Source organism: Protopterus annectens, chromosome 8.part0, assembly GCF_019279795.1.
Source record: "Protopterus annectens isolate FY-2018-M chromosome 8.part0, PAN1.0, whole genome shotgun sequence".
Classification (NCBI taxonomy): domain Eukaryota; kingdom Metazoa; phylum Chordata; order Ceratodontiformes; family Protopteridae; genus Protopterus; species Protopterus annectens.
In genome coordinates, this window is record NC_056741.1 from 793,003,089 (window position 1) to 793,075,177 (window position 72,089).

Genomic DNA, 72,089 nt, shown 5'->3' on the forward strand with positions numbered 1-72,089 from the left:
TAGGTTTTATGCATATTTACAGCCCTCAACTGTTGGTTCATGCCCAGCATGTACAGGTTAATCTGGCACATGAGTAGCTTGGTATTGTGTTCCTCAGAAATGTCAGTGTGCTGCCAGAAATGTAGGGAGCTGTTAACATATAACTGATACTTTCACCTGAACATATCTAGATAATTATATGAAAGTAGAGCTGTTAGTGTACCATCTTAGCAGTAGTGTGTGTGAGCAACTTTCAAAATATGTAGCAGTAACATCTGCATCTTGGACAGTTTGTATGTAAGATACAGTTCATGTATATAATGATCTAGCAAAATCCAATTGCACAATATAAGGACATTGGGTAGTGTAATAATACATGTAAGGGACATATCACTGCAGTTAATAGGAATTTAGTGAAAATTAGAAGGATATATAAGTTGTTAATTGAGCTATCTTTTTCCACCCTACTATATGTGCATAAAACATGCAATTCTACACCTCAATCGGTATGTCTAATCTCAAAACATTTGTTGGGACATATGTCCTATTGGTTTATAAATAGTTGCATTTATTTCTATGCATGTGCCCTGTTAAAATACCATAATATTGGTAGCCTGTTCCCATCAATTCAACCTGCATACTGTTGTAATGTCCACTATTGTTCTATATATGCATGTGTTATGCTTACTTTTCAACTGTTGAAAATCTGGTGTGTTGGGTTAATGGGAATACTTCTGCATGCTGTTATAACTAATTGGGAATGCTGTTAACTGTTACTAACCCATATCTTTATTAAACTCTCCAAAACATAGTTCGTATGGGAATGCAGGTCCCAGTGGACCCACCTGTCCCACCTCAGCTGGCCATGGCACCTGGCACCAGCAGGTCTGGTGCCCAGCCTGGGACCTCCTCCTCCATTGGCCCTGTGCCACCTTTGGGTGGAAGCACTGCAGGGGATGGGGCTTGGCCCCCCATGCAAGCGTGGGCAGAAGAGGGCCACCTATCACCCTTTGAATGGTCCGGGCTGTGGTGCGTAGAGAGATTGAATGTTCTGTTGCAGAACCTCTACGCCAGCTTGAGGCATGAGTGGCGCAACTCCCGGGTCAGCCTGCCCCTCCTACACAGCCCCCAGCACAGCCACCCTCTGGGCTGTGAAGGTGCAGTGGTGACTGCCCATGGGTGGGGACCTCAGTCCCACTGTTTCCATCTGTGGGCTCATGGACTTGCGATTTACAAACATCCCTCTCCGTCAAATGTGTTTACCCACCACGTGTCATATACAGCCCCTGTATGCGTCTTGTTTGTCTTGTCTGTTTACCTCCCCAACCTACCTCCCCAAATATACCTACTTCCCCTACCCCACATTCCACTCTCACCTGAAAAAAAAGGGCAATCTGCTCCCCCCCAAAAAATTACGCCCCATACATAGCTACCCATTTTGCACACATGTTCACTGGACACATAAAATGTAATTTAATTGGCATTACAACATATTTTGTTGTCCTCACCCCTCTCTCAGGGGTTGAAGGTTTCATATCTACCTCCAAATTTATTCCATATGCACAGCTGTTGCTTTTAAAGAAATGAGCAGCTATGGACCTTCCCTACATCCGTCCTGCACATCCCGAGCTATTTTTCATACTGTCTTTCTCTGTTTGTGCCCCTTTTTCACCACTTTCCTATCTCCCCATTTTTCTTTTCTTTCAAAGAAATGCGTGCGGGGATTAGTGGGAGTAAGCACTATTAAGCAGTTGTTAGCGGGTTTGCTTGACTGTGCGCTTGTTTGCACTTAGCTAAGCATTGTTAAGCATCGCGAAAACCCACTTACAACTGCTTAAAAGTGCTTTAGTCACTCTGTATGTGAGGGCCCTTGTTCTGCTCAGGAGCAAAATAAAACACCTCTGTCAGTCTCAAACTCCGGACCTTGTACACACTACACAACATGAAGTACCACTAAGCCACGGTAGATATATAAGAAGTTGGTGCTGAAATAAATATATCATGCATCAGAATGAGTGAATGTAAAGGAAAAATAGGAATGCCATACCATACAACTTGTTCTGTGGATCTTTACCAACAATTGTTGTGGGATTACATTACATGACTGTGATAAGAGAAGCAGCCATTCTAGTAGGAAATAATGTTACACCATCACTTTACAACCCCACACAGTATCACAGCAGGACAAACACTGGCATATCTGTTTAGGGCAGAGGCCATACCTCCCAACTGTCCCTAATTATCAGGGATGTCCCAGATTTTGACACAAATTTTAGCTCTGTCCCTCTGAATCCCTCCTAAAACTACTGACTTTGGGCAGAAAGGTGGTGAATTACACTTAATGAATAATGACAATAATTAAGAGTTAGACACTTCTTTTACTTCAGAAAAGGTGTATTAATTCATATGCTGTGATTCTCTCAATGTTTCAACTTAATGGCACTAATATTTTAAAGGTGTCCCTGACTTTTTCTTTACTTTTCCCTGAGTCTGTTCAAATATGTACCTGAGTGTTTGAGAGGTCTGGCAGAGGAAGAAACACAGAGGCATATCAGCCTTTCTGCTGTTACACACTGTGCAAATAGCTTTGGAAGGAGTTTTGGAAGCATACCCTTATGTAGGAATACAACACTGAAATACAAATGGATGTAGCCATGTACTGGTAGCAACCAACTGTAACAATACCATTGCTCTACTGCTGAAAAGACCTGTATGGTGCACAGACAAAAAATAACAGGCTAATCTCTGGCTACCATGTGGATAGGTCCACAGTTGGGAGTTACTCAGACAGACTACTTGCCTTGATAAACTAACATGTACACAGCAACCCTGTAAGTCCAGCAAGATAAAATCCACACAATAATACTTACGCTCTCTGTACTTCTGCACCCCTACCCAAATGTAGAATATACCTGTGTGTGCAGGGTCTACCAAGGATGTAGGTAAGCATACTCACAGTACTGACATGTGTCCAGTTTTTCTGAGCAGCTTGTGCTAATGTCAACACTAAAAAAGCACAAACTGTTTAGAACTGAGTAAACGAATATTCACAGTATAGCAGTTCACAAACAATTCTTGTGCCAAAGGAATCGATCTCAATAACTAGCTTTGTATGGCAGTTAATTGTAAAAGTTGAAAAGAAAGTACATATTTCCATGTATCGTGGGGTAGCATTTTGAGGGGTGAGTACATTTCTACACTGACAAGTGGGTATTGGAAGCAGCAACATTAAATCTGAGTACAAAATGTAAATCTCTGGCTACACCCCTGGCTTCTGATATAAGAACTATACCAACCAAGGATGCTCTCCATCTTGGAAAGCTGAAAGGGCCACGCCTACCTGAGTTAGCAATTTATAATACTGGGTTGCTATGACAGTGATTACTGCAATTACTACACAGCAGGCTGCATGCAATTAGCAAATGGTGACCACTAATTGGTGCAGAGGCCATCACATGATCATGTGCAAATACCTACAAAAGCAGGCTGCAATCTCTGCCAACAAACTCAATCACTCTATTGCAGAGACTGACAGAGAGAGAGAGAGAGACAGAGACAGAAAAAAGGAAAAAGAAAAACATATATTATCAAATCATACAAAGGAAAGGTATGTGACACATATGTATTTACTGGCATGTAGCAGATGTTATTGAAGAATAGTCTACATAATGTGAACCATTCATATGTGGCAGCAGTACTTATTGATGCATAGATGTTCTGCTTAACTACTGCTATGGACAATACAGTGTGTACCTGTGGGCAGTGGGACATACCTGTGAAATGTGTAGCTCAGCATTAAATGTCAAAGATCTGATCCGTGTTATCTGTGTTCTGTACAGTAGTGTGGCCAATAGCTGTTGGGGGGCTTAGCGCTGACATTATATAAACATGGATGTCACAGAACAATGCATGCATGATAGTCATATTAAAGTGTAGCCTAGCACTGGCAACTGCTTTAGCAGTCTAGTATGCTTATCTAGCATTTGTAGCCATATATACCCCCCCTAATGTTAGTGTGTGTTCATATGTGGCACCTGTTTGTGTTGCAGCAAGGCCCAACAGTTCAGCTGTGAGGTCCAGGGACTTACAACAGTGTTGACCTTGTGTGTGCATGCCACACACATATGGAGAAATATATATGTGTCATATATATTCACATCTGTATATGTGCATAGAGCAGGGGACATATTGCAACTGTTTCTGAAGGGTGGAGATATATATGTTGGTGAAGGTTAGTATGCGCATATTTGTATGTAGGTTTTAGTGTGTGATAAACAAGACAGCATACAGTGCTGGTATATGACATGTGGTGGTTAAACACTATGGGTGGTTTGTTCAGTTTGCAATGTTGAAGCCAGTGAGGCCTACTAAAGCTACCTGGGATGTGAACAACTTCAATGCATTTATCCCAAGACTGTGCAATTTTATTACATTACTGTACACCTCACATCCTTTGTATAATTGATATTCTCACTATGAAAGTTGAAATGTATATGTGCCTACATATATATGTATATGTACACCAATGGATGTGTATATGTGTATATATATATATATATATATATATATATATATATATATATATATAGTTATATATACTCATACACACCTACATCTACTTGTTGCAATAGATTCTCTGTACTTTTGACTGACTGTGATGGTCAATGTGTTTGTGAATACTTCAAACTTTTAAAGACCAAAAAACAAAACACAATCCAAAAAAACGGCCTCAGCTGCAACGAGATGAAGAAAGATAAAAAAATCAAAAAAAAAGAAAAAACAACTAAGAAGTACTTAAAAAAGAGAACTTTAACTTAACAAATAAAAATAAATCAGATACATCCAATAAATCAAGCGCTTTCGTCTCCAACCATTTGGTTTGATAAACTCTCCAACATGTGATCTCTGCATGCTCCATGAACTCTTGTGTGATTAAGTCCCTTGGTTTTAACTAGGGTGTGTCATTGGAGGCTAAAGCACTACATCTATGATTATTGATTGGTACTGATGTTGAATCCAAATCCTGTGTGTACTGTAGTACTACTTGAAGCTCTGAGCCTGTATAGCAAAGTATGGTGTATGTCCACATTGCTTGCATCCACTGTTTTGTATGGTCCCTGTATTCATCACAGATTACATTTCTCAAGATTAAGGTTGTGTAAATACTGACACACAGTACTGTATACTACACACTGAAAGCTTATCTGATTTGTCATACCTTTGTGTCCTGTAATTATGTCTGATGTGTGTGTGGGTATGTCTGTAACATGTCCTTTGACATATGTGTGGTAAAACATATAACTGCGTATCTAGCAACATTCATAGTGTACTACAGCAGTATGCGACCTATATTCCCAATTGTGCATATATTTTGGCCATGGGTTTGCCATTAAAAAATTGTGTGGTATAATAGTAATACATTTACTGGACCTTACACTCATTGTCATGGATGATATATGTATTTACACATCAGCTTGATGTATATCTGCTGTGGCTAGGTGGTGCATCGTGTTGCATACAGTGTGCCAGGTACTCTTGTATAGTCTTACATAGTGATTTTATTTTGTTGCTGTGCAGAACATGGTTCATTAGATAGAGAGTGAGCCAGGCACTTTCAAGCAGTTGTGGGGTGAGCAGTGATAAGTGGCAGTTAAAGTATTTCATTCTCGGTTAGCTAATAGGTTGCTATATATGGCAGTTCAGTGATATCTGTACTGTATAATGTTAAATGTGCCATATGACTTGCTCAGACATATTTTCATATTTATGTCTTCCAGGGATCATAGCGCATCGCAGGAATCCCAGTTACAGTAGTGCTGAAGATGATATAATTACTAGCAGTATGATTCAGCACTTCAGTCTCATGTTCTCACGAACCAGCCAGGATCAGCAGGAGCATACTGCAATGTGGCAAGATGTTGTCCGCAGGGTAAATGAGGTAGGCCTGCATAACTGGACATAGCAGGTATGTCACCACTGCAGTGATCTTCTCAGACATGTCTGTCAACATGCTGCTGATGTGCAGAGACAACAGCTTGCAACAGGAGGTGGTGTTAATATCCATCCCCCCCTCACCAGAGTGGAGGAGTTGCTCCTGAGCCTGGTGGCACCTGCCCAACAACAGCAGCAGACATACACCATGATGGAGGTTGGAGCCACCCAGCAAGCACACATGGAGCATGCAGGTAACATGGCATATCTGTAGACTATTGATATCTGTATGGATAGATCATGCATATGTGAGATGTGGAGTGTGTCGTTAAAAGATGTGGGGCCTGTTCTTGTGCAATACTGATCATTTGGAACATAATCTGTAGCCCTGTGAATGTAAACTGTTGTACTGTAAGATTGCAAACACACAGTAGCAATGCCACAGTTTTGGCCACTGACAAACTGTCTCATCTCTATATAGGTCCCTCTGGGGTGACAGCAAGGCAGTAGACAGATGCTGGTGAGTGTGTTCTACATTTATTATTGTAAATAAAAAGTGCATGTCATAGTTAAGGTGTAGGCCATGTACACATGTAACACACCTACCCATAATGCATGCTGTGCATGTTTGGTGTAAGACCACGTACATCTCACTAATGTGATTAGCTGCCTCAAACACATGCAATACCAGACCATCTCAAACAAATGTGGCTAGACTGTAGTGACGATTGGATAGGCACAGTTGATACTCAACATGCACATAACATATGCATCTATGTCATACACAGACCATTTTAACATGCTACACATAAAGGATTCCCAAACCCTTTGTAAAGACACACTCCAGTATTCAAAATCTCATCCACACATTACACATAATATACCTGATGGGGTAGAGGCCTATCATGGGACATTTAAACACTCTGCAACACACTACACATTCATGACAGGGAATGCTCCTTATTGGCCTCCTTATAAACTCATGTAACAACTGGTTGTGAAATGGTGAATGTAGCCAAGGTAGTACAGTTCCGGTACAGCATGATTAGTGCTGGTTTGGGAAACATTTGTAGCCTTGAGTGACCACATGATGGTTCATGATGATGACCTATGGTATTATACCAACAAAAGGACAAAACGGAGCCAGCAAACAGTGATCAATTAAACTGTATTAAATTTATAACATCACAGCAGAAAAAATACTCATACCGGTTTCGGCTGGTAAATTACACAGCCTTTCATCAGTGTATCCAAAATTACAGTATTTCCTGCCTCTTAAATCTATAAGCATACATTCCCATTGGTGGAAACTTTATAAATATTCATTAAGTCCTGGAGGGAAAAGCCCACCCAGCTTAATGATCCACTTTTTTTCTTTTCTATTTAAAATCTCATGCCAACCAATTTTATTTCTGCGGTCACCCTGAATCACATCAATAATTGTAAATGAAAATAATGCTGATGGGTGTGACAACTGGTGCTTATACAATGCATTTGTAAGCTTTTTCTGTTTAATATTACTATAGTGTTCAGAGATGCGTAACCTTACACATCTGGAAGTCTGACCAATGTAAAATGCACCACATTTGCATGTGGCCATATAAATGGCCCAATCGCTACTACAGTTACAAAAGATATTAATATCAAAGACCTTTGAACAGTTGCGACTTGAAAATTCCTTGGTGGTACATATATATTTACAGTTTACACAATGTCCACAGGGAAAACAACCATACAGACTATGTCCAGAAATAGTAGTTTGTATTTTATTCCTGCCTCTCATATCACTGGTTTTGTAATGGTTGAAATACGATTTCAGGTTTTTACCATTTCTGTATGAATACATACATTTCTCAGGGATAATCCTGGCAACATCTGGATCACTCTGCAAAATATTCCAATGACGCTGTACAATATTAACAAAACCAATGGTGTTTCTCCCATAAGTTGTTGTAAGTCTGAGTGGTTTGGGTGATGTATTAACCTTGTCCTTATCCTTATATTGGAGTAACTGACTACGCTCCATGCCTTGTACCTGCCTCATAGCATTTGTTACAACCCCTGCCTTGTAGCCTCTTTGCTTAAACCTATGTCTAAGGTCCTCCGAATTTTTATGATATGTTGAATGTTGCGAACATATCCGTTTGGTCCTGATGAATTGGGATTTCGGGATGTTATTGGCTATGTGTGGAGCATGAAAACTTGTAGCATGCAACAATGAATTGTACTGAGGGAATTTCCTATGAGTCTCACTCTCAAGTGTACCATCAGAGAGTTTCCGTATAACCACATCCAAAAAAATCATCTTATGGGTATCATGCTGTTCCGTAAACCCTAGACCCCATTCATTGTTGTTCAAATATTCTACAAAAGCCAACAAACTAGACTCAGTACCTCTCCACACTAGCCAGATATCATCAAGATATCGTCTCCAAATATCCATTTCTTGAAGAAAAATATTTCTGGTGGAATCATAAATTAACTTTGTTTCGACATAGGCCATGAAAAGATCAGCATATATGGGGCAAAAGCCCCCCCATAGCCATTCTTATGATTTGCCAATAGCAATCGTTTTTATAATAAAAAACATTGCAAGTCAGGACATATCTAGCCATGTCTACTAGGAATTCATTGAATGTTGGGTCATACAGACCTGAGTATTCCAACCAATAAGCCAAGGCCAAGGCCCCAGCTTGTGGGATATTGGTATATAAAGCGCATACGTCAAGCGTACATAAATACCAATCTTCTTCCAACTGGGCATCAGATATGATTTGTAGAAAACTTGTAGTATCGTTCAATCTTGACCGGAGAAAATCTAACAAAGGTTTGAGATGTCTAGTCAAAAACAAAGACAGGGGTTCAGTTAGATATTTTCTTCCAGACACTATGGGTCTCCCCGGTGGATGTGTAAGATTTTTGTGCACCTTCGGAAGGAAGTAGATGTATTGAGAGCTACAATCCTTGATTGTAAGTTGAAATAAAGTATCTTTGGAAATTACACCCCTGTCCAAGGCATTTTTAAGGAAAAGTTCAATACACTTACCAAACCTATGTACAGGGTCATTGGGCATATGGTTATAATATCTAGTGTCTGATAATTGTCTGAGGGCCTCACTATTATAATCATCCCAATTCTGTACTACAACTGCCCCACCTTTGTCTGCTGTTGAAATCACAATTTGTTTGTTTCTCTGAAGTTTCAGCATGGCTTCCTTCTCCCTAAAAGTCATATTGTTATGTTTCCAGGCCAAACTGGAACCATGAAAATGGACATCCCTAAGAACACTCTTTTGAAATTGATGCACCACAGCATTCATAGGTGGGGAGAAATTAGATGCATGATATGTAAATTTCCCTTTTTCAAACTCCAGACCAGAATCTCCAAAAAACATTTTCAAATTAATCAGTCTACAAAAACTAGACAAATCTTGTGCAAATGTATCTTCAGAAATGATGGTACCAGGAATAAAATTAAGGCCTTTATTCAAGATTTTCACATGTAGATCAGATAAAACATAATCAGACAGATTTAGAATATTATTAACAGTGTTTGGATTCAAGTCCCCAATGCCAACTCCAAAAGTCCCTGTACATTGTGTATTCTTTTGGTGTTTGTTTGCCCCCCCCCGCATGTGCTCTAAAAAGGGCTACCGAGACTTCTTTTGGGCAATGGTGATCCTGTTGCTGTCAGGGATTCATTGTCAGTGCCTGATGATGTATCATCCCATGATGAAGTAACATTTGGATTACTCTTCCTCAAAATGGATCTGGGTCTTTTCCTTTTTTTGTCTGATATTGGGAGATTATTAAATCTCACATGCTTAGATTGATAAGAGAATGGATTGCCCCGAGAATAATCCTCTTGGTCTCTATTAAATTTTTTCATCTTACGTGACCGTAATTCAGCATCAAATTTTTATTCAATTTACCTTCAAAGAAGGCTCCTGTTCAAATTTTTTAACTTATCTGCCAAAATCATGATTTCAGACAGCCCCTTATCTATATTTATATGGTTCAACCACAAATCATTTGCAAAATTCATGTTGTATCATTGTATATTTTATTTATGGTGTGTTTATCATCTGATAACGTCAATTCTTGAGATAATCCTTATTCTTAATCCCTAGGGGTGCAATATTGCTTGCCCATTTAAGAAAGTTAAGATGCCATCATACATTGGCTTCATAGTGGCCCTTAGTGATATTCAGGTCATATCATAGGCTTGATTGAGGCAGGGTTAGGTTAGTGTTCCCCACCACCACTCACATCACATCATTATTTGGATTGGGCCAAAAACCATAAAATCCTCTCGATCAGTAACTAAACCAGAAATAGAAGACTAGATAAATCCATAATGGAATATTAATTAAAAACAAAACTATGTAGCTAATAATAATGGTCAAAAAAGATACCGCGACATAAGAAGATAAGTAATAAAAAGGTATATAGCAAGCACCAGCTGTCCTCCAAAGCTTACTACTAATAAGTAAGTATGTGTTGATGCAAAAAAGGAGAAAATACACTTATAGCGACAAAAGCCAAAAATAAAAAGCCAAAATAAAAAAGAGAAAATAAAAAATGCAGCAAAAAGCAAAAGGTAAAGAGTGGATCAGGTTTAAATAACCAAAGCTCAAATGAAAATCAAACTGGTTAAGGCTAATCAATCTAAATGAGGACTCATATCTTATGGTAAAGCCCATATAGGATCATATATAAATATTAATATATTAATATTCACATATAGATGTATCAATAATATTAATATATTCTAAACAAAATAATTATAAACCTATACATGTACCTCAGATAAAGGCGCTTTATAATAAAAGCAACAGAAATACAATATCTAATTATGGACAAAAATGACCGCCAAGGAAGGTACTTAAATACTTCCTATATTACACATTATATAAATATAAGCAAAAATATAAATAATGTCTAATCCATCCTGTAAGACAACCACTTGACTGTTACATTAATGTGGACTGTAGTGGGCTTGTGTGGTGAATATACCCGGTCTACTACATGTCTATAATGGTGATTATGATGCATGCTATATATATACATGACTGAAAATCGGGGTGGGATTGGTCCCACATGTGTCTGTAACCCAAAACACAAATAAACATAATAAACACAATTAACAGGATATATCAGTATGTAACCCTTAAAGAAGTATTAGATTAGACCCCATACCTTATTACAGGTAAAAATATTAAACAAAAAAATATAGTAAATAGGCAAATCTACTATCAAATCAAAAATTTGTAGATGAGTCTTGTCTTGTTAAACCACCACCAAATAATAATGTTGACCAAAATAAAAATACAATGATAAAGGGATCATTAAATCAATATTACCAATATTTATGCAAAACAAAACAATGGACCCTATGTTCCAAAAATGTCCTGATATGATGGAATGTAATTAATGTAATATAGTTGTTTAGGCTATAACTAGAACAAGTTTGTTACATCCCCAATCCTGTTAATATTTAAATGATGGGTATGCCAAATATGTAGTCAATATGCATGGAGTGAAAATAGTTTGTTAGTACATACAGAAAGAAAAAAGAAAACACCAAAATATGGACAACAAATATGGACAAATGCTTGTATAACCAAACAAATAAATCACATATATTTTGTAAATCACATAGTTGTGCCTTTTATGTTGTTTCTAGACACCTAGAAAACCTAACTTTACTACAATATCCTAAACTAATATTGAAGTAATGACATTATCCTGCCAAAGCATTAATATGATAACCAAATACTCAAAAACAATAAATCATAGATCTTCCAGTTCCACAAGGTATTGGTTCCACACATTATTGAGTCAAACTATTAGGTTATATATATATGGTATTATGTATTGTGTCGAGTGGCAAATATAATGGACTTAAATGTGAAAAATTATAGGAATTATAATTATTATTATCCATCAATCCATGAATATATAATGCATACTTGTACTATACTGGTAAAAACACAAAAAAACCTCACTATATCACTATTTATACCTATAAATGCGTGGATACCTAGTTATATCATTACCTAATCTTGCCCATACAAAAAAATAAACACCAAAATGGCTAAATTAAATGGTTGAATAAGTATATCCCACTAATCATTTATATATATACATACAGAACACTACCCTAATAGGCATATATATTCACATAGTTATACAAAGGGTTAGAAACCATGAAACCATGAGTCTTTGGCCAAAAAGATCCCTAAAGTAATTTAAGTCAATTGGAAGATGAATTATAATGTCGTCCCTTCTTAAAGATACCTTGAAGAATCCGATAGTCACCTTGTGTTGTTGAATCAGAGACGCGAACAACAAGTAACACGAGCACATAAGTCCCAGTAATACACAATGACGTGGTTGGCCGTCCCCAAAAAAAACCAAAATTAGTCAATATAAATCCCACGAACCAGACGATGTTCAACTGCAAAAGTATGTTCCACACAAATGCGGTAAAAGGTAATGGTCGCAAATGGTAAAAAAACCTCAACATACGAACCCCAGTCAGTCAAACAAAACAAAATGGCGACGTAAAAAGTGCGCTTAAATGGTAAAAAAAAAACCTCAACATACGAACCCTGCCAGTCAGCTACCAAACAAAATGGCGTATCCACTATAAGGTATAAAGTCACGCTCCCTTGACAAAAAAGAGAATCCACCAGTTGTCATTAAAAAAAGGTTGAAGAGTGTTCCAACACCCAAAGGGCCAGTTCCTATGGAGAATATATCCACCACAATCCGACAATGATGCTAATCGGTTAAGGCATTAAAGCATTGACTGCTGCAATGAAACCATGCTGCAGCAACAGGATCACCGACCCCAGCAGGAAGTAAAAACGTCAAAACTTCACCACCAACCTCTTCCTGGGTGGGTCTGCCCCCCCCAATAATACCATACCAACAAAAGGACAAAACGGAGCCAGCAAACAGTGATCAATTAAACTGTATTAAATTTATAACATCACAGCAGAAAAAATACTCATACCGGGAAAAGCCCACCCAGCTTAATGATCCACATTGTGTAAACTGTAAATATATATGTACCACCAAGGAATTTTCAAGTCGCAACTGTTCAAAGGTCTTTGATATTAATATCTTTTGTAACTGTAGTAGCGACAAGCCATTTATATGGCCACATGCAAATGTGGTGCATTTTACATTGGTCAGACTTCCAGATGTGTAAGGTTACGCATCTCTGAACACTATAGTAATATTAAACAGAAAAAGCTTACAAATGCATTGTATAAGCACCAGTTGTCACACCCATCAGCATTATTTTCATTTACAATTATTGATGTGATTCAGGGTGACCGCAGAAATAAAATTGGTTGGCATGAGATTTTAAATAGAAAAGAAAAAAAGTGGATCATTAAGCTGGGTGGGCTTTTCCCTCCAGGACTTAATGAATATTTATAAAGTTTCCACCAATGGGAATGTATGCTTATAGATTTAAGAGGCAGGAAATACTGTGATTTTTGATACACTGATGAAGGCTGTGTAATTTACCAGCCGAAACCGGTATGAGTATTTTTTCTGCTGTGATGTTATAAATTTAATACAGTTTAATTGATCACTGTTTGCTGGCTCCGTTTTGTCCTTTTGTTGGTATGGTATTATTTGGGGCCGTGCAGTACCCACGCGCAGGAAGAGGTTGGTGGTGAAGCTATGGTATTATACCCCATTCAGTTATTGTAACCACAGTACTACACATAGCTTTCATTGCTATACACCTTAAGGCTGCGTGTGTGCACACATATGCACCTCTAAACAATATGCATACCAATCACCATTTGCACAACTGACACATATATGTCTTGTGATGCTATTGATTGGCTAGGTCATATGACACACACTGGGTATGTGAAGTGTTTAAATATGCAGTTGTGTTTTAGCATGCCATGTCATGGATGACACTGGCATGTAACAATATGATCTACACTCACTATAAGTACTGTACATTGGGTATGTGGCCGAAGGGTATTCCATCAATTATCCATGCACCACTGATGATGTTGTGTGAATACTCATCATGCATGTGCTAAAAATGTGTCTACAATTATTTGCTAAAGACACAGAGGCTATAATCAGCATTGGATACCTATCTGACACGGATGCACATCCAGCCATAGTATGTACACCTTGTAAAATCACGACCAGAAACTATGAAAGCCAGCAAAAATCCAGTAACTCCAATAAGTAAAATCCAATAAGATCGAAAATGAAAATGTAGTCATATGAAACTGTTTATTGTAAGCGCTTTCGGCAAGGACGTTGCCTTGCCTTCATCAGACAAACAGTCCTAGCAAAACAACAGGTTCTTTTTATACTCTATTAGGCTAATTAAATCAGCCTAATTAAAGAACAGCATGTTTAAAGTGAAATCAAAAACATATAAAATATAAAATATCAAATATAAGTCTCAGTACAAACACATTTGTTCCAAAATAAAATAAGAAAAATGCACAATATCTTAAAAATTAATAATAACCATATACTATAGTATCTGTGCAAATTTGAACACTGATAAATATAAATCCAATGCTTATGCTCATGCTAAATTCATACTGCTATTAAAATATGTATATGTGTGTTTTAAAAAATCTAGATCCCTCAGAACTACACAGGGGGGCGGAGAAACTTTGACATGGTTATTAATTAATAGTGGAGGGGGGGATTCACATCACCCAGAGACTCCTATGCTGTGGAACAAAATCCGGTACATGTGAGGCAGAGCACGCTGGCTTTGTTCAAGAGTGGTGGGTATACCCAGATATACCCATCTCATCAGTGTCACTGCTTGACAGAGGCACAGCAGCAAGATAATGATAGTATCCTCCAAACTAAAGGGGTGGCAAAGCCACAAAAAAACCTGCTGGGCAGGCTAAATGCCCTTGGGCAGATAGCCTAGTATGAACCTATAAACCTATGAACCTATAAATATTTAATTTTTAAGATATTGTGCATTTTTCTTTTTTGGACAGATGCTTACGCTCATTTGGAACTAACTAACTTTAACTAACAGTATATTTACACATTACGGAATTTTAATAAGTGCTCCATTTTAATATTTATACACATACATATACACACATTTTTATATTTATATATGGTTAATTTGAAATGTATATTTTGGAACAAATGTGTTTGTACTGAGACTTATATTTGATATTTTATATTTTATATATTTTTGATTTCACTTTAAACATGCTGTTCTTTAATTAGGCTGATTGATTTAATTAGCCTAATAGAGTATAAAAAGAACCTGTTGTTTTGCTAGGACTGTTTGTCTGATGAAGGCAAGGCAATGTCCTTGCCGAAAGCGCTTACAATAAACAGTTTCATATGACTACATTTTCATTTTCGATCTTATTGGATTTTACTTATTGGAGTTACTGGATTTTTTGCTGGCTTTCATAGTTTCTGGTCATGATTTTACAGGGTTTCGTTGGCGTTTTTTAGTTTTGTTTTATGGTATGTACACCTGTGAGTTATGGTGCACAGTCCATTACAGAGTTTTGAATACCTGCACAGCAATGTTGTGTCCATGTATGCATTGTATTCCAGGGGGAGGCCCATGACCTAATAACAAAACACATGCATCAAAGCCATGTATACTGTTAGTAACAAGGACTGTCTACACTTGCACTGCATACTGTTGAGCAACACATGTCCTGCATGCTAACATGTGTGATATGACTGTTTTGCTTGTGATACTGTACCCCACCATCACCTGCTATTGTGTATGTTTTGAGATTGCTGGTGTTGTGTGTGTCTGCTTTAGGGAGGAGTGTATTTTTGTGTGTGTGCAGGTGTGCATGTGTGCATGTGCACATGTGTGCATGTGCGCATGTGGTCTGACATCATCATGTTCAGGTCTTAAAGTGTGTTTCCTGTTTTCCTCTCACAGGTGCCGAGGTGGGGCTGGTTCAGTACAGCAGGGAACCTGATGTCACTGAGACAGACAGTGATCATGAGGATAGGTGTGTTGAGGCACAGGCAGGTTTGTCAGGGTCTGTTGTTGGGCCACCAATTGACAGTACACAAGTCTCCACCCCATCCATGCACACAGTCATACTGCCTGTACATCCATCGTCACCATTGCCCTTAGCTGAGGGACAGTGTACAGTTGGCACTGGCCAGGACAGTGTGGTATCTATGGCACATGTATCAGGACACAGCAGCCATAGCCAGATGTCTGGAACGGTACCACATAGGCAGATGCCCAGGGGTTCTCGTCAGAGCACTGCTGGTCATCATGCCCCTGGCAGACGTGCCACACCTCTTTCTACCACATGCATGTTCCAGGCTGTTATGGAGGCACAGACAAGAATGGAGCGGTACACCAGACAGGGACTAAAGGCACAGAGGGCTCATAACACCTCTATAAATGATAGTATCCATGACCTAGCAGGTGCCATATGTAATTAGACTGAGGTCATTGATAGACTTGGGGTGAGACATTGGATGTCCTCCACAATCTCATGTCCATGTGTCAGGACAGTGCAGGACGGTTGAGACGTTGACATGGATGTATGCCAGAAAAATCAGCAGCTGGAGGTCACCATGGATGTCCAGCAAGTCACAGCCACTCCCGTAGTGCCAGTACCAGCCCCAGCAATGTTGGGGGGGCTTTCCATAAGCCGTCCTAGAAGACCACGTGCACATGGCTCTGGCCAGTCCCTGAAGGGACCTGGATCCAGTGGACATATGTCAACCTCTTTGGATAGTACCCAGTCTGGATTATTACTTGATATTGTCTGTAGCACCCCTGCCAGGCACAGGTTCTGTATCCGTTGCCAGAGATGGTGATCTGTAAAGCCTGCCAGGTAGAGTCTGTAGCTGTCTCACAAATCCCCGTATATGGCAGCCACATGGTGGAACTCTGTGTATGCAGACACACACACATAAACCAGAAACCTAGGGAAAACACATACCCGCACACATTACATCAACATTGGCCCATAACAGTACTCATGGCCCTCACACACACACTCACACACATGTCGATTGTATGGCTCAGTGTAGGCCTCTGGCAAACCAACAACACACCCTGTGCATATGATGAAACCTGTGCCACCTCATGTCATCTGTAGCATTGTTGCAGGAACAGGCTAACATGGTGCTGATGCACAGGGTGACTTTAATAAAGTATAGCAATGGTTGAATGTGCAGCATGTTGTCAGCAGTAAAGTGTAATGATATCCTTGAAGGTGTAGCTGAGCAGGCATGATGCATTAAAGCTGTAATTAGCAATGTTGTATTGTTTTCACCAGTGTTTATTCCAACTGTGTTTTGTTTGCCCATGTGCCACTTGCCTGATGTGTGTAGTTGTGTCAGCATGTGTTATACAGTGGACAGTAAGTGTGGGGTGTGTGCAGCACAGGTTTGCAGGTGTACATTTGTATACATGGTGGAGGTGCACTGTCTGCATGTACGTGCATATTGGACACATGGGCAGGGTGATATGCCCTGTATTGGCCAGTGTTAACACTCCATAGTTTCTATTGGTGGCCAGTATGCATTGTACTACACACATTTTGGAACTTGAGTACGCATGTGTGTATGACACGGGTTGACACTGTGCTGTGGGTGATGCTGTTGTTGCTATCTGTCATTGGTTTGCATTACTAAGGTTAGCACTGTCCCAGCTGCATAATCCTTTATTAATGCACACTGTTCACCTACAGGGTTGCATGGACCGGGCTATCACAAACACAAGAAATTCTCACTTATACAGTAAAAGTGCATTAGTCTTATGGACCCCTGCCATAAACTAAATATATAATAGAAGGTGTGAAGTTGTACCAAAAAAGAGTTACATACCAAGAAGGGATAACCTCTCTGGTCAGTATCATTGGGAAAATACAATCCCTCAATAAACATACAAGGCAAGCTTCAAAATACAAAATGGCAAGGATTCCAAAGACAACACTAAAGCTTTCTTTAGTGTTGTTCATAATCTACAGGGGAAATCTCAGATCGGGTCACAGTTAATGTAAATGGTCACAAAGTACACTTATCTGACTGACATTACCAATTCCTTGTCAGACAGTTTGAATGCGGATTTCACCACCCTGTCATTACACAAGGGCCACATTTCCAGACCTGAAGAATGTAAATCCTTATGATTCCCAGACACTCTAGTTAAAACATCTCTTTAACAAGGCACACACCACAGTGGCAATGGTACTGGAGAGTGTCCCTGGCTGTGTCATACACAAGCTGACATATGAAGTCACCACTCACCTAAACACTCTGTCCAGATGCAGCCTCTATACAGGTTACATACTTGTGGAATGACACACGGTAATGGTGTTCACAGTCCACAAGGGTTGAGCTACAATGTCTTCTTCTTCTTCTCCTTTCGGATGCTCCCATTAGGGGTTGCCACAGTACATAATCTGTTTCCATTTCTTTCTGCCCTCTGCATCTTGCACTGTCACACCATCCACCTGCATGTCCTCTCTCACCACAGCCATAAACCTCATCTTAGGCATTCCTCTTTTCCTGTTACCTGGTGGCTTCATCCTTAGCATCTGTTTCACAATATACTCTGCATCCCTCCTCAGCACATGTACAAACCAACTTAATCCTGCCTATCTGGCTTGGTCTACTAACCTTCAAACCTGGCCTGACCCTCTAATATACTTATTCTTAAACCTGTCCACCCTCGTCACACCCAGTGCAAATGTTAACATAAATTGATTAAGGGTAGAACTACAACAGGTCCTGGAAACTCTCACCCTATAAGCCAGACAAATGTTATCTGGAAGGCTATGGAGCACAGCATTATGGAACTCATTAACAGAGACATTATGAACCTGCAAACACTGCACCATACCCACTTAGGTTCTCTAAAGGCCAGATCATGGCTCCTACACCTAGTAGACTTCAAGCCAGTCAACAAGGCTATAGGTGAGGGAGGGGAGGTCAACACAGCTAAGCTATAGCATCCCACATACTGGTATTATACATAACCTCAACAGACTGACCATAAACGATTGTTAGATGATGGCTTGACAACTGACACACAGATGTAGGACACACAGTAACATTTGCAGCCTCCATGTACTATTCTATGCCAGTAACAAGTGGTATTCACCTGCACTCAGTCCTGGGACCACTCCTGTTTGGCATATAGCTTTCTTAGGTACAAGCAAACACAGTAGGGATATGTCTGCCCAAGTTGGATGACAATGCATACTGTGGGCTATACTTTATTCTCCAGATGACACACACATCCTCCAAAAGGGTATCATACAGACAGATACCTGGTGTCAAACTCATGCTGTAAAGCTATAAGCCAAAGAAAGCATAGTTATCCACTTTTAGAAAACAAAGTATCCCCAGAGTACCACATAGGTAGTAGCCCCCAAAATGTGGAACAGGTACTAATGTATACATAGAGCCATGTGTTAAGTCATCTCTCCTTTGATAATCACATTACCAAAGGGTTTTGGAAATCCCTCTGTGGAGCACATAAGCAATAAAGGGTTTGCATGCAGATCCACAGAGGTTGTTGCACACCTATAATGATTAGTCATCTTTGCCAGACTTTGCTTGCTTTGGAACAGGTTTCAAATATACCTCAAGCATAAACCCTCACTCACACTCTTCAATAGAAACCGTGATGAGTGGATGTGAAATGGAAGATGTAGCCCAGGGATCACTGCAGTGGCTAAGCTTGTCACAAGCATACAGAAGTGACCTAAGGTCTGGAAAGTGCCAGCATGCTCTGGCAAAGATAACAGATGTGTTCATGGAGAAAGCAGAGTACCCACCTATGAAATACTTGAGGTCACATGTATGTATATGGATTTGCCCCACAGCTACCTTACATGTGTAATGCACATACAGTTGTCATTGTGATATGTCATACACTAGAAAAATCAAAACCCACTCCACATTGGCCAATGGTGTCACACACCTGGAGCACACACAGTCAGCAAGTACGAGATTCAGACTATTTCCTAACTACATTATGATACTACAGCAGTATGCATTTACATGACACACTATACACATTACTGGGATTTCATCTTTCCACAGGTATATTTGTAGGATGGTGACATCATCAGATTTGTCAAAGATGAGTATACCACTTTTAAGGTGTGTGAGTAGTCTCCAAAAAGGTTGCTCCTCCCCAGGGAGACACACACACAGTTGGCAAATGCAGGATTCAAACCCCTACCTAACTATATTATGATATTACAGCAGTATGCATTTACACAACACACTATACACATTACTGGGATTTCTTCTTTCCACAGGTATATTTGTAGGATGGTGACATCATGAGACTTGACAAAGATGAGTATACCACTTTTAAGGGGTGTGAGTAGTCTCCAAAAAGGTTGCACCTCCCAAGAGGGGCACACACACAGTTGGCAAGTGCAGGATTCAAACCCCTACCTAACTACATTATGACCTTACAGCAGTACACATTTGCACGATGCGCTATACACATTACTGGGATTTCTCCTTTCCACAGGTATATTTGTAGGATGGTGACATCATGAGACTTGACAAAGATGAGTATACCACTTTTAAGGGGTGTGAGTAGTCTCCAAAAAGGTTGCTCCTATCCAGGGAGACACACACACACACTTAGCAAGTGCAGGATTCAAACCCCTACCTAACTACATTATGATACTACAGCAGTACGCATTTACATGACACACTATACACATTACTAGGATTGCTCTTTTCCACAGGTATATTTGTTGGATGGTGACATTATGAGACTTGACAAAGATGAGTATACCACTTTTAAGGGGTGTGAGTAGTCTCCAAAAAGGTTGCTCCTCCCCAGGGAGACACACACAGTTGGCAAATGCAGGATTCAAACCCCTAACTAACTACATTATGATACTACAGCATTACACATTTACACAACACACTATACACATTATTGGGATTTCTCCTTTCCACAGGTATATTTGTAGGATGGTGACATCATGAGACTTGACAAAGATGAGTATACCACTTTTAAGGGGTGTGAGTAGTCTCCAAAAAGGTTGCTCTCTCCCCAGGGAGACACACACACACACACACACACACACACAGTTGGCAAGTGCAGTGTTCTTAATCCAAACTAAGTACGTCTTTACACTTCAGCAAGCAATATGGAGTTACAGGGTGCAATACAGACATTACTTGCTGACAGTTTGCCCAAAGGTTTTTTCACATTTGCTAACCTCAGCAGGCTTATCATACTAGGTGTATTGTGAGTGTATTGTATGCATAGGCCATGACCATATCATATATGGGTTGATGCACCACATGCTGGCACACACAGGGTCAAACCGGTGGCTAAGCTCTGTCAACCCAATACTGGACAATACAGTCAGGAGGAGTAGGGTCATACAACCACAACACCAACTGTCTCACATAGACCTACAATATAAGCACCAGCAAAACACACACATAAATACACATTACCATACTCGGAGAATACAAATATTAATCTGAAAAAGAGAGAGTGTCCTCCTAAGCAGACAAGCAAGCAACATGCACCTCCAAGCACATGCCAGAAAACACATAATACACCAAAGCAGTGTGCCTCACAACAGGCCCTAAGGCAAAACAACATACCCAACACACTAGTAATAGGTGACTTCATAGTCAGGCACACAGATGTTCCACTCACTCGGCTGGACAAGGGAAAGGTTACTGTCAGTTGTCTGTCAGGTGCTATGATCCACCACATAACACAAGCACTTACATCACTCCAGAACAGGTACATATATGGCGTGTTCTTTGTACATGTCAGTGTGAATGATCTGAGACATACCTCCCAGGACAACATGACAAGAGATATATATTAGCTCTATGATCATGTAGCCCAGGCTGGTATGACCCTGACCTTGAGTAGCATCTTACCTTCACCTACATGATACTGCAATATAACAGAAAGATGATAAACTTCAACAATTGGCTGAGCTTCTGGTGTCATTCAAAGGGGATCCAGTCTCTGTCTGCCTGTGATGACATGATAGACAAGCCTTGTTGCTTCGCTACAGATGGTTTGCACCTGTCGCCCCTATGCTTCTGAATACTGGCCAAGGCTCTTGCTGTCCCCATATTACCTTTTTTAGGCAAGGCTCAAAGGTTCATAGGTTCATAGGTAGGTACTAGGCTATCTGCCCAAGGGCATTTATAAGCCTAGCCATAATGTGTTGGCTTTTGCCTCCCTTTTAAATTAGTTTCCTGGGCCTCTGTCTAGCAGGGCCACTGAAGTGATCCCAGGGGTAAATTTACAATTTCCCATCCACTCGTCAAGATTCCTCTTGAAGAGAGTCAGCAAGGGGCTCTGCCTAACATCAACTGGGATTCTATTCCAGAGCAAGGGAAGTCTCTGGGACAGGAATCTATCCCTCCAGTATGTCCTGTTTATTGCTGTGCTGAGGTTTAATTCACTGGAGCATGTGGCTCTAAGAGATTTGGTTTTCTTGAGGTGGAGCATGTCCATTAATTCCAGGTTGGACATGGCCTTATACGTCAGGCATAGATCACCTCTGAGCAGGCAGTAAGCAACCGAGTAGAGCTGGAGTTTCTTTAGTCGAGCTGCATAGGGCATCTCTTTGAGGCCCATGATCCTCTTGGTGAGGTACTTCTGTGGTCTTACCAGCTGTTGCATGTGCCGATTAAGGTACATACCAAATGGGGCATTGTACTCTATTATGGGCCTAATGAGTAGAGGAGCACAATGACCTCTCTTGATCTAGAGGTGAACCCTTTCATGATTAGGTGGGCTACATAGAAGGAATTTCTAAACACTTTGGCAATGTGATTATCAAAGGAGAGTCTACTGTCCACCTGTGTCCCAAGGTCTCTTATCACACTTTCAGTGTTAAGTATACTACCACCTATGTTGTAGTTCATGGGTACAGAGTTTTTACCAAAGGGATGACAATGCACTTTTTGGCATTGAGCTTGAGGCCATGGCTTTGACACCAGGCATCTGTCTCAGTGAGGCCCTTTTGTAGGATGTCCACATCGTTAGTAGTTTCGATTATGGCTCCTAGTTTGCAGTCATCTGGGAACTTCATTAGCCAAAGACCTTCTGTGTTAGCCTGTACTTCAGGGAAGTAGATACCAAACAGGACAGGACACAGGACTGAACCCTGTGGTACTCCACTTGTCACTGGTCTGAAGTCGGACTTGGAGTCTGCTACTTTCACAGTGTGGGTTCTGTCAGTGAGCCAGTTGGCAACCCATCTTGTGACATAGGGATTTATACCTAGTTTAGTGAGTTTATCTATAATTCCAGAGTGGGGGATGGTGTTGAAAGCCTTGGCAAGATCTAGATAGGCTGTGTGAACCACCTTACCCTTGTCTATGGCTTTGGTGACTGCTTCAAAGAAGTCTATCAGGTTTAGGAGACATGATCTGCCTTTTACAAACCCAAAATGGTTGTGGTCCAGAGTTTGGAGATTACCAATGTCTTTTTGTTTATAAGTTCCATGATGATACATTCCATGGCCTTGCAGACCAGGCTCATCAGGCTAATGGGGCGCTAGTTCCTGGGGTCCATGGTGGCTCCCCCCTTGTGTAGTGGGATAACCGTCGCTGTGTGCCATTCAGCAGGCACAAAGCCTGAGGTGAGGCTATGATTGAACATGGTACATAGGTGTGGTGCCAGTTCATTCTGTAGTTCATGTAGAACGCAGCCTGGGATGTTATCTGGTCCCATGGATGCTGTGTTCCTGGCTTTGGAGAGTGTTTTTTACCTGTGCAGCCGTGATGACAGCAACTTTGCATTCTTCCGGTATAGAGATGGGCTCTTTCATGGGTGAGAGGGGGGTAAAGTTAGCACTGATCCTATCTGCCAGGATGTTGGCAATATCAGTTGGGTCTGTATATTTAGTGCCATTGTGCTGTAACTCAGAGCAGATCTGAGTGTTGCTATTGAGATTCTTGACATAGCTATAGAATGCTTTGTGGTTGTCTTTAGAATCAGTGGTGATTTTGTTTTCGTAACTAGCTTTGGAGGATTTTATCAGGGATCACAGCTTCTTACTGAGGCTGACCAGGGAGCTCCTCCACTCATGGGATTTTACCCTCTTTTGCAACAGTTTCTTCCTTCTGTTGTGCAGTTTGTTTATGGCAGGGGACCACCAGATTGGCTTCCTTTTCTTGGAGGATAGCATCTTGGTTCTGTTTGCGATAGCACAATGCATGCACTCACGTAAGTGCTTATAAAGTGCAATTGTGAAGGATTCAGTAGTCGTAACTGTATTGTCCATCTGCATGGGTGTCCTGAAGTTCACCACTTCTGTCTTAAGAAGCATGAAGTTGGCTTTGGAGAAATATTTTAACATGGTTTCCTTAATGGGGGGTGGGGCCAGAATGTGGATATGTAGGGTAATTAGCTTATGGTCAGATGGGACCAATGAGGCGTTGACTTCAGGTGTGGAACACCAGTCACTCAGGACAAACCAAACCCCATAACCAACACAAATAACCACAAAGTGAGCTAAATGCTACTCATTGCCAGAAGTCTCAGCCTCCAGATGCACACACTCGAGGCACTTCTCAGTATGGAGAATGTTGATATCTGTGCAGTAACAGAAACCTAGTTCAAGGCTCCAGAGAGCACACCAGCACTACCAGGATACTACTCATTCCATACCTTCCAGCATCAGAACCTGGATCATAGCACATAGGGTGGGGATGTATCCATATTCATCAAGGATACCTACACCTCTCTACATCCTCTCTACAGAATATGTACCCATAGAATGTTGCACAGCAACGTTCTTCCCACTCCACAGGGGTGGGGCCACAAAAGACCCTTGGCATTCATGCTCTATGAGCCTGATGAGTCTGATCTGCAAGGCAATGGAGCCAATCATAATGGAAGTCAACAATAAAGACATTGGGAACCTTCACACAGTTGAGCACACCCAGTTTGGCTTTGTCAAATGCAGATCACGCCTCCTGAACTGGGTGGATTTCTTTGAGACAGTTACCCAGGCTACAGATGATTGAAATGAGCTCCACACAGCCTACCTATACCTCGCTAAGGCCTTTGACACCATTCCCCAGTCAGGTATCATAGATGAACTCACCAACCTGGGCATGAATCCATACATCACAAGATGGATTGCAAACTGGCTCACAGATAGATCCCACAAATTAAGAGTTGCTGGCTACATGTCAGACTCTACACCGGTAACAACTGGTGTCCCACAGGGTTCAGTCCTGGGGTCCCTCCTGTTTGGTATAGACTTCTCAAAAGTACATGCCAACACAGGAGGGTTGTGGTTGACTAAGTTTGCTGGGAACTGTAAAGTGTTTGCCATAATAGATTCCCTGGATGACACAAATATTCTCCAGAAGGGACTCTATGAGACAGATGTGTGGTGTCAGAATCATGGCCTCAAGCTCAATGTGAAAGAATGCATAGTAATCTCCTTTGGTGAAAACAAAGTACCCACAAACTACCACATAGGTGTTACCCCCAAAAAACTGACAAGGTAATAAGGGATCTGGGGACACAAGTAGATAGTCATCTTTCCTTTGACAACCATGTTGCCAAAGTGATTAGGAAATCCTATGTGGCCCACCTACTCAACAAAGGGTTTGCATCAGGATCAAAAGAGGTAGTGGTGGCCCTCTACTCTTAAGTCATCAGACCCATCATTGAGTACAATGCACCATTTTGGATGTACTCGACTAAGCATATCCAGCAGCTGTAGAGACCACAGAGGTACCTCACCAAGAGGATTACTGGCCTCAAACAGTTGTGTTATGCAACACAACTGGTAAAACTAAATCTGTTCTCCGTTGTGCACTGCCTACTCAGAGGCACACTCTGCCTAACATACAGAGCCATGTCCAACACATAACTGTTGAACATGCTCCATCTACGGATAACAAAATTGAGTCACACTACACACTCCAGGGATATGAACCTCATCACAACAATGAATACAACATGCTGGTGGGATAGAGTACCATCCCAGACACTTGCCTTACTGTGGAACAGAGTCCCAATGTACATCAGACAGAGCCCCTCGCTGACACTCTTCAATAGGAACCTTGATGAGTGGATGGGAAACAGACAATTCACGCCAGGCATCACATCAGCAGCCCCACTAGAAAGGGGCTTAGGGTACTAACTATTAGAACTAGGGCTTAGGAGACTACCCAATGGGGTGGTGAAAGCTGCACAACTTGCCTAGGCTAATATATGCCTTTGTGAAGATAGTCTACTACATACCTATGAACCTATGTGACAGGTACATGTCTACAGATAGTAGATGTGTACTTCATTGTACAGTCATGTTGTACAGTAGGCACATGGACCACATACACTGTAATGCTTACAGATACTGGTGGCTGTTATGTACAGTGGGTGAGATGTGCACCTCATGTCTTTTGTGCCATTGGGATGTGTGCTGGGTGGGACAGTCCTGGATGGCTCCCTGTCATGGTCACCCTCTTACACACATCTCTGCCCATCCATCTTTGGCTTATTATACTGTGTTCCCCTACATATATATAGGTACATAGGTGGGTAATAGGCTATCTGCCTGAAGGCATCTATTAGTATGGCCAGAGTGTGCAGCTATCACCACACATGGGGTTAGTTCCCTAGGCCTCTGTGTAGTAGAGCTGATGAAGTGATCCATGGTGTGACAGTTCAGTTTCACATACACTCATCAAGGCTCCTCTGGAAGAGTGTCAGTGAGGGACTCAGCTTAATGTAGGTTGGGAGCCTGTTCCAAAGCAAGGGAAGTCTGTGAGTTAGTAATGTATCCCTCAAACATGTTCTATTTATTGTTGTGATGATGATATCCCTAGAGCATGTGGCACAGTGAGCTTGGGTTTACTTCAGATAGAGCATGTACATCAGTTCTGCATTGGACATGGACCTGTCTGTTGGGCAGAGATCGCCTGAGTAGACAGTATGCAACAGAGTACAGATTGAGTTAACTTCAGTCTTGTTGCATGGGGCAACTGTTTGAGGCCAGTAATCCTCTTGTTGAGGTACTTCAGTGGTCTTTCCAGCTGCTGAAGGTGCCTAGTCAGATTCATCGCAAGTGTGCTGTGATACTCTCTGATGGGTCTGATGACTGATGAGTAGAGGGAACCTCCTTTGACCTACATGCAAAGACCTTGGCAATTTGTGGGAACACATAGCATGATTTTCTAACCACTTTGTGAATGTGTTTCTGGAAGTAGAGATGACTATCCACATGTGTCCATAGATCCCTTATTATTACCTCCATATTTAGGGTGTTGGCACCTATGTGGTATTTGTATGACTGTAGCTCGAGGCCATAATTTTGACACCACATCTGTCTGACTGAGACCCTTTTTAAGGATGTCTCTGTTGTCCCAAACATCGATTATGACAACCTTTTTGCAGTCATCCACAAACTTTGCTAACCATAGCCCTCGTGTGTTTGACTGTATTTCTGAAAAGTATACACCAGACAGGAGGGGTCCCAGGACTGAGCCATGGGGACAGCAGTTGTTACCAGCTTACAGTCCAACAGGGAGACCACAATTCTTACCTTGTGGGATCTATCTGTGCCCCAGTTGGCAATCCATCAGATGACATACGTGTTTATGCACAGGTTGTTGATTTTGTGGATACAACATGTGTGTGGATGTTGGAAAAGGGCTTTTCAAGGTCTATGTAGGCCATGTGTAGCTCATTTCATTGATGTATGTCCTGGGTAACTGCCTTGAAAACTGTCTAGCAGGTTTAGGAACCATGATCTGCCCCTGACCAAACCAAAATGGGTAGGGTTGGGTGTTTGTAGGCTCCCAATAGCTCTGTTTATGAGTTCCATAATGATGGACTCCATGGCCTTGCAGATCAGGCTTATTAGGCTTATAAGACAATAGTTCCCATGGTCTGTTGTGCACCAACACTTGTGGAGTGTGCCAAAAGTTGCTGTAACCCATTCAACAGTTTCATATCCTGTACAGAGGGTGAGTCTCAACAGACTGTTCAGGTGCAGGGTCTGTTTGTTTTGGAGTTCACATATGACACAGCCAGGGAAACCATGTCATCCCATAGACGCCGTGTTTTAAGGTTTGGATAGAGCTGTTTAACCATTGTATATGTGATTTCTGGGTTTTCACAATCTCCAGGTATGGTAATGGGCCCTTTTGTCAGTGAGAGGGGTAAATATGTATGAACCTGTCTGACAAGATGTTGGCAATGTCAGTCATGTACATGTATTCATTTACACTTTGCACTGACTCAGAACATATATGAGTTTACATTGATATTTATGACATAGCGAAGAAAGCTTCATGGTTCTCTATGGACTCTTTGGCAATATTTTGCCAGAACATGGCTTGGATAATGTTAGGAGTGCTCATTGTTTCTTGATGATACTGATCGGAGATTTATTGATCTTCTTTGGATTTTCACTTTCTTTGAACAACTTAAGTACTTGTAGTACATAGTTTGATTATGACAGGGGTCCAATATATTATATGGGTCTGTTTTCATATCACTGTGTGTGCAAGGCAGGATTGGTGAATAGTGACAAGTGTCTGGAGTAAGAACTGCAACTGCCAGATATGTGTGGCCCACTGCTGTACTCAGACATGGCCTAAGTGTGTGAGCATGCCCAGTATGACCTTTCAGTATGTTGCTGACTGAAATTTGCTAAATTTGTTTAAGTGTGTGAGCATGCCCACTATGGGCATATATACTATATGTGTGTGAAAAATCAAGTTGGTTTTTACTTCAGGGCTCACCTTTGTGTTGTACATCGACAGGAAGCACGCTGTGCCTGCAGGGCTTCCATGAGTCAATTTGCATAGACTTATCAACATTTCTACATACAGGGGGAACAGCTATTATTTGTACATTTCTACCTGGGGGGGCACACCTGATTGTTACTGTGGGTGTACATAGGATGAGGGTACACCTGACACTTATACACATTTGCTAGGCCTGCACTGCTATGTCAGGTACTCCATTTCAGTCTGTACTGTTGCCTATCGTACTGGCTTGAGGCATACCACTGTACTACAGACCTTAGCTTCCAATTACATGCATATTAGTTTGTGACTTCATAGCCTACCCAACCCACATCACACTGCCTGGCCTGCTGTTATCTGTCTGCATAGGCCTGGGGGGAGGTTACTCATATGCCTCTTCAGAGGGCATGATACAGCATTTGTTTGTGTTTGCGTTTGTCTACAATTGTCCTGCTGGCTGTGACTGTTAGGTATGTGACCCCCCAACTGGTATGTGTGAGTGACTTAAGTTGTGTCTGTGCCAGTGAAATGCTGTCATGGCTTAGTGGTTCAGTACTGTGACTATAGTGCACAGTATCCTGAGTTTGAGCCCTGTCACTGCTTTTTATTTTCCTGCTGGGCAGACCTGACTGGTTAAGGAACAGTAAAGCAGGTGTGAGCGTGTTTACCCGACTTTGCTCGACTTTGCCCAACATTGCCCAACTTTGCCCGACGTTGTGCTGGTTAGCGCGGTGCGCAGCTACGCGCAATTGTATTTAAATATGCTCAATACTGGTAAAATTTGCTTAGCAGTGCTTTATATTGCTTAAAATAGGGACTCATGCCTCAGGTGGTGCTGCAGGGCTGCCTATGTTGGATGCACATATTACACTCCCTATACATGTTTGAAAACAGGTAGTGTCAAGTTAGGCATCCCTTTTACTGTATGTGTGAGTCAGAGAGAGGTGTCATTTCCAGGGTTCCTACTGAGTCAGTGTATGTGCTATGCGTTGCCTCTTTGCCAAGGCCAGGGCATACTGGGCACGCCTCCTTCTGCCTACTGGGGCAGGCTCAGGTTGTTCCTCCTCTGAGTCATGCTGTGCCTGTGCAGGCCTTGGCAATGGTGGGGGGCTGTTTGGCCCTGCCCCATGTTGTTCCTGCTGCAGCTGTTTCCGCAGGATCATATTGTGTAGCATGGCACATACCATGACAATTTGGGTACATGTAGTTGGTGAGTACTGCAAGGCTCCACCAGATGTGTCCAGGCACCGGAACCGTGACTTGAGCATCCCAAACACATGCTCAATTATGTTTCTTGTTTGTGCATGTGCCTCATTATGGAGTTCTTGTTTGGGTGTGTGTGCATTTCTGATGGGTGTCATCAGCCACGGCTCCAGTGCATATCCAGCATCCCCCACTAGGTGACCATCAGGGATGTCCCCATTGGCAAATCTCTGGTACAGCTGCATCAGATGCCAGATGTGGGAATCGTGATAGCTTCCAGGGCAGCCAGCACACACATTCATTATTATGCCCTGGGCATTGCACATGACCTGGCAGTTGATGGAGGGGAAGCCCTTGCGGTTGATGTAGACCCTACCCCGCTCACAGGGTGGTGCTTTGATGTGTATGGGCGTGCAGTCTATTGCACGCACTACCTCAGGGTATTCTGCTATTTGGTGGAAAAGACGTATATTGCTGGCCAATGCCTCACTGGAATTGGGGAAATATACGTGCGCACCGACATGTGCTGACATGGCATCCAGGAACTGGTGCAGTACCCTGGATGCTGATGCCTGTGAAATCCCCATCATATCACCAGTTGGTCTCTGAAAGGCACCTGTAGCTAGTATTCTTAGGCCAACACATACCTTGGTATCCACTGGGATGGGTTCCCTCTGTTGGTTCTGTGTGAGAGGCGTGGCCGGCACAGCTTAACAATTTGCTGTAGGAGATCTCTGTCCACCCTATAGTGCTCCACTATCTCCAGCTCATGTATTCCCTGGTAGGTTACCCTGGGTCTGTACACTCTTCTCCATCTCCTCACTGTGGGTTGCTCAGCAGCATTCACAACATCACCACCCTCAGCACCTTGCACATGTTGGTTTATGATAGCAAGAGCAGCCCCTAACATTTTGTCTGACTTTAAAGTTTTTAAGCTTTCCCTCTTTGTATACTGCAGTGTTGCAGAGTTCTTGGGAAAAACAGGGAAGAATGCTGTTTGCAGAGTTTAAAGTGCTGGGCTGGGCTGGGCTAGTCTGCTGCCTGTGTAATTGGCTGATTCTGATATATTTCACCTGGCAGCTCTGCTAGTTCTCCTTGGTTAACTTCCTACTACTTCTTTTCCTTCCTTTTCCCTTTCTGTTTCTGCCCGGGGCAGCTCTGCGCAAACACGCACACATGCACGTACATGCTGTGTGCATGTTTGCAAGAAATTTCAGATATTTTCACAGTGTGCACCTTTGGTTTCTGGTTTTCAAAAAGGACAACTGTAGACATGCCTCTTGCAATCCTGAGCAACTCAGGGCAAACACAAGACACTGTGCTCCAATTAGCTTACAGCCTTTCTGACACACCCCTCATGATGTTACCTATATTCTACTCTACTACTCACCTACTCCTACACTTACACTCTTGGGACATGGCTCACATGCTGGGAAAAATTGGGATTCACTATCCTTATCCTCATTTGCATAGGATTGCCTACTAATGCATGGTTACATCTCTCACACTGAGCTTCCCCCCCTTAGCAACCAGTACTCAGTGGCCATGTTGTCTTCAGCCTGCCATTCACCTGCATGGCAGGATAAGCTTTTTAGTGAAAATGGCTATTTTTGGCTATTTTAAAATTATTTTCTTGTTTTTAAAGCGTCGCACGTTTGCGCGGTGCTGCGCTATGCTTAAACATCGGAGATCGGGGGGAAAAAGTTAGATTTTAATAATTTTAAACATTTATAAATGCCAATGGCCTTATATTTGGCCATTGGCATGCTTCCTCAACTGTATGCATCCTTTATTTGGAGCTGTCATACCTCCGTTTAGCTATTTGCAGAACGGTACTCCGTTACCAACAGAGTACATTTTTGCAGATAACACTAATCTTCCATGGACAGGTTAGTGTTTTCTGGATTGTAAATTTACCTCATTTGCATAGCTTTCAGCAGCAAATGAGGTAATTTGCATACCATGATGCTGTCCATGCAAGAGTAGCTTTAGCAGCTCTCGTGCATGCCCCTGCCGGCTGTTCCTGGATCGCACGCCAGACATATTGCCTGTTTGACGTCTTACTCTACTGTACAACTCTGTGCAAGCCTTTGTAAATCCGGCCCATAGTTTCACTCCCCCCAAAAAAAAATGTATTCACAATAATATAAAGATGAAAAATGTAGCAAAAACACCCCATGATTTAGTTATTTCCTGCAGATTTATTATTCAGGACAGCAGTGTTAATAACAACTATCAGCATCCATTCAGTCTTGCTTTTACTACTCTGTTTTATTGCTGTGAGGACTGTTACTTTAAGTGACTAAACCACCTCGGCATATCTGTCTGTCTGTCTATCTATGTCTTTGCATGTGTGTTTGTGTGTGTGTGTGTATATATATATATATATATATATATATATATATATATATATATATATATATATATATACACACACACACACACACACACACACACACACACACACACACACACACACACACACACACACACACACATATACATATTAAAACAGCAGGATACGATGCAGTGTCATGAATTTTTTAATGTTGCAGAAGGTAGTTTTGCAAAACAAATTTTGAAAATATAATTCGGAAAGTATGGGTTAAGTTCAAATAACTATTTTGCTGTAAATCTCAAGTCAATGCATTGAAATTTTACCAAGCTTACAAATATCCCTCATATATAACACAGGCTCATAAGTTTGGTGGTTTATCAATATGTACTCTTAGATTTTGAAAGCATACATTGTGAGACTGGTTCTGAACTAATGACACAGAAAAGTAAACCTTCTTCCAGAATGGTACTTTTGCAGGATGACTGACTGCAGACCTACCTTTTGGAGTAGATTGTTAAAAATCATATGACTGACAATTATTATTTTTTTTCACTTCTATTTACTCACCATCCCTCATCTTTCATGCCCTTGTGTCCCTTCTCAGTTCACAGCGAAGCATAAAGAAGATGAGAGTGTCCCGGTGTAATGTCGCTCTGATAATGAGAGTGTCCCAGCATAATGTTATTCTGGTAGAAGTGGGAACTTTCCTCCTTTGGCTTACCATTAGCCCTACGCCATGGTTATGGCTTGCAGTGACATCAGTGCAGTTCATGTGCATGTGCTATGATATGCAAGCCCTGTATTGCAGACTATCTCTCTAAGCTTCACACAAAGCTTTAATGGCATGAGCTGGAAGCCCCAGTCTCCCGAAGGGACCATAGCTATTTAGAATTCTTATAGGTATGCTTCGTATCATGAATTATGGCACTGTGGTTGTGTAGTTCCATCTTAAGTGTAAATCCAACCAGAAACATCTGAAACAATGACAAACAAATAAAACAAAACAAGAAGTAAAGATGTGGCTAAAACTTAAATTGTTAAAACATCAGAATAAGAAGGACACAGTGTTTCAGAATCACTACTTCAGGTAAACATCCATTAAAAACACATGCATTTATATACAAACTTAATTAGTAAATGGATCAGTTAAATATAACAATTACTAATTCAAATAGATTTACAGCTTCTGGGGCCTCCTTAGCTTCAAAGCACACTGGTATTAGCATTTTCATTCAGAACAAAACGTCTCATCCATTCACAATGAAATTACCATTACGTTCATTTAGTAATAATACTTTTATGATACTCAATTCCACTCACATTTAGAACCTGCAATACCTGAATCATAGGTTCATATGTGTGTACTAGGCTAATGGCCCTGGAGCCTTTACAAGCCTAGCCCATAGGATTACCCTGGCATCATGCCACCCAACCTTAGTTCTCAGTACCTCTGTCGAGTAGAGCCATTGGAGTGATCCCCGGGGTGAATTTTCTATTTCCCATCCACTCATCAAGATTTCTCTTGAAGAAGGCCAGTGAGGTGCTCTGGTTGACATGTATGGGAAGTCTATTCCATAGCATGGGCAGTCTCTGGATTATGAACCTGTCCCTCCAGCTTGTTCTGTTGATTGTGGTAATGAGGTTGAGGTCTCTGGAGCATGTGGTGCGGAGGGATTGGGATTTCTTTAGATGTAACATTTCTAACAGAGCTGGGTCAGACATGGCTTTATAAGTCAAACAGAGATCGCCTCTAAATAGGTGATATGAGACAGAGAATAGTTGGAGTTTTTTGAGTCTGTCCATATAGGACAAGTGTTTAAGGCCTAGGATCCTCTTTGTGAGGTACTTTTGCAGGCTCTCCAGTTGTTGCAGGTGTCTAGTGAGGTACATGCCAAATAGGGCATTATACTTGATAATTGGCCTAATGAGGGAAGAGTAGAAGGAGACAATGACCTCTTTCTTCCTGGATGCAAAACCCTTAGTAATGAGATGTGCCACATAGAAGGACTTTCTGACCACAGTGGCAATGTGGTGGTCAAAAGAGAGGTTGCTGTCAACCTGTGTTCTTAGATCTCTTAGAATGTCTTCTGTGTTCAGTGGACTATCACTGATGTGGTAATTCATGGGAACTGGATTTTTCCCAAAGGGGATGATGACACATTTTTTGGCACTGAGCTTAAGGCCATGCTTCTGATACCAGTCATTGGTCTCAGTGAGGCCTTTCTGTAGGATGTCAACATCACTTGGGGAATTAATAATAGCTCCCAACTTGCAATCATCTGAAAACTTTGTCAGCCGGAGTCCTTTGTGTTGGACTTCAGAGAAGTAGATACCAAACAGGTGAGGACCCAGAACCAAACCCTGTGAGACTCCACTTGTGACTGGTCGGCCGTCTGACTTGGAGTCAGCTACTTTCATACTGTAGGTTCTATCTGTGAGCCAGTTTGCAACCTACCTAATGATATAGGGGTTGATGCCTAGCTTAGTGAGTTTTTCTATGATTCCTGAGTGGTGAATAGTATCAAAGGCCTTGGCCAGATCAAGGTAGGCTGTATGAATCACCTTGCCTTCATCCACAGCTCTGGTGTCTGACTCAAAGAAGTTGACCAGGTTGAGCAGGCATGATCTACCCTTCACAAAACCAAACTGTGTGGCATTTAGAGTTTAAAGATTCCCTATATCCTTGTTTATTAGGCCCATGATGAAGCTTTCCATAGCTTTGCATATCAGACGCATCAGGCTAATGGGGCGATAGTTCCCAGGGTCTGTAGTCGCTTCTCCTTTGTGGAGAGGGATGACTGTAGCACTGCGCCATTTGGTAGGGACAAAGCCTGAGGTGAGGCTGTGACTGAACATGGCACACAGGTGAGGTGCCAGTTCACTGTACTTCATGTAGGACACAGCCAGGGATATTGTCAGGTCCCATGGAAGCTGTATTTTTGGGCTTGGACAATGCTGTTTTAACCTGTGCAGCAGTAATACTGGGTGCCTGGCAATCTACTGGTATTGTGATTGAAATGATTAAAACTAGCACATTCCATATAATGTTTAGCTAAAGCATTACTATCTTCTCAGTAGTAATAGCCAACAAATGTCCATTTATTCAGACAGGCAATGTTCTTTCAGTCTTCCAAATACAATAAACATTATAATAACAAACAGCCACATACACTAATACAGTGCAGTAAACATTACAATAACAAACAGCCACATGCACTAATACAGTACAGTAAACATTACAATAACAAACAGCCACATACATGTCCTGTTTTACAGTTGGCATATTGCCTACAGAAATACCATATTCTCACCTTTGAATGAATGAACATTGAAGTTTCCATGTTATAACTGTAAGTAGTACAATCCTCACATTTAAAAGAATCAGCATTATGATTAACATTGTAAAGTTTGATTTTTATAAAATAGTGTTTTAAACATCATGCTTTTTTATTTTGAAATGTAAGTTCTGGTCTTAAAATTCTCGTCATGAAGCTGTTGTTACACTCAGTCTTTCAATTATTTCTAACTGCTTTATTTATAGAAACCATATGAACATTATTCATATCTTTACTCTTTAAATTCCTTACTGAATTTCTTGTTGCGCTACATTCCCTATGGTCTTTTCATCTTTTTTTCCTGTGTGTTGGATTTTTATTATTTGCTACTACCTTACTTAATTTCTAATCCAGTATAGATTTTTTGGATAAGAGTGTTTCAGTTTTGGCAGTCTGTCTTGTTTATCATATAATGCCACATTTAATTTCCCCATATCCAATGTATTTCAAATAAGTTGACTAAATTGTATATAGGGAATATTATTCACTAGATGTTTTGGATGGCAGCTGTTACAAAATAAATGTTTATTTACAACTACTGAGTGTCTATATAAACTACTTAATACATTCTAATTTTCTTTATATATATATATATATATATATATATATATATATGATGCCCATGCCCTGGCTTAGCAATCAAGGAGCCTCAATCCTCACCACTAACACCAGAGAGGGCGCCTCATGTAAGAGGAAAGGATAAATACACGCAGTAAAGTACAATTTCCCTTAAGTGCACACAGAGATCACAGTCAGTCTGAGGTGGCTGCTCCCTTGCTCCCCATGTCCCCAATAAGACTCCCCACTGACACAGCTATAGGGTCCAGATCTTAGCCTAGCTGGCAAGCTAACCTTCAGTACCCTCTCTGTCCAACCAGTGCTTTGTGTCCCTGCCCAAGTAGCTCACACGCACACACACACTTTAAGATAAGTATTTATACAAATTCACAGACACTCCTGGGAAAAGCTGGCACAGATTCTCCAGCTGTGCCCCTTTACCCAGACTATACAGTAGTAATTACTGCCACCACCAGCAAATAATTATCAGCTACCCAAAGGCCCTTAAAAGGTTGTCCAATTATTACTGTGCAATATTATTATCCAATTGGTAAGTGTGACTAATCAGTCAAGGCTTGTTTGGAGTGACTTAGTAAACTCTATAAATATGCAATGTACTCTAGAGCTTAAATTATCTCTACATAAACCAGCCACAGTTGAAAAGGGTTTAAAAATATTTAATAATAAATACTAAAAACACAAGACAATACTACTACATCACAGTGCTATTCAAGAGTTTAGAGATCACACAGAAGCTTAAAATAATTCAGTAGTACAGTTCTGACATAACAGAAAAACACTTAGTCTAATCTTTATAGTCCTAACTATTTCTACAAGAAAACACACTTCTAAGATAACTTACTTAAGAGAGCATAGGGCAGTGCTGAGTTAGATGTCCAAGATCAAAATGCTTTATAATCTCTGGTTCTCACTGTTTAAATTGCTATTGCAGTTCTGCTAAACATTACATCATCTTTTACACCTTCCTGGTTCCCAGGCCACACAGAAACTGCATTATATTCTTTTGCACTTAGAGCTATAAAGGACATTCCATATGTAAATTCTGGTAATTAACTTTAACCTTAGAACAATAGGCAGGAAGCCTTTTTTTAGCCGGACCAGAGCCGAATTGTAAAACATCAAAGCAGTGATGAAATAATTTTAACTTCAAAAGAAAGATTTAAAATGCTTGACTTAGTTTTCCTTACAGCAGATGGCAATCTTGCTACAATATTGGAATTAAACATTTTACAGTGTTTTCTTTCATTTAAGAAACAAGCCTGTATTTTACATTCATATAAACAATTGACAGAATTATGTATCAAATTCTATTTGGCTAGGCTGGCAGCCTTCACCCATCTCTACCCAATCTTCACTATATATATATATATATATATATATATATATATATATATATATATATATATATATATATATATATTACTAAATCTAAAAAAAACTTAGATGAAAAAGAACAATTCATTTTTAATGGTAACATTTCTGCAATAACTCTGTTGTATTCCTGACATCTGTTATGCCACATTTTACCAATAAAAAGGCATTACCTATATTTTCCTTAATTGCCGAGTACATAGAGGTATAAAATTGTACCATGGGCATACCTGTGGCTATACCATGCTACTGTAGGAAAAATCTGTAATTAAAAATAAATATATTATTTCTGCCTGGAATATTTGGAAATAATGCAGTAAGAGCCACTCTATGCCTTTCAGACCTTTTATATCTGATAATTCTAGAAAAGGCCATCTCAGTGTTGCAGAACATTTTGATAGTTTCATGTCTTTTTGGGATACAAAATTAATAAATATAAAACAAAGGCTAAAGCCATAAATTACGTACCCAAAACATGAATTGATTCAGGAAATACCCACATTTATAGGTACACATTAATTTGAAGTATTTAGGAATATGGATAAATTATGGCAGCTAAGGATATGTGGGAATAGACCATACCTCTCAACCTGGAAACATCAAAAATCTGGACAAGGCCCATGAAAAATAGGTACAAATCTGTACGCTGATTAACATCTAATTTGCGTACATAATTATGTAACCCCACCCACTCCAATGGAATTGTGGGATACCAACTAAACTAAAGAACAGACAACAAAACATGGCACCAGAGTCCCCCTGCAGCCATTCCAATGTCCCATTACCTGGCTATTTCACCCCATTTACCATAAATACTAATGTATGCATTCGGCTTTACTTCTACAATGATTTGGATTTTATTTTTACATTTTACTGCACAACAATGCAGAAACACTAAAAGACATCATCTGGTAAACAAAGCAATATTGTTACTGTCTCACAATGAAAATAGGCTTGACATTAAAACTTCTTTGCCCTTGAAACTCACATTCATTGAAACAGCACTGAAACCCACACCACATCCAAAGAAAAAGCATCTGGCCAGTGGTGGATAAAGATTATGACATGATTTGTGTTGGGGGGGGTGCATTTTCTGAAGGATATGAAGTCTGAAACTCAGCGGTTTATCATTATTTAGTGATTTCAAACCTCAGAGATATGCTAGAGATCCACAAATTCTATGAGGAACATAACCAAAACTGAAGCAAAAATCTGGACTGCGAAATCTGACCAGTTGAGAGGTATAAACATTACAATCACAAATCTGCACACTTACTTTAACGGACGTTGAGCAGAAAAATATATTGCATTATGCATTTACTGTATTAAATAAATCGGCATTACACTTCTAAAGTGAAGTCTCATTTCCTTGTTTAGTGAAACAACTTCTTCACCTCTGAAATCCATAATGTAATAATCAGGTTCAGCAACTGCTTTGAAGGGCCAGACAATGCAAAGGGATTTATTTGGAAAGCTGTTCATTTAAGGATATAGTGAGACAGAGTGAAAAACAATCTGCAAAATTTTAAATATCTAAATCTGTAGAAGGAGTAGTGTACTGCATTAAAGTAGCCCTTCACATGTCAGCTTATATTTTAATAAATGACTAAATGGAGACTTTCAAAGAAAACTGAATGAATGAATGCCTGAGCTAAGTCTCATAACCTGAAAGCCTACAGATACTCACATTGTAGCATCCTGAGTGGGTACAGGACGTTTTGACCAGGGATGATTTGACCCTAACATTAACGGACTGCAAAATGATATCTTTAAAAAATATAATATACAGATCTATAATCACTAAATTATAGGAAATGAAACAAAACCAAAACAACTTCTACAAAAAAAAAAAAAAAAATCCACAACATTCACTACCCAACTACCAAAACTGAATTAACATAGTACATTGCCATTGTATTGAATATTCTGCGTGATAAATATCTCTTAAAAAAACAACAAGGTTATCATCATTCAAAGCAGGCTGCAGGCATGACTAAAATACAACAACCACAACCATTAAAAGTTGATCCAGGCACCACAGAACAGATCTAAGTAAAAAATCATTGTCAACTTAAGCTTTCATCAGAACAAGATTAAAACAATGAACATGAGTCAAACGTTCCCTAGATTTTCAGAAGAGATTACTGGAAGGAAACGCTGTCCACAGTAAAACGCACAGACATCCACTTCACACACGGTTACAAATCACAACCCACCTTACCTTGGCTTGAAGTTGAACCTAAAGTGTACACTGACTCACGGAGTAGTTCCCGTTGCTCCAGTCCAGTCCTCCATCGTTGCTGCCATTAATAACATTGCCCGAGTACTGGTCCGGCTTAATCCCTGCTCACAAACTCTGCCCGCGCTTAACTGCTGTTATAAATATCCCCATTCCGCCAGCTTCAAATCAGCCAGCCGGAATGATGATGTGAGCTTGAGCTCAATTCCGACTGGCTGGTAGCCTGGCGAGCTGCGTGCGCCATTGCGCACGTGATGAGCCCCGGCAGCTGCGAAAATTGAAAAAAAAAAAAAATGGAAATGAAGTTGGGAAATCTGGAATAGACTAAACAAAAGATGATACAAAAACTGAGAAACTGGAAGCGTTTGTTTATGGATATGGATAGTAAGATACAAGCAGTGAAATATTTTCAGTCCCTTTCATTTTATATATAGGTCAGGCATATTTTTATCAATCAGAGGAGAAGTTGTGGACAATAATTATAAGAGTTGAGGGAATTAATCTGGGAGGAGAAGAGTGCAACAAAGGTAATTGGATAAGCTGATACTTCCAATAAAACAAGATGGTTTAGGATTACCTGATTTGAAGGGATATTTTACAGCTACACAATTAATGCTCATATATATAACACAAGCAGAAGATTATATTTCAAAGTGAAAGTGGAAAGGGGTGATGATGATAATGAAGCAGGGGGAAGTTCAAGAAATAAGGAACGCGAGAGATGGATTTTGGATGCAGATCCTTAAGGAGAATAATAACAGCTATATACTATATTCATAAAGGAGCAGAAAGTATTCTAAGAACTGAGGCAATACAGGAATGGAGGAAGGAGATTTTGCCAATAGGGATGACTGCAAGTAAGGGTAAAGAAAAAAGGGAAGTAAGGGCTCGAATGTACTGGAGAAAACTGGCAAAGGAACCAAGATACTGTGGTAAAGGTAATACAGAGGGATGAGGCCAGGATATTTAGACTGCAGGCTAATTATTATATTCCCTACAAGGGATATCAGAATATAGGCCAAGAAAATGGGAATCCTAAGTGAAAGACCTGCTCTGGTAGAGTTATTATTTGAAGCTAGACCAGAAGCTGCTGTTAAAAAATGGATAATTAGTAGGGCATATAAAATATTGCACAATAACTATAAGAATCAAATTAGAGGAGGTTAGAAAAAAATTGGGAAGAGAGACTGAAAAAGCAATTTATTAGGGAACGATGGGAGAGCATATGTATGGCTCTTGAGTATGCAACAAAGCCCAGAAGGTTTAGGAATTTTGCTTGGAAGTATTTGCAGAGTTATTTTTATACCTCAAGCAAACTTCAAAGAATTCTAACTTGGGTAGATGGCAAATGTTGGAGTTGTGATAGGGAAGAAACAGATAACTGGAAGCATATGTTTTGGGAGTGTAATGAGTAGGCAGATTTTAAAAGTTAAGTGCAGAGTACTTTGTTAGAAATACTGTGCAAGCAAATGGCTGTAAGTAAGGAAATTACCATTTTGATCTGGGACACAAGATCTGAATTGCCTAGACATAGTACGGCCTTGTTAAGTTTAATTCTGTTGACTGTTAAAAAGGCAATTACTAGAAAATGGAAATCGAAGTCTAAGCCAACTAAATTTGAGATACTGAATATTTTAAAAGAGATAAAAGAACTGGAAGAGGGATCTTTAGAAAAAGGAAGGAGCAAATTACGTATGAAAAATGGAAATTGTGGGAAGAATACCTGCAGATTAATGTTCTGGAGGAGATGTGAAGTTTAAGAGAAGGCAGAAATTGAGCAATATGTGTGTGCGTGTGCGAGTGCGCATGTGTGTATTTGTGTAATGTTGGACTGAATGGCAGTTGTTATAAAGAAAGACAACATATGTAACATATAATGTATATAAATGGAAAACATGTTAATACAATTTGTTTTCTTTTCTGTTAGTGTTTGTTTGCCTATGTCTTGAGTGATGATTTAATAAAGGTGTTTTAAAAAATTAAAAGCAGCACAAACTTCTCTCAAGGTGCTCCTAAGACAGACAAGGTTTTATGAAGGGTAACACAGAAGTGCACTCCTCATGTTGGCTTTGGGGTCTGGAGTTATCCTCTTCCTGCCCACAAGATGACTGACACTGAACCCAAGGTGTGCCATTCATGAGGTACAGTCAGAATATGGACTGGTAAACAGTATCTCTTATCCATTATTGCAAGATTCTGGAGTTTGTTAAGTGTCCCATTCAGGGTCATAATGCCTATATTAGTAATTGCTGGATATAAAATAATATTTACAATGGCAATCCATTACTAAGACATTCATTTCACTGATAGAGTGGATCAGTTTTTTCTGTTAAAAAATGGTTAAATTGTACAGAGTGATGCAATTTTTCATGGTAATTGTGTGAATGGAACAGATTCTGGAAAACTTTACTATATTTAAGACTTAGAACCAATCATAGCCAGGAAACTCTTGAACTGATATCCTATGCTGCACTCAAACCACTACTGCATTACTGAAGTATACTATAGCTACTCTGTACTGTCCTTCCATCAGGATCCCTGCTTGCCAGTAAACACACTCATGTATTTGGTTACTTGTTAATTTCTTATATACACTGCTCTGTATACCTTTTCTTATGCACACTTACATGTACTTTACTGATACTCTTCCTATGGCGTAGGCATTTTAGATGAGTCTTCATACTTGGTTAAGTAACTTCAGTAAATAAATAAATATATGCAACATAAAACTAAGGCAAAATGAAATGCAATTCTTTGACTAACATATCATGCCATGCGGATTTTATTAGATCAGACTGCACTCCAAAATGATAAATAAAAATCAATGGCCAGTATAAAGCAAATTATTATTACAGGGTGCATAACTAGGGGAAAATCTTCTCTGTGAAATAAATCAATATCAGTGAAAGACTAATATGAAAGTGGTGATATATTTTGGAATCTGGTATATATGTTTTGCAAAGGAGATTGATTTGCCAGGTGCAAACAGGCTGCTAGATGTAAAGAAAGATTAGACAACACTGAATAGTTGTAGTTTCATCCTTTATTTTGTTGACTGAGTGAACGCATCCTGACTGATTATTTCAGACACAGAATGAGCCAAAAAGCAACAGGAAGAGTTCAGTGGACATAACTATAATATTACAGATGCAAGTGAAATAATGAGGCATCCTAGAGAGTTACATAAATAATGGAGGTTTGGAATTGTGCTTTTATTGATGGAAAGAGTGCAGAACTTATACCAAGTGTAGCTCTTTCAGCCAAATCTTTCTTCTGAGGCTCTCATCTTAAGAAGGAAATTTCTGATGGCACAACTAGACTTTGAACACACAAGAAATTCTCTAAATGCAACACCAAAGAATGCCCAGCAAAGCACACAAAACAACACTCGTTTTGGCGGTTGGCCAAAGTGCCCTTATCCATTTGATCCTGCCCTCTTTTACTCCCAGTCAGGCTTTTCTCCCTACCCATTTAAGAACTATGACCCCATATGAACCCTACCTTTTCTATCTGGACTAGGTTCCTTATCACGTGGGACAACATACAAGGTAGTCAACTCCTGTATGACTAACTATAAGGGGCTGATGATTCCTTTCATTAGCAGTATCATTATGTTACATTAACTTTTAAGAGATCCATTCCGGTTCACAATTCCATGGATGGTATTGGTAACTGAATAATTTATTTTGAATTAGCACATATCTGGTTTCATTTATTAGAGCTCATCTGGTAGATAGGCAGAGAGGTGAACATAGGAGTCAGTCGGTTGTTGGTACTACATTTTCTAAAATTCAGGATTGTGTTGCCTGAGTAGTAGTAAGGAGAGCCTTTGCAACTACAAGAAAAATATTCATGGGTTAGGTGATGTTAGTATAATCTTTATTCATATTAAATTCAGGGGTATAAAAAGCCGCATCATTTGAAGGAGTACTGAACTTAATATTGTGGCATTTACTTCATTGATTGTTCCTATTGTGTTACTCCATTCATGCTTTCTTATTGCTGTTGCATCTGTGTTACAAACCCTTTAATTCTTGCTATCTGCAGTTTGTATGTGCTGACCTGCTATGTCTTACAAAGCACACCGTAATCCATGACCCTTATGTTTTTTCATGTTCTGATGAGCACCCTTATTATATTTTATTTCTTAGACCTTATTAAGCGCCACTGGAAAATATTGTCTTTTGTAATACAGTGAATGCCACACCTCTCAGGAATGTAAGTGAGCTTTCAAAGCAAATAAGCATTTATCTACATAGCTCTCCTACGTGGTTCTTCATTACAGTTTCTGACGTTCCCCTGGTCCATAAGAAGGAAAAGACACCGACTTGTATTTGTTGACAGCTTTAGAATCATCACTACCAACATTACATAGCTTTTCAGGTCATGTTTCAATAAGTCAGCTGCTCTGCCAGCTCTGTTTGTTTTGTGTTTGCATTTTAGCACATTTGCGTCAAACATGCATAAAAGATCTAGGTATCATATGACCGGGTCAGCTCTTTAATGAACAAAACACAGACATTCTGGAGGTAATATTTTCTAAAGCAGGAGATTCACAATAAAATAAAGATGAAAAATGTAGCAAAAACACCCCATGATTTAGTTATTTCCTGCAGATTTATTATTCAGGACAGCAGTATTAATAACAACTATCAGCATCCATTCAGTCTTGCTTTTACTACTCTGTTTTATTGCTGTGAGGACTGTTACTTTAAGTGGCTAAACCACCTCGGCATATCTGTCTGTCTGTCTATCTATGTCTTTGCATGTGTGTGTGTGCATGTGTGTGTGTGTGTGTGTGTGTGTGTGTATATATATATATATATATATATATATATATAGGGACCACCCCATTTTAGTAAATGCCAGAGTAACAGGGGTATTTCTGTGGACTGTCACATTCAGTGAGCTTAACAGATTATAAGAGTTTTATATGAAACCATTATTTGTTTTAGAGGCCAGGTTAATTGAGGTTATACTTTTCTTTTATTTGGACTGCTGTAAATGTAGCAGGACATGATATTTCTTTAAATAGTGTTTGCTCCTATAGGTTCATAGGTAGGTACTAGGCTATTGGCTCTAGGGCCTATATAAGCCTAGCCAAATGGTACCCTATCTTTTGCCACCCAGGAAAATTATTTTCCTGCACCCCTGTCAAGCAGAGCCACAGAAGTGATCCCCAGGGTGAATTTCCTATCTCCCATCCAACCATCAAGATTTTTCTTGAAGAGTGCTAATGAGGAGCTTTGTTTGATATAGATAGGTAGTTTGCTCCAGAGTATGGGAAGTCTCTGGGACAGGAATCTATCCCTCCAGCGTATTCTGTTTATTGTGGTGACAAGGTTTAGGTCCCTAGAGCATGTAGCTCAAAGGGATTTGGATTTCTTTAAGTGGAGCATGTCCAACAGCTCTGGGTTTGACATAGCTTTGTATGTTAGGCAGAGATCGCCTCTGAGTAGGCGAAATGTGACAGAGTAAAGCTGTAGTTTTTTGAGATGGTCTGCGTAGGGCATCTGTTTGAGGCTGGTAATCCTCTTTGTGAGGTATTTCTGCAGCCTTTCCAGTTGTTGTAGATGTCTTGTGAGGTACATACCAAAAGGAGCGTTGTACTCTATAATGGGTCTAATGAGTGATGAGTAGATGGGACCAATGACCTCTTTTTTCATGGATGAGAAACCTTTTGTGATGAGGTGTGCTATGTAGAAGGATTTCCTGACTACTGTGGCGATGTGATTATCAAAGGAGAGACTACTGTCCACCTGTGTCCCAAGGTCTCTTATCACACTTTCAGTGTTAAGTAGACTACTGCCTATGTGGTAGTTCATGGGTAGAAAGTTTTTACCAATGCACTTTTTGGCATTGAGCTTGAGGCCATGGCTTTGACACCAGGCATCTGTCTCAGTGAGGCCCTTTTGTAGGATGTCCACATCTTTAGGAGTTTTGATTATGGCTCCTAGTTTGCAGTAATCTCCAGACTTTGTTAGCCAAATACCTTCTGTGTTAGCATGTACTTCAGAGAAGTAAATACCAAACAGGAGAGGACCTAGGACTGAACCTTGTGGTACTCCACTTGTCACTGGTCTGAAGTTGGATTTAGAGTCTGCTACTTTCACAGTGTGGGTTCTGTCAGTGAGCCAGTTGGCAACCCATCTTGTGACATAGGGATTTATACCTAGTTTAGTGAGTTTATCTATAATTCCAGAGTGGGGGAAACCTTGGCAAGATCTAGATAGGCTGTGTGGACCACCTTACCCTCATCTACGGCTTTGGTGACTGCTTCAAAGAAGTTTGTCAGGTTTAGGAGACATGATTTGCCTTTTACAAACCCAAACTGGGTAGGGTTCAGAGTTTGGAGATTGCCAATGTCATTGTTTATAAGTTCCATGATGATACGTTCCATAGCCTTGCAGACCAGGCTCGTTAGGCTAATGGGGTGGTAGTTCCCAGGGTCCATGGGGGCTCCCCCTTTGTGGAGTGGGATAACCGTTGCTGTGCTCCATTCAGTGGGCACAAAGCCTGAGTTGAGGCTATGATTGAACATGGTACTTAGGTGGGGTGCCAGTTCGTTCTGTAGTTCATGTAGAATGCAGCCTGGGATGTTGTCAGGTCCTATGGATGCTGTGCTCTTGGCTTTGGAGAGTGTTTTTTACCTGTGCAGCCATGATTACAGGAACTTTGCATTCTTCCGGTATAGAGATGGACCCTTTAGGGGGTGAGAGAGGGGTAAAGTTAGCACTGAACCTATGTGCCAGGATGTTGGCAATGTCAGTTGGTTTTGTATATTTAGTGTCATTGTGCTGTAACTCAGAGCAGATCTGAGTGTTGCCATTGAGATTCTTGCCATAGATATAGAATGCTTTGTGGTTGTCTTTAGAATCAGTGGCGATTTTGTTTTCTTAACTAGTTATGGAGGATTTTATGAGGGATCTCACCTTCTTACTGAGGCTGACCATGGAGTTCCTCCAATCATGGGATTTTACTCTTTTTTGCAACAGTTTCTTTCTTCTGTTGTAGAGTTTTTTATGGCAGGGGACCACCAGATTGGCTTCCTTTTTTGGAGGATAGCATCTTGGTTCTGTTAGGGATTGCACGATCCATGCACTCGTGTAAGTGCTTATAAAGTACATTTTTATAGCATTCAGCAGTCATACCTCTATTGTCCGTCAGCATGGGTGTTGTGAAGTTTGTCACTTCTGTCTTAAGAAGCGTGAAGTTGGCTTTGGAGAATATTTTACAGTGGTTTCCCTAATGCAGGGTGGGGGTGGGATGTGGATGTCTAGGGTGATTATCTTGTGGTCTGATCTGACCAGTGAGGAATTGACCTCTGGTGTGGAACACCGGTTGCCCATGTTGGTAATGACCAGGTCTAGGATATTGCTGCCCCTGGTGGGGGTGTGGATAAGTTGATCCAAGGCGTTGGAATTTATGAATTTCAGAAATCGTTGAGCACAAGAGCTGGTACATGAGTAGTTTTCTCAATTAATGGTGGGGTAGTTGAAATCGCCCATTATTAGAGTGTTAGGTTGTACCCTAATATTTTCCAGTGTATCAAGAAATGAGGAGTGGAAATCCTGGGGCATGGTGGGGGATCTGTAGCAAGCTACAAATTGGATTGCACTGCGGTCTTGCCCAGAGTTAGTTGCACTTGGATAATCTCGGATGCATTATGCTGAGCAACTAGCCTGGAGGTGTGGATATCCTTAATGAATATGGACACGCCTCCGCCATTAGTGTTTCGGTCCAGGTTAGGTGGCCGAAAGCTGTGGTATGAATTGTAGCCTGATAATGCAGGGGTGCTGTCTGGAGCCTTGAACCAGGTCTCTGTCACTGCACAGATGTCGATGTTCTCCATTTTAAGGAATGCCTCGAATGAGTGCATTTTGAGGTTTAGACTTCTAGCATTAAGTAGCATTACCCTCAGATTTTGCTTGCTTGTACCCGTTACGGTGATGAATTTGTCATTTGAATCTTGCCTAAGAAAGGCACTATGGGGTGGCAAGAGCCTTAGCCAGTATCCAGAATCCCAAGGGCGACAGGTGCAGGCCATCTCTAGCAAAGTATCGTGGTTTGTCGATCATGTCATCCCAGGCAGACAGATACTGGATCCCCTTAGAATGACACCAGAAGCTTAGCCAATTGTTGAAGTCAATCAATTTGTCCTCGTACTGTGGCATCATTCTGGGTGATGGCAGGATGCTACTCAGGGCTAGGGTCATACATGCCTGGGCTACAAGATCGGAGAGCTCCCCCATGTCTATTTTCATCTAGTCCAGGGAGGTACGTCTCAGGTCATTCCCACCAACATGGACAATGACAGAGTCATATTTGTACTTGTTGTGGCGTGACCTGAGTGTGTGTGTTATGTGGCGGATCCTGGAACCTGACAGGCAGCTGACAGTAACTTTCTCCTTCATTTAGCCTGGTGAGTGGAACATCAGTGTGCCTGACTATAGAGTCACCTATGACTAGAGTGTTGGGTACGTTGTTATGTCTTATGGGCTGTGGTTGAGTGGCACACTGAGTTTGTGGGCTATGTGTCATTTTGGTTGTGTTGGGGGGTGGAGGTTGCTTGCGTTTCTGCTTTGGAGGTCCCTTTTGCTTGGGTAGATTTTTAATGAGAGCCTCCATGAATGTAGGTGTGTGTTTTGTGTTTCTATGTGTGTGTTTTGGTGGTGTAGGTTTTGAGGAACTATGTGATGAGTGTGGTGTGGTGCAAGTGTTTACCTTCTCCTCTTGACTGTCTAGTTCTGTCTTGGGTGAAGAGAGCTTTGCTTCCAGTTTGTGTATATAAGTGCATCTCTCACAGTTTGTAGTGTTGGGTGGTAGGAGGAGAGGGTTGTCTGTGTACATGAGGCAATTGCTGCATTGCCCCAAGATGCCCAGATTCATCAGGTAGACAAATGTAAATTAAGACGCAAGACACTAAATATAGCATATACTTACAGCTCCAATGTTGCATAACAATGGAGCTGTATTTAAGTAAGGGTTGTTGGGGCAAAGTCCCCCCACTCAAAGTAGGTGCAGGGGGCTTCCTCCCTTGTAAAATGTGAGGTTTTCTGATGTTTTGTTATTTTTGATAAAACTGTATTTTACAATTTGAAATGTAGTTTTAATTTTGTGTGTGTGTGTGTGTGTGTGTGTGTGTGTGTGTGTGTGTGTGTGTGTGTGTGTGTGTGTGTCCTCAACCCCTTTACTTTTTCATTTATTCATTTTACTATTTGGTAACCAAGTTGGTTGACTAGTCTGATGACCCTTTTCTGCCATCATCCAGGCACAGAGGCATAATAAAATTAATTATAGTGTAAAAACATGGTTTGAAAGACATTTACAATAAGTAGATAGTACAGATAAATAAGGAAACATGAGAGCAAATATATATCATGAGTGAATGACAGGCCTAAAGCAGATGCCCTATGCTGACCACCTTAAAAAACTCCAGCTATACTCTGTCGCATATCGTCTACTCTGAGGCGATCTCTGCTTAACATACAAGGCCATGTCAAACCCAGAGCTGTTGGACATGCTACCCTTAAAGAAATCCCAATCCCTTAGAGCCACACCATCCAGGGATCTAAACCTTGTCTTCACAATAAACAAAACATGCTGGAGGGATAGGTTCCTGACCCAGAGACTCCCCAGACAATGGAATAGACTGCCCATACATGTCAAGCAGAGCACCTCTTTGGCCCTCTTCAAAAGGAACCTTGATGATTGGATGGGAGAAAGGAAATTCACCCCAGGGATCACATCAGTCACCCTGCTAGACAGGGGTCCAGGGAAGTAAATATTGTGGGAAGAAATAGCCAGGGAATTGTTATGGCTAGGCTTGTATAGGCCCTAGGGCCGATAGCCTAGTACCAACCTATGAACCTATGAAACTTTGATGAGTTATATTTTACATTCTCAAGGTTAAATCAGTGCTGCAATTGTTTGAAGTAACAGGGTAATATAAGTACAAATAAGAAGATTATAGCCTATGTACTTCATATACAAAAATGTGCTCACATGCAATAAATGAACAAAGTGTAAGGAGTATATGCAATATTTAGTGTCTTGCGTCTTAATTTACAAAGTCCACAAATGCACAGCTGTGGGCAGTAAGCAGTGCCACAAATATTTAGCAAAATTATATGATATTGCACGCACACACACACACACACACATATATATATATATATATATATATATATATATATATATATATATATATATATATAAATATAGGTTCATAGGTAAGTACTAGGTTGTTGGCCCTAGAGCCTATACAAGCCTAGCCAAATGAGTTCCCTGGCTTTCGCCACCCAAGAAAATTATTTTCTTGTGCCCCTGTCAAGCAGAGCCACAGTATAAGTATGGGATTATGAGAAATGATACAAACTGCATACGATCGATAGTAGAATATCAACATCAAACTATCTAAACTCAAAAACATCTAAACACAAAATATTGACAAAATCAGTTACACTAGGGAAGGATTTATGCTCTTTCACCAGTGTTGTACGACCTTGTATATATGATTAGCAGGGGAGCTGTAAAAACATTGGTTTTGGATATGGTTAGATTTTGTCAACATTTTTTCAATCAGTGTATTTTTCAATCATTTTAGTTTTCTGTTTTCAATATCTGTTACTGTTAATGTTTATTTTTCAATGTTTTGAGGTTCAGTGTTAAAGATTTTTGTCAGTAATGGATATAAACACACACACACACACACACACACACACACACACACACACACACACACACACACACACACACAGATGGTTAAATTTAGAAGTAGAAATTGATGAAGAAGAATTATAAAAATGACCACCACAAAAAATGGGCCTGTTGTAAAAAATGGAAACGTGTAGAGCATCCAAGCCTTCTTTTGGGCACACGTGTTCAGACAGGATGGTGTGCATTTGTCTAGATCAGGGAAGAGAATTTATGCAGCAGATATTTTGCAATATCTGACAAACACTAGCCAGATTTGGCAGGCCAAAAAATGTAATAGTTCACAGACAGCGACATTTGATGCATATCTGATGGTTGTTAATGTTAGGAGCATTAATAATACATTTTTTTTAATTAGAAAATTTGCTACGTTCCCACAAAATTAATGTTGTTATTGTTTGTGAAACATGGTTAAGGAACAATGACTGGAAACCAATTCTGATAGGGTATAAATGTTTTTACTGTAACAGACATTCTAACAAAAAATCAGGCAGAGGCGTTAATGATAGGGATTAAAGATAGCTATGAGACCTGTGATTATTACATGTTCAATGATAACACCAATAATATAGACTGTGTAACTGTGACAATAAGGACAACCCTGGAACATATAACAATTGTTGGAGTGTGTAGACCACCAAAGTCAAGTACAGATGGCCTAGAGGAATTCATACATTTCTTACATGAAACACAGGAGGGAAGAATAATATTAGCTGGGGACTTCAATTTACCAGAAACAGACTGGAATAATATTGATTCAACAATGTTAGTAAAGAAATTATTCACATGGTATACTCAGGAACAACAAATGCTTCAGATTGTAAAAAAAAAAAAAAAAACTACCAGGGGAAGGAATATGCTAGATATTGTTTGTGTTCCCAAAGAAACTACTGTAACTTCAAGTCAAGTTTTACCACCATTGATATGCAGTGATCATGGTGTTATTAAGGTTAATTTGTTGCTAGATAATTCTGCCAATCTGAAATCTAAGCCAATGCACAGAAGGTTAATTACAGATTATAGGGAAGCAAAACAGTTACTATATAAAACTAACTGGAGTGAGGTGTTCAGTGGAAAAACTGCAGATGGAATGTGGAAAGTTTTGAAAGAGAAATTGAGTGCAAAAAGTCAAAAAAATGTTTAACATCAGGATCGAGGCACGCAACATCAGGGGAATATATTTCCATAAGAACAAGATACCTGATTAAGGTGAGAGACAAAAATATAAGAAATGGAAGAGAGGTTGAACTACAACTTTGAAAACTGAAATAAACAAGCTGGACAAACAGATTAAGCATAGTGTTAGACAAGATCAAGAAAAATTTGAAGAAAATTTATATAAAGATATTGAGCATAATAAGAAACCTTTTTATAGATACATAAGATGTGGAAGGAGTAAAGATACACAAACTGATAAACTGTGTGCAGATTCTAAAATTTATTCTCAGACACAACAGATTATAGATATACTTACAAAATCTTATGCAAAACAGTTTGACTCCACAAAAGGGGTGGTAAGTTGTCCTAGTGGCATCCGGGTAACCCCAGATACTGGAATCAAATTAGATTATATTGAAAACGAACTGTGCAAACTGGATCCAAATAAAGCACAGGGAGGAGATAGAATAAATAACAATGACCTGAGAACACTTCAGCAAGAACTTACACTACCATTATATCTATTATTCACTAAGTCATATAAATATGGGGAGATTCCTCAAGATTGGAGACATGCACTTATTAAACCTGTCTTTAAGGGAAAGGGGAGTAGGACAAACCCAGAATCATATAGACCCTTAAGTCTACTTTCATGTTGTGCAAAATAATGGAGAAGGTAATACTGGATAAGTTGTTGTCAGAACTCGATAGGTTGGGACCTGAAACCATATAACGGCATGCATATGTTGAAAATAGATCTATTACCACCTGTAACATGTTGTTCTATAACAATATAATACAGCTATGAATGGCATTGTGCTGGGATGTGATTTATATAGCTTTAACTTCAGCATTTGACAGGGTCATACACAAAACACTGATCAATAAATTAGTACAACTAGGTACTGATGTACTGTTGATAAGATGGATAGCTGCATGGTTTACATATAGGACATGGCAAGTATCACACACCAACTGGACAGGTGAAATTCTTAGTTACAGCCAAGGTGTCCTACAGGGCTCTATCCTAGGCCCTTACTTGTTTAGATTGTATCTTTTTCATCTGAGGTGTTCTACAGTCTGTATACTGACGACCTGAAATTGAGTAAACTGATTACAAATGTTACCGATAAGGCATGTCTGCAAAATAATTTGACTAAATTGATCCATGGACCCTGGGAACTACCACTCCATTAGCCTAACGAGCCTGGTCTGCAAGGCTATGGAACGTATCATCATGGAACTTATAAACAATGACATTGGGCACAGGAGAATAATATGTTGATAAATACATCAAAAACTAAGCATATGAGATTTGGGAGACATAAACTGAAAGGTGACTATTTAATACAGCACACAGTGATTGAAACTGTAGACTCATTTAAGGACCTGGGTATATGGGTAGATTCAGCTATGAGTTTTTCTGATCATATCAACCAATTGGCTAATGATAGTTATAGAACTATAGGTTGTATAAAAAGATTTATAAAGTCTAGGAAATCAAACATAATGAAGTCATTGTTTGTTAGTTACATTAGACCCAAACTTGAGTATGGAATAACAATATGGAAACCCTAGAGGAAAACAAGCATGAATAAACTGGAAAGAGTACAGTGGAAATATACCAACGGCATCCATGGATGTGAAAATCTAGGTTATTATGAAAGACTAAAATATCTGAACTTTTACAGTGTCTCTTACAGATATTTAAGAGGAGACCTTATTCAGGTATATAGGGCATTTAGGGACAACTACCTCTGGGAATGTTTGGGGTTATCAAAAAGTACTAGAGAATCATCAGATAACCTATGTAGAAGATTCTGTAGAAAGGAGACATGTACTAATTGGTTCTATGACAGAGTAGCTGATGCTTGGAACAGACTACCAAATTATATTAAAGCAAGTACTAGTTTAGATATTTTTAAGAACAGTCTGGACATTTGTTATGGGAACAAGTGTTTTGGTATATTGGCAAGCTAGAAGGCCATTAATGCCCTTACTTGAAACATTTGTATGTATGTATGTATGTATGTATGTATGTATGTATGTCCTCAGATGCTTCTTAAAGTTCTTGTAAATATTGTCTATCCTTAACCTTTGCCACATTATTATTCTTTTGCCTACAGTATTTCCCATTATAAGTGCCTTATTTAGTGAATCCTGTTTATGCATTATGTGGTCAAAGTATTTGAGTTTTAGTTGTACTATTAGACGATCCAGTGAACAGACATGACATATTTCTTTAACTGATTTGATCTTGCAGTCTACATAACTCTTAAATACTTCTCAAACATTACAGTTCGAAATATTGATTTTCCACTGCAGGACCCTAGTTACAGTTAATCTCTCACACTCATATGCTATTACTGGGAAAAAAAAACATTGCTTTCACTGCAAAGAGACCTTTGCTGACAGACTGATGTATTTACTCTTTAATATCTTATCCAAATTTGCAATAGTTTTCTTCTTAGTAAGCATGGCTGCAGTCACTATCTGCAGAGATGTTTGAGCCCAGGAAAATAAAATCTGCCACTGTCTCCACTTCATCCACATCTATCTGGAAAAAAATCAATAGGGCTAGATGACATAATTCACATTTGTTAGCAGGATGTTCAATGCTTCTTCCCTTTCGGCCATCAGAGTTGTATCATTTGCATTTCTGTGATTGTGTTACTACTTTCTCCTGACAATTTTGACTCCAGTATCTGATTAATCTAACCGATTATTTGCATGATATATGTGTCAGGTAAATTAAATAAGCATTTTGGCAATATACAGCCTTGTTGTATGCCTTTCCCAATCTCAAACCAATCATTTTTTTCCAAATTTGGTTGTATGTGTTGCTTATAGGTTTGCATACAGACTTATCAGGAGAAAAATAATGTATTCTAGCATCCCCATTCCTGTGAGAGTTTGCCACAGTTTGTTATGATCCACACAATCAGAAGAGTCATTAATACATTTAAAGTACTCCCTTTCTTTCTCTAATATCCATCAGATGTTGACAATTTGATCACTGGTATATTTGTATATTTGACACTTCTCAGACTACATAGTAAGGGTAGTCTAATTTGTGCGATTTTAACCATTACCTTGCTAATGTGTGAAACAAGTGTAAATGCGTGATAATTGTAGCACTTTTGGCATTGCCCTTTTGGGGGAGTTGGAATATGTGTTGATCTCTACCAATCCAATGGTATTTCAAATTTGCTGGCAAATTATGAGAATCATTTTACAGTATTTTAAACAAATCAGCTGGAATACCGTCAGTTCCATCATCCTTGATATTAGCAAATCTTTCTAGGGCTCATTTGAATTAGCTTTTCAGGTTATCAGACTCTAGATCAGAGAACATACCATGAAACAAATCAATGATGTTAGGGTCATTCTTAGTCTATGTAGTTCTTCTGCATAATCCTGCTACCTCTTCTTAATATATTTTGCTACTGTCAGGTCCCTCTTATCTTATTCTTTTATCATGCCCATTTTACCGTGGAAGTTTTCCTTAATAACACCAACATTTTTGAAGAGGAATCTTGTCTTTTTCTTTTCTATTATCTTCTTCCATTTCTATTCGGGTCTCATTGTAATGTGCCACTGTATAGCTTCTTGTTATTCTCTTGAACTCTGCATTCGGTTTAACAAATGTTTCTCTATCTCCATTGCCTTTTGTTCTCTGGTCCTCTTGTGCCTTTTATAAAACTTGCATATACAGGCATTTGCCTTCTTGATCTTCTTCATATTTGGAATATTTTTGTTGCCACCTCCTAGATAATATAAACATCTTGTAGCCATATGTGTTTAGGCAATGTGTGTACCAGATCTAATTCCTTAAATCTGATCGTCACCTTTACTGCATATTTTATACAATATTGTTGACTTTAAATCTAGTTGGCCTCAGGTCTTTCCTGTTTTGCTTCAGATCATCCTTACATGTATGGTATGTGTTTTATACCACAGGTCTCATAATGGAAGCATTAATGTAGTCTTAAAATGTAGGTGTACTTTTTATTTTGAAAACAACTTTGCTAATAAATCAGTTAATATTCATTTATGGATTGTGTGCAGCGATCATCATGTTAAGATTCAGCCTGACCATATTAAATGTTTCCACCCTAATTCTACATTTTTCAGTCTTCCATATTAATGAGTTTGTATCTAATTGGCCTCAGGTTTTCCTGCTTTTTTATCTGATTCTGCAATTTAGAATAAGAAGCTGAGCTACAGTCAGTAACAGGTCTTGTTCCTGTTATCTGGATAGACTTCTTCCATCTCTGAATGATACCTGGACAGACCTCTTCCATCTCTGAGTGCTGCCTGGATACCTGGATAGAGCTCTTCCTTCTATGAGTGCTGCCTGGATAAACCTTTTCCATCTCTGAGTGCTGCCTGGATAGACCTCTTCCATCTCTGAGTGCTGTCTGGGTAGACCTCTTCCATCTCTGAGTGCTGCCTGGATAGACCTCTTCCATCTCTGAGTGCTGCCTAGATAGACCTCTTCCATCTCTGAGTGCTGCTTGGATAGACCTCTTCCATCTCTGAGTGCTGTCTGGGTAGACCTCTTCCATCTCTGAGTGCTGCCTGGATAGACCTCTTCCATCTCTGAGTGCTGTCTGGGTAGACCTATTCCATCTCTGAGTGCTGTCTAGAAAGACCTCTTTCATCTCGGAGTGCTGCCTGGATAGACCTCTTTCATCTCTGAGTGCTATCTGGATAGACCTCTTTCATCTCTTACTGCAAAGTATATTGCCAATCTGGTTTTGATATTGGTCATCAGGTGGAACTCATAACAAGTTTTGGTTATAATAAAATAGAAGAATAATGTTCAGGATGAGGAGTGAAGTTTAAGAGATGGCAGGAACTGAGCAATTTATGTAATAACAAAATGAATGATAATTGCTAAAAATGTGTACATATAGTTTGTTTTCTTTTCTATTATTGTGTGTGTGTGTGTGTGTGTGTGTGTGTGTGTGCACACACACACACATATATATATATATATATATATATATATATATATATATATATATATATATATATATATATACACACACATGTCACTGCTGGCAATTGTGATTTAATAAACATGTTTTAAAAAACTGTCTTATTCTGTTGAAAGAGAATGTTTGCTCTGAATAATGAACTATCGTGATAGAATTATGCTAATGTATGCCCTGTTTCATTTTGTACATCTGGACCAAACTTACTAATTATTCCAGTTGTTCTCTGATTACCAACTTTATCATTCAAATCATATGAATGTTGCATTTTTTTGTGTGTTATATCTTGAAGGTATTGCAGTTCCTCATTAAAATGACTAATTTCATCCATGTTGACATCTGTAGTTGGAGTATTAACTTGTATCACCATCATGTCAAAACGTTTGTCTTCATATTTGACTGAGGTAATTTTAGCCATTATTGGATTGTAAATGGGGACTGATTTTGACTAACTATTGACTATAATGGCTACTTTATTCCTTCTGGAAGATTTGTGTCCACAATAGAACATCTGATGGTTATCTGCAAAACAACAGCTAACTCCAGTCCATTTCATTTAAGTTATTCCCAATATAAAACATGCTTCACTTCCAAAAATATCAAAATAAAATGGGCTGCTTAACAAAATTCTGAAAGTGTGCAGATAATGGGTCTATATTACATAGTCGAAGTTTAATAACTTCGAACAAGGAATGTTCGAACCATCTTGGTCGAAGTTAAAAAACTTTGACTATGAATAAAAAACGAAAAAAAGAAAAGAAAACAAAATAAACTGTTGTAAGCTACACCCCCCGCTACTTAAATATACCAAATCCAAGATCGCACCACAGTGAACAAAATGGAAAACTCCCCTTACAGAGATTTCCGTTGAAACGCTCGAACTTTTGCAAATTCGAACTTATGGTCTCGACCATATGAGGTTCGAACTTGCAGAAGTTCGACTATCTGATAGGAACACGCAGATAACCCATGCACAACAGTTAGCTGAAGTAGTTGAATTCTTCTCTAAATAATCTGAATAAACTGAAAGAAAACCTTTAGAGGATCAGAAGACACATTTAGTTTAGTATTGTTGACTACAGCAGGCTTGAAAATGCATATGACAAATTAAGACTCTGCAGTCAAATATAATAAAAAAAATTAATAAATTCCAAAAGATGTTATAGGTCATTTAGGACATGCTTGACATAAATGAATATTGTATTCTAAGGGTGAGAGGATAATGAGGTATAACTTCTTACACATGCCTGTTCAGGGCTGTAAGATTACCATGCCTCCTTAGTCATGCAGCACACCCAGCCTTATGGTCATTCTGTGTCCTGGTCTCCACCATGGCCTGATGAATGATCTGCCTGTGTCAACATGAATCTTTTCCTAGGATAGGCATGCCCACCGTCCCTCCCAGTGGCACCAGATGCCCAAGTCTCTGATGAAACTCATGATGTCTAAGACATGAAAAGGGCATTATCCCTGTGTGTCACTGGGATGGCTATGGATTTTTAATAGATTTGATAACTTGCCAAGGATGCAGGTAGATTTTTGCTGAAACACAAAAAATGTAGATAAACATTCACACATTTTGTTATTACCTACATAATTTAATGCGGGGTTGTAAGTGAACTGAAACGTATTTGGGCATGCAATGGGTGCAGGGCAGAGAAACCAAACCTGAACAAGACACTAAACCTATCTTAAGATACACAATGTTCATACACAGCATGCATACCATGGGCAGTTTAGAAATTCACCAGCTCTCCTGCAGCACATTTTAAGATGCATTAGGAAAAATGTGAACCTGACAAAGAACAATATGGATGGGAGGTTTTGCAGGGTCTACACAAAAGACACCTCAGCCAATAACCAAACTAAAGAACCAAGAACTGTTAGGTAGCAAAAACACTAACCACTGTACCACTGCACTGCCCGTGCCGATAAAAAATGTAAACATGTTTTATCACACCCTTTATCTAGGATCTGCTATTAAGATAAAGATAGATAGATAGATAGATAGATAGATAGATAGATAGATAGATAGATAGATAGATAGATAGATAGATAGATAGACACACAACATAAATAGATGCATACACACTCCAATATTCATACACAGATACACAAGCATGTATGAGCATATACTATAGACTAAAACACAGACATACATGCATAACTGTACTAAATGGGGGGAGGGGTGCTGATGCATAATAAATGAAATCTCTGGTACTGTAAGTTTTTCAAATTAGGTCTTTTGTGATGGGTGACACAAGCACTAAGTTCCCATACCCACATTATCATATGTTTAATTTATTATACCACAGACCTCCATATATTTTACTTCTCTACTTATTTATTTTGTTTATATTCTTGAAGCCCATTCACTGGATAGGTGTACAGCTGTTCTATGGTTTCCTGATTAGGACTTGTCTCATTGGGCTGCCTTTGGTCACCTGTCACTTTGTCTGTTTCAGCATGTATATAGGATGGTGTTTTCTGAGGCGAGTTTTCAGAATAGTTTATTGTATTTTTATAATTATTTGCATTGCTGTACTACAGTAGTTTGTAATATTAGAATATTTTATTTGATTTGTACACTTTTTTGGCATTTTAATTGGCTAACTGTATGCATATTTTTCTTGGTTTTCTTATTATTTTGGGTATTTTGTGAACATATTTTTGTGTATTGAATTTAATTCATGTACAGGATGCTATGTTGGAAGGCTGGAAACATATATTTTGAATTGTATGTCTTATTAGATACCTGTTTTCCAGTGTAGTAGCACAGAGAGACAACATTTATTTTGTACGTTTAAATATTATAATAGTGTTCTGGTTTTGTAGTTGGAGTTGGAGTTTTGGCATATTGTATGGCTAAGTTATAATTCAAGAAGTGTTTTTATTTTTAGTTTAATGGGGTTGATTGTATTTCCTATAGGATTCTATAAGGAAATATAATTAGATTAGTTTAGTTACGTTTGTTATTATGATCCAATTGATCTATACATATTTTGAATAATGTAGTCAACGTATTGGTATATATTTTTAATTAAAAAAATTTTACTAGATAGGTGATTTTATTCCAAATTCTTTGGACGTTTCAAGGTGAGGACAGATACATAAATAAATACTCATACACATTTTCTGCCTTTCTCTATCTGTCTAGATGCATACACACACACACACACACACACACACACACACACACACACACACACACACACACACACACACACTTACTTATATATAACCTTTTATTGAAAATTACAAAAATCAATCTTCTAAAGATTGAGGCACAAGTTTTCAATCCACAGATAATTAAAAAAAAAATAAAGACATTTTTTTTGCAGAGGAGCAAAGCGCCCTGCACCCCCCCCCCCCCCCATATGGGGGTTTCTGCTCCCTACATACCCTGAAAATTAATTCCAGAAGTACACTGCAGTAGGAAAATGGCAAATTCCCCAGTCCTTACTGTTCCATGATCTCACATTGAAAAGTCTGGTATTTTTTGAACAACTGATTTTCATTCAGCTGAACCACATCTCTTGCTTTTCAACAAAACTGCTTGTCGACAAAAGGTGCATATATATATAATTTTTTGTCTTTTCAGAATATATACACACATACATGCACAATATAGTTTTTTTTACTGAGCCACATTTATTTGGATGACAATGAATTAAAAACATATTACCAGGAATGCTGACCTATGAAATCTCCTTTTCAAGGGTTAGTATGAGTCCTGCAATGGAGCATACACTGCTTTCCCTATGCATGTTGTCATGTAGCCATGATCATGTAATCAGTTTTTGAGGAAACTTTTCTGATGTGCTGTAACATCTTTATCTCTGTATGCATGTCTGTATATAAATACATATATATATATATATATATATATATATATATATATATATATATATAAAATCAATCAACTGGAGATGGAAGACCTGTCATTCAATAAAATGTTGCAAATGTAGAGCCAGAAAAAAAGTTACAAGCTCTGTCATGTCATGAAATATGGCATGCAGGTAGAGCTGAAAAAATCATAAAAGCAAAAGTACATCTCTTAAAAGAAAATGGAATCTGGAAACAAAATATATATTTGCTTTTTACTGTAGATATATTACAGAGCGATATATTTGGAGGCCTCATCCACATTACCTCATCCATGGATGAAAGCACTTTAAAGATTTATTAACCTTTATACTAACATGCCAAGTTTAGTTCAATAAAGGCATGATATAATTTCTAAATGTAGTGCCTTTGTATTCTATGAAAGTCAAAGACAGGTAACAGGTGTAGTGAATTAAAAGTGGTGAAAGGTGAAAAATCTGTACCATTTGCATGACATTCCCTAATATGTGACTTAATGGTGGACTCAAGTCTCCACAGTGGTGGCCTAATGTGGGTATAATTTGATTGCGCACTATTACTCTTGTAAGCCAAATGAATTTAAATTGCAGACTGTATATTAAATGGGGAATATATGCATTAGAAGAAAAGAGATGGGGAAAACATTTGCTTGCAGAAGTTGCAGGATTGTTAAATCTTTACTGACTGTAGCCAACATACGCAAAAGGAAGGATCACTTTATTGGGCATCAGTAGTGTTTGTGCTTAGAATTTCAATGTATGTTAAGAAAGGTCTAAGTATGCCAGACAGAGAGAAAAATGTATTTTGTTTAGGTAACTGGATGTTTGGTGTAAAGTAATGCATTAATAAAACAGCAATGAAATTTACCCCAGATGTGTGAAGCTGCATCGTGACAATATACTGAAATTGCATTGACATGGATAATGCTTTGAACAGGGATGGCAAAGCAGTGCTTGGGAAGGGTGTTTGCTAAGTATGGTCAGCTTTTGAAAGCCATAAATAGTCTGAGATAAAAGAACTCTAAAATATAGGAAATTTGCTTTTGTAGTTCAAAATTCAGAAAGCTCATTGTTTAATAGATTCAAAGGTAGTTAGTAGGCATGCAATCAAAGACACCATTAATGAGCCTAGCCTAAATTCTGAATTGCCCCAACACACTGTCTGGTCAAGTGGCTTCCTCAATGTCACACATTAAGCACATGAAAACTGAAGGAATCCAACCGTGTACCTGATCATTAATAGCTCATCACCTTAATCCTTTGTGCCAGCTTTCAGACAGTGCAAATATCAAAACAGCATTGAATAAATTGTAATTGGATGGAAGGCAGTTCCACATAGCTAAGGCACTCAAATCCCAGGTGCCTCCAAAAGACAGCAACATGACCATGTCTGGACTACAGTGCCAAATCAGTCAGACAGCTATATTGGGAGTTGGCACAGCACTGCTGTAGCCTGTATCCCAGGTCATAGCTTGGGGCTGGAGGTGGATTATGATATAATTGAGTTGGAAGACACAACTTTCAATAAAATGGTCTACAGGTGGAGACAGAAAGGTATGGTAAATTTATCATGTAAATAAGATGGCCTGTTGGTGGTGCTGAACTAACCCTATAAGAACAGAATGAAAATGGGAAGCAGCAGAAACATTTGCTTTTCACTATAGAGGGATTACAGAGAGAGATATATGAGGGGCTCTAGTCTATAGGAGCTCTACAGGCATATTATAGCTACACAGATATCGACATGTCCAAGAAAGTTACAGAGGTGGAACCTTGATACAGAGGCAAGTTCCTGTCCAAGAGAGTTATACAGGTGGGAGCCTAATATCACGACAAGGGCCTATTCAAGATAGAAAGTCCACATCTGTAAAAAGAGAGAAGACTCAGCACAGGGTGGGGTTGGAGCACCAGAGATGTCAGGGACCTGAAGGAATACTGTTTGAAGCAGAGATGGAGACACAGACAAGGAAGGGATGTATACTCACTGTAACTGACACTGAAGAGAACCGCACCATACTGAACTTTAGCAATCTAATAAAGTTCTGTACTTTACATTTGAGATTTATTATATGTGTGAAAGAATTTCAAAGAGTTACCAAACTGGTATTGTGTTGTGACAAGTTTTGAAAAACTGTTGACAGGCAGTTGATTGATGCTCAGAACATTGTCACCAGATGATCACTGGCTGATTCTGCTAAGTTTCTCCTGGCATTACAGTGACAGTCTAATCTGGAAGAGAAGGACACATGAAAATGTGAATAAAAGATCAAGTAACTAACTTATTTTTTTTTAAAAAGAAACCCCTGAGAAAAGAAAGAGATGCTAGAGACTGATATCACGGGGTCTCAAAGCATCATCATAAAAGAAGTTAATAAGTCCAGCTGATGATTTTGAAACTGCCTATTTCTCCAACAATACCCCAGTCTGTTAGGGTCAGATGAAATGACATAAATAGCTGATGTAATTTCCTGTTGTTTAATTTCTACCAATGTAAATTTTTAGCTGCTTGCTGGGAATCTACATAAAGGAGGAGCATACCCGTCAACCTTTAAGAGCAAGAAATCTCGACAAGGCCATAAATAATGGGGAGGACAAAGGCCCAAAAATAGAAACAAGTTTTAAATATTGCTCTTACAAGCTTAGAAAGTTGATAGAATAACAGGTTTTGCATTAGTATGAATTTTATGAAAGATATGAGTTCTGAAATACAAATGTCTGTCATTATTTTCTGATTTCTGTCCTCAATGGTTTGCAAATGATTTGCCAGAAAACTACATCTTTATGAGAAACAGACCAAAAATATGAGGCCAAAATCTGGACATTCTGCAAAAATCTAGACAGTTGAGAAGTATGAGGAGGAGCCATTTCCTGAAATTGTTAGGCTAATCATAAAAGAAATGAAGACAGATCTTCATATTCAAATCCAAACTATGGCATACATTTTGTCATAAAGAATGACTCAGTGGCAAAAGCAGCTATCTCCATCTGAAACACCATATAAAGGATGGGTACACATCAATGCATATAACTATGACACCCTTCTGTCTAGTGTAATCACAAGTAACAAGTTTTGAAAGTCAAACATTACTGGGACTAACACCGTGTTAGGAGATTTAGGAAGTGGAATAATCCTTAACAGAAGCTGAAGAAAGATCCCCAAGGCAGACTTGCTCAAAGCATTCAACAAGTAACCAAGACATCAGAAAAAGATAAACCTAGTAAGTTTAGAATGTATCAGTTCTATGCACCTTTTTAACTGATATAATTTCAAGCATGCCCTCTGGCACCAATAAAGGAAATGTTTCTATTTTGATATAAAAGATTTTCTAGTACTAGATTTTCTGGCTTCTATGGAATTCTTACCACTTCTTTAGAATACACATACCTACAATGGACAGTTTATAAAGTTACTTTACTTGTTAACTGGCGGTATCAAACTTGGGAAGATCGCCTTTCAGTGGAGTTACAGGGAAAAAAGCTCCAGGCTTACAAGTAACAAAAAAGAAATTTCAATGTAAACATTATAGTTTTCTCACAATGATCCTATGGAAGTAGAATAAACTATACAGATGATATCTACTGAAATATTGGAAATATAAAGGCATGAACATCTGCAAATTAAAAATTAACAAGACAAATAGAACTTCAGTAACCACTCTGTAAAATGCAAACTGAGAAATTGGGGTGTAGGACCCTCACTCCTTGTTTATTCAACATGTCTTACACAAGAGGCAATAGAAGACATCCTTCTTTATATGGTACCAGAAATACATATACGGGTTACCTCAGCCACTTTGGAATTATTAGACTCAAATGAGCTTTTTCTTCCCCTACCTTTTTCAGTTATACTGAGGCCAAAAGAAATGGATGGAATGTGTGGAGAACATGCCTGTACCATGATGTGGCTCATACTGAGCCCTTGCCCAAAAACTTTCACAAATTGGAGATTGTCATTGAACCAAATTACTCTGTTCCCAAAAAGCATTGTCACATGGCTGAATACCTAAGTAATGAGACATCATTCATTGTCCACTATCATGAATTTTCTTAAACAGTCCATTCATACATTCTGATCACCTAGAAGGTGAACTATAACTAATTTTATTTCCAGAGCTAGTGTCTGATTCCATAATGCCATCACTATTATATATAATTAATAACAGTATGTAACCAATTCTTGTTGGGTAACACACTACTGTAATATTGTCCAGTACTAGCTGGAGAACCTGTTAAGAGTTTTTGAGTACTCTGAATGCAAGAGACACCACTAACAACTCTTTTAGATTTATACAAAGCTTCATCTCTTTAGAAAACCACATGGTTTATACTCAAAATGAATTCACTTAACCTTCTTAGCATGAGTCTAGTGTGTGTACTGTCAACACCTGAGAAGAGTGAAAATGTGAAGATTTCTAAATAGCCTGCCAATAGTATTTTGAGCTACACCAATTAACTACTGGTTCTCCTTAATTACAGAAGAAATCAGAGGGAGAGACCTTCCAGAGGATATGTCTTGTGATATCATACATTCCTGAGATATACTGCCATCCTTCTCCAGTGAAGTCTTGAATTCTAAACCACATGAATGCTCACTGATACATGAATAAGAATCTCAAGATCTATTTGGTGAATTAGTCACTGAACTGCAAAAACATGTTAACATTCTCTGGACCCATAGTTTTGAAAGCCACAACACGTTTCTCTGAATCCAGGATTTTGAAAGGAATGTCATCTAAATTGTTGACTATAAAATAGCCCATGAGGACTTTCCTTTTGAATGGGATCAAAACCAATGTCATTTGATGACTGTGAATTTCAACAAATCCAGAAATGGAATCACCACCAGGGGCTTTACCACCTGGTCTTGAGACTGTACTACTAATAAACATGTTGGCAGCATAAAGGGGGGGGGGTGTTGAACTCCCACGTGTGTCAACCTTCAGATGAAATATTAAATTGTGGTCCATCTGCCTAAGTTGATTGTAGTTCAAGTAGATGTAAAAGATCTCACAGTACCTATCGAAAAGAGTAGGGGTCCTTTATTTAACACAACAGTAAAAACATTACTAACGTATTTACACATTAACAAAATGTACATATTTACAGACACACACACACACACACACACACACACACACACACACACACACACACACACACACACACACACACACACACACACACACTTCTATTTGTTTTACTATTTATAATTTTTCTTATAACATCCTCATTCTTATTCTTCCATAACTGACTCCATTCCTTCTTCCACAATCTAATTTTTTTAAATGTACCTGACAAAAATCCATTTCCCATTAAACAAAATGTAATTCCAAATAACCCATATTACATAAAACAGAATCTTATCTGCCCTTCTCATATATTCTTTCTTCTTCTTCTTATATTATCCATACATAATTCATATCTGTATTCTTTATCTCATTAATATCATATTTTTTTCCACGCAACCTTTTTCAGAGTTTCATCAATTTTTTACATTTCAAAAAAAACCCTGCTCTGATGTCTCTTCCTCTCCACAAAATAAACACACTCTTTCACGTTTCTTTTTATATGGCATAGTCCCCTTTACTGTTAGCTTGTTTATTACTTTTCTTTTTCATTACTTTCTTGGAATTGTTTTTTCCTTACTATGTTGGCTTTAGTCATTTCTTCTGCTATGTTTCCCATGGATTTACTTAATAATATTGTTTCATCACATTATTATCCCACATCCTTCAATTTTTCTCTTTATCATCATTTTTCTATTTTCCATGTTAGTGTTTTTTTCTTGATCATTTTTCATTTCTTCCTTTATGTACTCTTTTTCTTTTTTTCTTATCTCATCATCTCCCAAAATTTAGTAAACCTAATCCCCTTCATCTTCATTCATATACAGCACATATCTTTTCACTACAGCACACCTCTTTTCACTGGATTTAATCTTGAACCCCATATGAAAGAAAACACCAGTTGCATAATTTCCTTTTCATATTTTTCCGGATCATATAAACATTTGACATATATACTATTTTCCCCATTAATACATAATTCAGCAGATAAATCTTTTTCCTGAATGTTAATCTATATATCTTCCACAGAAGACATAGTTTTTAAATTTATTTTATCAAACTCTCCAGTTGCGTCATAACTACATCTTTTCCCCCAGATTTTATTCCTAATAAAGACACTTCATATATTGAAAAGTACTTCCCGTGAGTTTTAACCTCATCACCCAAACCCTTCTGAGCAGTCACAGAGACATGGTGCAAAGGTACAGAAAGCATCCCAGCTGTGCAGGGCTACAATGCCTTCCATACATTCAGACCACAAACTGAGCATGAAAGAACCAAAGGAGGAGGTGAATCCATCTTCATTAAGGGTAAGTACACCTCAAGACTGGTCAAACAGTATGACTGTTTTGGGCTACTCTGTGTCCAATTAACTATAGGCAAAGCCCCCTACCACATCATAGCTAGCTAGAGGTCCCCCACTATGAAACAGGAAAAGCATACTGCATACCTGGACTTACTGGAGTCACTTGCAATGCAGCCTAACACTTTACTCATGGGTGATTTTAATTATCCTACAATCAACAGGGAAACATACACGACCACAAACATGTTGGCTCATTGGTTCTTGCACTATATCAATGCAAAGACTCTGGAACAGCTAGTCAGCACACCTGCAAGAGGCTCACATGTCCTGGACATATAACTCACAAACATGGGGGAGCATTGCACCCCCCCATGTGATCTCCTCCCTGGTAAGATCAGACCATAAATCAATCTTGTCTGAAGTAATTATAAGACCAGATACCCCATCAAGCTCAAAAACACTAAGAATTTTTCAAAGACTAATTACCTCCTACTAAGTGATGGTATAAGATGTTTCATAATCCCCTCAAACACAGATGACATGGACTCCTATTCAGAGGTGTACACCAATGCCCTGTATAACCACATAAGCAGTTGTATAGAATTGGTTGTACCTGACCAGATTAAAAAAGGATCTTGCTGAAAAAACAAGCCACCCTGTTAAGGAAAGGAAACCTTTTATTGTCCCATAAAACATGAACACTGAACATGCATGTGCCATGCTAAATAAAGAATACTTCTTTTTTCCTATTTCTCCATTTCCATAACCAGGAGATTTTTGCATCTCTGAAAAAATTGTGGATTTTTTTTTTAATAGATCACCAAAGCAATGGATGAAGGCAAAATGGTATACACCCCATACCTTGATCTGGCTAAAGCTTTTCACACAATTCCCCACTCAGGCATAATAAAAAGTGAAATAAACTGAGAATAAACCCCTATGTCACTTGCTGGATTCTCAACTGGCTCACAGAGAGAACACAGGAAATCAAAATAGGGGAATTTACCTCAACAAAGATACCATTCACCAGTGGAGTCCACCAGGGTTCTGTGCTGGGACCTCTCCCATTTGGCATCTACTTTTCTGAAGTAAAAGCCTATACCAAAGGGCTTTGGCTCACACATTTTGCAGAAGACTGCAAGATAGGAGCAGTCATTGAATCCCCAAATGACTAAGGCATCCTAAGGAAAATTTGTCCAAAATAAATAACTGATATCAAAACACAGACTGAAACTAAATGCCATAAAATGCATTATTGTATCATTTGGGAAGTCATCGATCCCACAGAACTACCACATTCACAATAAGTCCCTAAGAGTTGACCCAATTGTTTGGGATTTGAGAATTTATGTGGACTGTGACTTAATGTTTTACCAGTATGAGTTCATTGTTGTAAGAAATTCATTCTATATTGCACAGCTTCTAATGAAAAGGATTGTGTCTAGATCTAGGGATATCATTGCCCCATTTTACTTGCCCTTCATTTGGCCATTTATTGAATATAATTCCCCCTTTGGCATGTATCTTTCGAGACACATGCAACAACTGGAACACCCAGAGACATATATTACTAAAATAATACAAGGTCTAAGGAACATGTCCTACACAGATCGACTCAAGTCCTGTAATTATACTCAGTATCCTACAGACTACTAAGAGGTGACCTATGCCTGATATAACAATGCATCTTCAGAGCCCAATACTGATGGATTTACTTCACATCAGCAAATCAAATGGCATCAGAAATACTTGATCTAGGGATCTAAACCTTTTTTGCAACATCAACAGAAAGGTTTGGAGGGACAAGTATACCTCATAGAGGATGCCACTGCTCTGGAACAGACTCACCATCCACATAAAAAGTTCATCCCTATCCATATTCAAGTGCAAGTTGGATCTATGGATAGGAAACAGAAAATTTACCCCAGGACTCCCCATGTCCTACTAATGGAGAAAGGCAGCTCCTAAATTCTTTATCCATAGCTGCTTTATTCATAGGTCCCCCTCAAATATTCTATTGCATGATCCAAATTATTCTCATTAGGGGTAAATTGCAATCATCAAACATGGGATGGGTAAAGCCAATCTCTCACCAAATTAAATAGGTCAATTTGAGTACAAAAAGGGAAACTGGATAGGCTTAAAATGAGGGCAGGAAGCCTAGTACATACCTATGAACTTATGAACCTATAAGAAGACCCCTGCTTAGATGGAGAAGTTCCCAATATGGGCAATAAGCTTATTTGAACAAGTCTGCCTGTTGAGTCATCCTTTTTCTCGGACACAGCAGCTACATAACCAGCACGTTTAACAGTACAATAAGCATACACATTTGAAAGCATGAGGAAAAAACAGACTCTTTCAAAACATAAAAATGATTATTTAAAGGTTGCAGGGAAGGATGAGACATCTCATAGCCACCAGAAATAAGCTATCGTAAGGCCATCTTTATTTGGAAAATGCACCAATCTGAAACTAGAATTATTCATCTGTTAATTTCAACTGAATAACAGAGTTAATGTCTAAAGAGTGACTATCCTGGTCTTTCCTCTTTGAGTAATCATATTCACTATAATAATTTTCCCCTTCAGTTAGATCTAGAAGAGGTGATGTGAGGTTCAATATTTGTTTTTAGTAAAGTGTTTTAAACATTTTAGAGTTAATCCTAGCTATAACTGTAGCTAGTTGTCAAAATCCAATTCTATTGCACTTGACTTCTAAATATTTTCCTAATTCCTGCCTAAATGAGTATTGTTTGAGGCCTTCTACATGCCCTCTAAGGTGAAAGAATTCAGACTCACACTCACACTATCTGATTAATTGTTCAATAAATAGCAAATTTTGAATCTGAGTGGATGCCTTTGGCAGCCATAAATAAGTTAGCAAAGCTGGAAAAAGAAGAGACTATCTTCATATTATCCTTCTTTGTTTTTTTTCTGTTTGGCTGCTCTGATATGGTACAGAAAAAAAAACAGAAAACACTTTTTCCCAGTTAGCACTGAAAAGGCACAGGAGCAAAAGCAGATAATTTGCAGAAATGTCTCTCCCTCAACAAGTCTTAGTCTATTGGAGGAAAAAAATCTGCACAAACACAGATTGGCTGTAGTACTAACAGTTTAAGCTGCCACTATGTAATGTCACATAACATGTGTACTTATTTTAGCAGAATGGATTCTTTGGACTCTGTTAGGAGCAAAATAACACAGATGCAAATTTTCAAAAATGAAGAGCATCCTAGCAGGTGTAAATGATGAAGTCTGTATTGAATAGTGTGACATCCCAACTCTGGGCCAGTAATCAAGGAGCTTGAATCCTCACCACTGACACTGGAGAGGGACATTCACTAGGAATACAAATGGATACACTCAGTATTTCCGGATGCAGACCTCTCTGCATCAAGCACAATTTCCTGTAGGAGCACACAGGGAACACAGTCAGCAAGGGTCTGGATTTCTTTAGATCTGTCTCCCTCTAGGGCCCCAATAAGGCCCCACTAGCACAGCTGTAGGGTTAAGTGCTCAGCCGAGTGTTCAAGCCAAGTATTCCAGCACCCTATCTGTGAGACCAGTGCTTTGTGTCTCTGCTCCAAGTAGCTGAGAGACAGACTCTTTGAGATTTAATTTTCACATGCGCGCACACACACACATACACAAACACACACACACACATACACACACACACACACACACACACACACACACACACACACACACACACACACACACACACACACACAGAGGAAAGGCTGGCACAGATTACCCACTCTACCAGCTTTGCCCAGACTATAAGGTAGATTCACCATCAGTTACTATAAGGCTCTTAAAAGGGTATCTAATTATACTTTGTGAAATTAATACCAATACCAGTGGTAATGCTCACCAATCAGTAAGACTTTTAGGAGTGGATGCAGCATCACCAAATGAATATAAGTACTCTGAAAGATTAAATATTTCCTAAAAGGACCAGCCACAATGAAAGGTTTAAATATATTTAATAATAAATTATAAAAGAGCATGAAAATACTGAATATCTATTTACAATAAACAACACCAGAGTTTCAATCACAAGAAATATTACAAATAACACAGCTGGAAAGATTCACACAGTTACAGAAAAACAATACTTAACTAATGTCACTATATTTTCCTGACTGATCTGGAGAATTACTGTTCCTACTTACTTAATAGAGCAAGGCAAAATTAAGTAGGTGAGGGATTCTTCTATGTCAGGTTCCAAGAAACAGACTGCAATGAGACTTCTGTCTCACCTAATATCAAAACATTATTTCTGTACAGAATGACATCACATACATTTGGTCATCTGACTTCTGGTTCCCATGCAACCCCCCATTGCTAGAAACTGCCAGGATTTAGCACCTATATGCCAATAATACACACACAAAAGAGTATTGCTCAGATCTGCTGCAGATTCTGAAAGTCATAAAACAATTTCAAACTTCTATTCCTCCTACAGAGACCAACAATCTTCATGGACCAGACCCAGTAATTTAATTTTCTTACTATTTCTCAAAGTCAGGTAGATTGAAATTAACCTCTTCTCTTCCAGTATTCTTTGTTACAATATATACATTTAAACAGTTACAATAATGCATGTACATTTCTTTTCTTCCCAGCAGGGCACACTGTTGATACAGTTTTAACACAAGCAGTTTTGCAAATTCATTTTACAACACAATCATCTGTACAAATCAGTTTGATATACAAATGACATATAATTCTTTACAAATGTCCAGTTAGCTGTGCTGGTATATATCACACATCCCCTGCCCTACTTCTCCTGGCATTGCTGGCAATACCTCACATCATCACAAATAGGACAAAAATATTCACTACAGTCAGGCAAATCAGTAGTAAAGAACCTGGTAATGTATATACATGACCTTACAAATATAAGATCCCGGAGTGTCAGGAAAATTCAGTATTGTAGCCACTGACATCAAATAAACACTGCTATAACACTTTCACTGGTACATAGCTGTAATAAATGTATGCATTGTAATGTACAGTACTGTGTATCTTTAACAACTCCATAAGGCTAGTGCATGTGGAATGTTTTTGCATTTCTATCTGGCTTAGGCAGTTACTGCTGTTACTCTAAACAGTATGATGATTTGTGTGTCAACTGATGTGTGTCTGTGTGGTTACTTGCTTGCTGCAGGTGCCTATAATGTAGTATTGAACTCACAAGGCCAGAACAATACATGCTGTTGCA